Source organism: Dromiciops gliroides, chromosome 2, assembly GCF_019393635.1.
Source record: "Dromiciops gliroides isolate mDroGli1 chromosome 2, mDroGli1.pri, whole genome shotgun sequence".
Taxonomy (NCBI): Eukaryota; Metazoa; Chordata; class Mammalia; order Microbiotheria; family Microbiotheriidae; genus Dromiciops; species Dromiciops gliroides.
The window spans coordinates 458,251,125-458,323,213 of NC_057862.1; the positions used below are offsets into that span (position 1 = coordinate 458,251,125).

A 72,089-nucleotide genomic window follows, 5' to 3' on the forward strand; every position below is an offset into this window, starting at 1 on the left:
GAGGTTGGATAACATTTGTAGTGTACCCAGTCAGTTCAATTGCATGATTCTTTATGGTTGCAAAGCATTTTAGGTCCCATCATCTCATTTGATCTTCATAACAGCTGTCAATAGGAAAAGTAAGAATTATTATGTCCATTTTACAGATGAGGAAACTGAAGCTTAGATGTAGAAGTGATGTGATTTGTCCAAGATCAAAATTATTTAGTAGGAGAGAATAGAAGGAAGTACAGATCTTCTTCCTTTTTTGGTGAATCAACCATCAATCATTTACTGAGGACCTACTATATGCTATGCATTATGATAGGCACTTGTGGCTGCAATTCAAAGACAAATGTGAATTAGTCCACAACTCTTCCCACATATAACTTAGACTTAGTTTGAAATAAGTTGTCAAATGAGAGCACCCCTAGTGAGGAGACGGTACCAATGACTGCAACAGTGTCCTGATGGCTAGGGAAGAAAGGCCTGACATGGGTAACTTAGGAATATATTGGACTCTTTTCTCTCCTCTACCTCTCATAGCCAGTCAGTTACCAAGTTCTGTCATTTTCAACTTTACAATGTTTCTTACACCTAACCTTTCTCTCCCTACTACTACTGATATCACTTGAGTTCAGGCCACATGGAACATTTCCATAGTCTTTTTAAAATGCAAAAAATGCATTTTGTATCCCCAGCATCTGACACAGTGCCTGAACCTAATGGCTTGACTTCAATAAGGTTCTTAGCACATCAAAACTGGGTTGGACCACTAAGGTGAAAGGTGCAAGAACCTTTACTCATTATATAAGACACTTGTATAATAAGAACAGCTGCCTTCAGTTAAACAAATCAATCATAAGCACAAGAATAAACCTACCAGGTATGATATTCCAGGACTGTCTTCAAGTATTTGAAGAACCGACAGGAGGAAGATGGATTTGACTAGTTAAACATGGTCCTAAAGGGCAGAACTAGGAGCAATGAGAAGGATTTGCAAAGAGGCAGATGGGCTTTGTAAGAAAACTTGAAAACCCCTAGGATGTAGTAACTTTCTCCTTACTAGAGATCTAGAAAACTCTGAATGATCATCTGCCATATTTTTGGTTCACGTAGAGTTTGGATTAATGTTATCTGAGATCCCTTCCAACTCTATATAATTTGAAGACAAGTGTTATCTACAAATCCCGGTGGTTATTAATGGTTCACGGGTTCAAAGATTTTAGCCATAACTCATACATACATATATAAGGTATCCCTAGAGATATTTTAAAATAGGATGCTATTTAAATAATAGTATGAGACAACCTAGATTTTTTAGGAAATCTGCTCATAACAAAACCAGAGTTAACAGAATTTGGATCTTAAAGGAGCACTTTCTTTGCTTATTACATTTTGTTTTACCTTGTTAAATGCTAATGGATTTATCTAAGATCTGACCTCTTATTTTGTAGTTTTAATTTTTTGTTGGCAATTATTAGGTTTATTTAAATGTAAAGTGTGTTATGATGCTGTTCTGTTTTGCCCATGTAGGTTATGTGTCTACATGAGTTTGTCTAGATGTAGCTCATAGGAAGGCAAAAAAGAGCTATCTCTAGTCTCCTCCCCTCCTCTCCAAAGGAGACTTTGATTCCTGCAGGCAAGGAAAGCAGGAAGTTTCAGCTACAGGCTGGCCACTCTGTTTTCCTCAGAGAGAAAAAGTACAGGGCTAGAATGATATCTATCTACTCCCTTCAATATTTTTAGTCTAAGGGAAATAACATTTAGTTTCAAGCTGCACTCCTGATCACTATCCCTTTACAGGGAAGGAGTTCCCCTATGCTAAAAAACAAGACTTGACTCCCCACCAAATGCAAGTTCCACAATGAATACAAATAGCAAATAGTGAATAACCAATTTATCCAAACCAATAATACACAGAAATGTGAATGTGTATTTATTTGAGACAATACCAGACAATACACAGAGTGAATGAACTCTCTCATTGGGAGCAAGATAAGTTGGCTCACAAGAGAGACAGACCAAGATCTCACCTTAGGGGAAATTCCTACAAGTCTCTAGTGTAGTAGGTGGATTATAGGGACATGATCAAAGTACTGACTCTCCTTCTTCTTGTTGTTTGTCCTTTATTCTTGTTTTGTTTTTTTTGTTTGTTTTTTTGTGAGGCAATTGGGGTTAAATGACTTGGCCAGGGTCACACAGCTAGTTAGTGTTAAGTGTCTGAGGCTGGATTTAAACTCAGGTCCTCCTGAATCCAGGGCAGGTGCTCTATCCACTGTGCCACCTAGCTGCCCCCTGTCCTTTATTCTTGAAAAGGACCATAGCTATTAAATGTGTCACCAGCTTCACTCTCCTCAAGAGCCATCTGGATCTAATGGCAAGATGTAAATCAAGACAATTGGAGATGGCCCCTGATATTTGAGGAAATTGGAGTTAAGTAACTTGGCCAGGGTCACACAGCTAGTTAGTGTCAAGAGTCTGAGGCTGGATTTGAACTCAGGTCCTCCTAACCCCAGGACCAATGTTCCACCTACCTCCCCCAACTGACTTTCCTACATGTTCACTTCTACTCAAAGTCTTTCTCTCCCTTCATACACCTGAAGAAAGTCTAAAATTATGTATCTCCTCTCTCAAAGCTTGAAGCCCAAAGACTAGGATTTCTCTTCTCTCACATTCTCACCAATTCCACCCCTCATGCAGGAATGGAGCATTAAATAATTAGTCTCCACCAATGAGGAAATTCCCAAACAAATGGACTATGAGGTGTGGCTACACTAAAAAAAAAATAATAATCTATTATATAATTGTACCACCTCTCAAGTGTATTGTGAGGAAAGCATTTGTAATGTTATATAAAATGGGAACTATTATTATTTTTTTCCTCAGAAAAACCTGGACAACTAGGGAATAAGATGACAAAACATGGATGGGTTTTGATCTGTGCCGGTGAATACCTGCATTAATTAGATCATCAATCCAATGAGCTACTAAAATAAGAATTCTGCAAATAAAACTGGCATCTAATTTGTTGTTTTCTATTAAATTACTGACAAGGTTTTTGATGGAGTCCCCAGTAAAAGTGTCAGTACAGTATCTGACTCATAAAGATGTTGTGTATTTGCAAAGGAAATATAATTTATCAAGTATCAATGCCTAACAAAGTTTCAAAGCTACAGCCTTCGCTAAGTAGAGTGTGAGCACATTTGCTAAATTATAAAAGAACAGGGAAAAGGTAGAGTCTCAGAACTGGAGGAGTTCCAGGGACTTGTAGTCCAGTATGAATAGGCAAATATTCTCTACAACATACATAACCAGTTATCAGCCTCTGCTAAAGGATGTTCAATGAAAGGAAACCCACTACCTCCCATAGTAGCTTACTCCACTTCTGGGTAGCTCTAATAATGAGGAAAATTTTCTCATGTTGAGTCCAAACCTTTGTCTCTCCAACTTTTATCTAATAAATGATTCCCTAGAACTCTGAAGCTAAGCTAGTCAAAATTTAGCTCCTATTTATTGGAAATGTTGAGTACTTAAGGGAATTTTAGTCAATATCCCTTGGTAGAATAACATTTTATAATCCAAAACATTAAAATTTGGTGGATATGCCATATCTACAATGGTTTGTCTTTCTTTCTTTCTTCCTTCCTTCCTTCCTTCCTTTCTCTCCCCCCCCATATAAAAATCACTTTGGCAGCAGTGTGGAGAATGTACTAGATCATCTAGACATCTGAGACAGGAAGGGCCAATTAGGAATATATTGCAATTGTTCAAGCAAGAGGCAATGAGGGCCTGAACTAAGGTGATAGCCATGTAAACAAAAAGCAGGAGATGGAGGCAAGAGATGATGTGGAGGTGAAAATTAAAAGATTTAGAACCTGACTGCTTAGGTAGGATAAAGGAGTGAGGAGTTAGGGTTATGACCAAGGTAATGGTCCTGAGAGGCTGGAAGATGGTGCTATCCAGCTGTCTGACTGTTCTGAGCAGATAAATGGTACAGCTGGACCTGGAGTCAGAAAGACCTGAATTCCAATCCTTCTTCACACATTTAATAGCTATGTGACCTAGTGACCTCTGTCTGCCTCCGTATCTTCAACTATAAAAAAAAGGAACAATAGCACTTACCTCAAAGGATTGTTTTGAAGATCAAATGAGATATTTGTAAAGTGCCGGGCACACAGTAGGCACTTAATAAATGCTTATTATTTTCCTTTTCCCCTCCACAGAAACACAGAGGTTTGAAAGTGGAGTGGGTTTGGGGAAGAAGGATATGTGTAAAAATAATGTGTTCTGTCTATGGGAAGCATTTGAAATGTTTAATAGACAGTTCCTAAGAGATAAGAGTTCCAAAGACAGACTGGGGCTGGATATATAGATCTGGAAGACCTGTGGATAGAGATGACAGTTTTACTCTTGGGAGCTGATGAGGTCACCAAATGAGAGAGTGGAAAGAAATGAGGCACTGTGACAGAATGCACCCACAGTTAGGGTATGTGACAAAGATGATGAGCCAGCAAAGGAAACAGGATGAGTAAATGGGTGGGAGAAGAACCAGGGGAGAACTGTTTAACAAAAACCCAGAGAAGAGAGACCATTCCGGAGGAGAGTATGGTCAACAGGGCCAGATTCTGCAGAGGGGTCCAGAAGAATGAAGAATGAAGAAGCACTATCAATTCTGGTAATTAAAAGATCATTGGTAACTTTGGAGAAGGAAGTTTGAGTTGAGTAATGATACTACCTTACTACCTCTCTTTTTTTACTCCTTATCACTTTATTATATTCAGAATTCCACAGAATTAGTGAGGATACGTGCTTTCTCATGTAGGAAACAAATTAGCAGTATAGTCTGACATGTTTGGCTTTCAGAAAGTTAGTTCAAGAAGAATGGTTCCTATTAGGACTATTAATTTCTCATTTCTAGTCCATGAAAGTCTACTGTTAAGCTTGTATTGAATGTGATTAAGGCATCTCAGATACCACCCATTAAAGTGTGTCAGATTCACCCAGACTTCACTAATAGCCTGTCTATACTGTGCACCCAGACTTCCACAAACTGCTCTTGAAAAAGACCAAATAGTGAACTGATTTTGACAGTTATCAGAAGGCCATCAACCAGAGAGAGCCACTAATCTAGGGTGTTTAAATAACCAGGAGACGATTATAAAACTCTCATTATGTTGGAAGCTCAGTGTGCTCTGCTCCATTATGGCTCTGAAGGAAGTACAGAGACGGTGAGTTAAGAAGTTTTAAAAACTAGATGACACAAATGAAAAGCCCCCCTGGTCCATAATGACTCAATCTTCTGTGAAATACTGCCCAGTGTTAGGTGAGTCTGGTCTCATTACTGGTAGAAGGATTCAGCTTTGAGAATAAAACTCCCTGACAGCTAAGGTATTTCAGAAGTCTATTGTTGGGAGGAACATATGGGAACAGCATATGGGGAACTCTCTTCTTTCCCATATCTATATTCATAAGGTACAAGGCAATGTTACATCTATCTCGAGTGAAGTTCCACTTTAAAAGAAAATGTTTAATCATAATATCCACATCATTCAAAAGCCTTAAAAACATATCATGGCTCTTTAATAATACAATGGGGGAGGTGAGGGCAGCTAGGTGTCGCAGTGGATAAAGCACTGGCCCTGGATTCAGGAGTACCTGAGTTCAAATCCGGCCTCAGCCGCTTGACACTTATTAGCTGTGTGACCCTGGGCAAGTCACTTAACCCCCATTGCCCCGCAAAATAATAATAATAATACAGTGTGAAGGTGCAAAGGAGGTGGGCCAGTCACATAGCAAGAACAAATGATAAAAGATGGATCACACAAGTGTAGCACTGATATTCACAAACTATTAAATGAACCAGAAATAAAGACTCTAAGCACACGGAGTAGAATCTTTATGGAGCATTTATGGGAAGTCAGAAAAGAATCACTTAGGATGAGAAAGCACAGAGATGTTATGATTTGTTGTGATGGGTTTTAATAAAAGTTTGTTAAAGTGAACTGGGGGGGTAGCCATACCAATAAGACCACAGATACTTCAGAATATCAAATACTTTCTTCAGATAATGAATCATTGTCTTGCTAAATAACTATTTTAAAAGCTTAAGCTCAAACTTTAGATAGACAAAAAAATTCCCAAGTGTGTGTATGTATGGATGCATGTATATTTGTATATGTATACATGTGTGCATATATTTTTTCCACTGTAGTGGTGTATTTTTTAATTGAGGGAGGAGGGGTTTGGGATAGAGGTATGGATCTGTGATTTCATCCATATAGGGAGTTCTATATATGGAAACTCCCTCTAAAAAGGCAGATAAGCAACTTGTCTATAATTTATAGTCTTAGGGATGTGTCTGGAGGCACTGACAGATTAACTGAATTCCCCATTGTCACAAGATCAGTGTACGTCAGAGGTAGAGTTTGAACCTAGGGCTCTCCAAGGTTGGCTCCCCTATTCACCATGCCATACTACCTCTTTTAAAATACTACTGCTAAAAAGAAAAAAGCCACCTAACCTAAAATACTATTGCTTATCACTGCAAAAGATATCCCTTATGATCATGGGTACTAACCATGCCACTACCTTATATTGGTAAAAGATTTTATAATCTGAAAAGCACTTTTATATACAGGTAGTCTAACCAAGAAAGAACACTGGGCTGGAAATCAGGTGGACCAGGTCTGACACTAATTTTATGTCACCCTATGTATAAGTCACCCTCCTCCCCAGCCTGAAGTCTCACTTTCAAAAATTATGGATAATAAGCACCTGCACTACATGCCTCACATTGTGGGGAAAAGTTTTTTGTAAATCTAAAAATGTTACTACAAACAAGTTATTGTTACAGTTATCTCATTTGATTCCCTACAACTTTAGTGAGGTTGTCAGGACAAAGGTTATCCCCATTTTACAAAGAAATGGAGGCTCAAGGGATGAAGTGATTTGCCCAAAGGCTCAAATTACTAAGGGAGAAACTGAGGAATGTTTATAGATTCTTTTCCTATATTCTGGTTGAGTGCAGGCTCATTTGTAGGCATATGGTCTCGTAAAATGTCTAGGTGCATTTTTTAAAAGCATAATTTGAAGACCTCTACTTTGTGGTCTTTCTACATCTTCACTCTTTTTTTTTAAATATATTTTTATAGATGCTTTTTATTTTCTCACTGCTTAGATTTTCCCCCTTCTGTTTCATCCTCCCAAAGATCCAATCCTTTTTAAAAAAACTTCTACATCTTCATTTTTGCTAAACTGCCATGTAGTCAAATTTTTGTTTAAAATTTCATACTGAATCTCTAATTGGGTAAAATTTTCATTTAAATGATACAACATGGAAGCATATATTGACTCACAGTGCCACCTAGCACCTGTTTTTTCTTATACTCTTGTAAAAGCTTTCAATGAAGCCAATAGATAAATGTAACATTAAAATGAGTTCTGTGAATTCAGCAAACAGCATTTTTCTTCATTCTTTTAAGTGTTTAAGTTAATCAGTGAACATAGATGAAAATGAAATATTAAAAAGTAAGCTTTTTAAAAAAAATCAATTCATCAAGGATACCTATTGATTGGGGGGAAATCTTTCTATCAAATATCTCTGAGTTTGATATCCAAAGTATCGGGTATAGGAAACATATACACACATACATATGGGGGGGGAGTGGCATTCCTCAAAGAATTAAGTGGTCAAAGGCTATAAGCAAATGTCTCGGAAAAAAAAAATTACAAACTTATAAGTCTTTTGAAAGTTTGTTCCAAATCACCAATAAGAAAAATGAAAATCAAAACGACTGAGGTTTCACCTCACAACCATATCCCTTTCCCCAAAAGTTGGCAAAGATGGCAAGATGGAAAAAGTCAATTTAGTGCTGTAAAAAGCAATTCACATTTAAATTGGTATTCTAAAATAGGGGCAGAACTGTGACTTGGTCTAACTATTCTAGAAGGTAGTTTGAAGTTAGAATCTTTAAATGGTGGAGAAAATGTTCATTTTATGAATAAGAAAACTGACATTCTTAGAGGAGGAGAGCCCAAGATCACCAACTCAAATCAGTGACATTTTCCTGACAGCAAGTTCAGAGTACTTTTTACTCACTATGACAGGCGGCTTCTATCAGTAAGTGTTGGGATCTAACAGCTTCATTCTATTTTAAAGCTTTACTATGGAGCAATGTATGAATATGAGTTGAATATGATACTTCTATAAAAAGATTTTAAACCTCTTGAAATAAGGGCTTGTTAAACAGTCAATAGTATCCAGAGAAGCACTCGGCACAGAGTAGGCACTTGGTCAACATGTATGGTAGCAGACAGATTCCAAAATGAGAAAGGAGTAGAATTGACTTCTTAACAGGGGCACTAGCATGGCAAGGTGTATGGATCTGGTTCAGAATAAATAATGGACAATCATTATTCTGGCAGTTCTGTAAACTCAGCTTGGTCCTTCTCCAACGTCTCCTTTGAGTTGTACCTGATACTGTTGCCAGTTTTCATTCAAATCCACTGAGTCATGGAATAGTTTTGCTTCTGCCTTTTTGTGAGAACCTCTTGATTCTGTCTTGTGAGAAGACATAGAATACCACCAAGCCTCCACAATGGCAGGAAGTGAAAAGGAGCTAGCCTATCTTTCTTGAATATTTTCTTCTCCAGGACATATATATTCCTAGTCCTTTCATATAGCCTAATTCCAGGTGTGATCTGACATTAGGATTATCACTTCCTCATTCCTGGAAGTATTGCCTCTTTTAATGTAGTCCAAAAGCCAAAAGCTTTTTGGCTACCATATCAACAATCACACTGCTGACCTTGAAGGCCACTAAAACTTTTTTTTTCCAAATTGCTATCCAACTATGCCTCCCTATCTTGTATTTTAAATGTAAGACTTTACATCAATGCCTTTTTTGTTTTGTTTTTATGAGGCAATGAGGGTTAAGTGACTTGCCCAGGGTCACACAGATAGTAAGTGTCAAGTGTCTGAGGCCAGATTTGAACTCAGGTCCTCCTGCCAGGGCTAGTGCGTCACCTAGCTGCCTCATCAATGCCTTTTAAAGACAAAGGATGAGAAGGTAGCAAAATTTTATGAAGAACTTGATATGGCCCTCCCAGTTAAAGAAACATTATTTTAATAGTCTATGACTTCAATGCAAACAAAACGTTCCGACTTCCCTAGTACTGTCAGAGGCAGGATTACAACACAGGTCCTCTACTTCCAAAGCCAGTACTCTTTCCACTTCCCCTTGCTGCCTTCTCACTTATCCACTGAGATCTGACTGACCATCTCATCTCTTTAGCATGGTGAAACACATCCTTTCCTTGGTGCCAAGAAAGCCAAGACTTGTTACCTTTGCCAGTAACAAAAGTGTTCAAAAACCTAAGGGCAAACCTGTTGCACTGGCATCCTTTACATGGATGACTTCAAAAGAGCCAAGATGTCCCCCCTTATTGGTGAGCATACCGATTCAACAGCTCCAACGGTCACCACAAACAGGTTACCACTATCAAATTTGCTTCTATGTTGTTGTTCAGTCATTTTTCAGTTGTGTTTAACTTTTTGTGACCTCAGATGGGGTTTTCTGGGCAGAAATACTAGAGTGGTTTGCCATTTCCTGCTCCAGTGGAATAAGGCAAACAGGTTAAATGACTTGCCTAAGGTCACACAGCTAGTAAGTGTCTGAGACCAGCACTCTAGCCACTGAGCCACCTTCCTGCCTCTTTATGGTAAGTAGTAAATAGCAGGCAATTTTATTTGAAGATAGTACTAGGGAAGTTGGAACGTTTTGTTTTTAAGCAACTTGCTTTAAGTTATAAGCAATAATATAGGAAGAAGAGCATTTTAAAATGAAAAACAGCTGAAAAATTAATTTTACTCATTAGTCTTATCACTTTCTCCTTTTATCTGAAATGCTACTAATAATAAAAATTAAGAAAACTAACCTTTATTGCCTTTTTCCCTTTCCCTCAGCAAAATGACTAGGACAAGGAAGAAAAAAAAATTGATTCACAAATTGGGTTAACAAATCTTCAATATTAAGTAACAAACTAGAGTGGTGAGAGCCCACAAAATCTAAATGAAAAGTATGCCTTTGTCTTGTATTTTAATATAAAAACTTCCTGAGCTAAGGCTTTGTTCTTGCTATTATATTCAACTCAGCATTTTAAAAACCATCTATCTGTACAAAACAGCAGAAAATAGCACAATAAAACAGTGGAAAATAGCTCCTCAAGGAGCTGAAAAATAGAGTATGTTTGGGGAGGAGGGGGAGAGTTTAGAAACACATTTTAATATTTAAATTTCAAGGATCTGTCTCACCCATAGGAATACAGAGCACACCCCTGCTACTCTTAGATTATTTAATGAGCTGCTGGGGGGGGGCGGGAAAGGAGTTGGGGGAGTCACTAGCTGGTGGCCAACTCTGGTGATAAGTCTCTCTAACCCTAAAAAAAATTGGTTTTCTGATATCATATAATCCAATATCCTAAACCTTTCCTTATTATAATATATACAAAAGGAAGCTGGTCTGCATGCTTTCCAACAAAGTACCTTCCAGATCTTAGTACTGAGAATTGTTTGACCTACCTGAGCTTTGCCTCTGCTGGAAAACCCAGGGTTATTTATTACTACGGAAGACTAAAGGAAAAATTTGGTGTGAACACACTTTAATACTTTATCTTATACGTGTAAAGGGTTTTAATTTTCAAAGCCTGTTTACTCTTCACACTTTCTATACACTGCCCTGGATTATTTCAGTATTTGCCTTATCTATTTGTCTCTAAGTACTCTGACAGCATTGTATTGTAGGCTCAAATCTGTCAAAAAGTTTTAGTTCATTTAAAATTATTTTACATTCAAGATATTTCTAACTTGGAGAGAAAAGGGTCCAAATGGTATAGTGCCCCATGCCCTTCAATATGACTCTGCCCCCAAGACAATTTTAGGTAATGTTTCTAGGAAACCAAGGAAGAAAATCATAATTATGTATAATAATTTGGGTTCACAATCTAGAATAGTTATCATCCCTTTTCTCCTAGATCACTCTTCCCCTCAGCAATTTTCCCAGAGATCTATTTCAAGAATTTAAACTGAAAAGATGTGAGTGCCTCCCTTTCAATGGAAGAAGGCATTGCCTATGAGTAAGGCCTTAGGCTGATCACTTAAGAGTGGAAGAAGATAAAGACCTTATCTAGACCAAAGCTGTTTTTTTTTGTTTTTTTTTTTAGTGAGGCAATTGGGGTTAAGTGACTTGCCCAGGATCACACAGCTAGTAAGTGTTAAGTGTCTGAGGCCGGATTTGAACCCAGGTATACTCCTGACTCCAGGGCCAGTGCTCACTGTGCCACCTAGCTGCCCCTAGACCAAAGCTTCTTAAACTGTGGATGGCAACCTTAACCACATGGGGGAAATTTGGCAGCAGTAAAAGGTTTTGAATACCTATTTTATATACCTATATACCTGGGGTCATATAAAAATTTCTTAGGTGAAAGGTCGAGTGGAAAAAGTTTAAGAAGCCCTAGACAAAGCATTAAATTTAGTTGTCACCATTAATCCATTTAATCCCTAAGAAAAACCTCAGTTTTCCTTCCAACCACTTTCCTAATGGGAAAAGTCTGGAGTTTTGGCCAGGTGAAATATTGTTAATATTTCCAGAGAAACCAAAAAAGTTTTAATATGCTTCCATAATAGAAAAGATCGTTGCTATCATACCCTGAATTGAAATGGCTTGTCTCCTTCAGAAGGCAGCTCAATGAACTGGTAAGTACAGTAACATTTTGTCTGAAACTTTCTACTCTACTTTGTAGTCAAGAGACCTGGGTACAAATTTTTATTCCAACACTTACTAGTTATAAATAAAACCAAAAAGTCACTAACTTTCTGGGCTTTACCTCTCCAACAAGATCCTTGTGACGAAAGCCGTTTGCAAACCTTAAAATTCCCAGATAAACTGTGAACTGATACTATTTTTCTATCCTTTCCCATCTCTACATGGAAGGTATCAACTGTCTTCTCCAAATTGACAGAATGAAAAAAATTATTCAGAATCATTCAAAGGCATTAGCCTAAGGCAAATGATTATTTGGGCCTTCGTAAATTCATCTTACCCTAGGATTTATTAGAATACAATATAGTAAATCTGAATAGCACCAGTCTCAACTTTGGAGCAGCCCTCAACAGTGGCTAGTAATTAGCATGGTCCCATAAACTTTGACAAGCTTCATTTTGCTATCAGTCTCCTTTCAGAGACTATCCTAAAGACCTGGGTTTACCTCCCATTCTCATTTAATTCAAGGAGTCCTTGATGTTCACTACCCCAAATCTCCCATGTATAAAATTGTGTGGGAAATGAGAAGAGAATCTCTACAGAATGAATGCCAGTAACTGGGTGCTAAGGATGTCCTTGAAAAGTACTTTACAATATTCAGAGCAGTGCCATCTTACAAAGTTAAATGCTATTTTCACTATTATTTGATAGTACAAGTATTAACTTTATTTCAAGGACCAAAGAAGATAAGCACTCAATCACAAAGCTAAGTATCTAGTTTTGACTTTAAGTGACAAACTATTTGAACTATATCAAGTATTTCAATTTCTATTGTATGAGGCATACAACAGTCAGGGTGCCACTTTAGTTTTTGTTACCAAGAGTTCAATTTTTTTCAATTGGATGCACTTAAATTCTACCATAATTACAAAACATCTCAAGTTGGAACCTTAATTGCTTATGGGCAAAAAAAAAAAAACAAAAAAAATTCACCCACATCAAAATTCCGAGGCAAACCATTAATTGTCCAAGCAACTGTTAAATTGATTGATTTCATTCATTAAGCTATTTTCAAATCTCTCCTGAACAAGCTGACTGCTTTAACAGTCAACTCTCTAGGCAGAAGAGAGAATATATCTGCAGAGACTAACATTTAACCTATTCCCCCCCTTATCTGACCATGTAAAGCAGTCCTAAAGGATTAGGATTCATACGCTATGGGTATTTCCTTGAGGTAATTTTGAAATCCACAGTTGAAAGATGCACTTTTTGACCATCATCTATTTCAGACAAATGAACCACAAAACTCAATACTGCGGAAATGTTGGATCTATTTTTGTGGCCCATGCCATGAGACCTCCCACAACATCTCTGGCCAACAAGGAGTCCAATTCTTTGACTGACAAACTCTGCAGGACCTTCACCGCTTTTTGAGAATCATTCCCCAGCTTGCAAATCACATAGATGGGGAAAAGAGTCCCTTTCTGGATATTCTGCTTTCCTTTCCTAATGGCGTCCCCTAAGAGTTCCAGGCTCTCTGCATCCCTCCGCTCCAAGTGGCTCAAAGGGATGTGGAGGGCATGGGATAGGCAACAGATGTCCACCTCCACCTTAGGCCGAACATCCAGCAGCAGGTGAGGCTCCCCCGTGTCCAACACCTGCTTGTAGTGGGCAGCGGAGACTCGCTCCTCCTGAGTGAGCAGCTGCAGAGTGCGGCACTTATCCGTGGCCGAAGAGCCGCAGAAAGCTTCATAATCCTGCAGACGGGTCACTGTGGGCTGGTCCCCACAGACCACACAATCTGAACGACGGCCCCGAAGTTGGATGCGGCGGAAATGACCGCCGAGGGCATCAAACAGCAAGAGGCTGCCGCTATAGGAGGGCCCGAGGCCGGCGGCGATCTTGATCACCTCGAGAGCCTGCAGGCAGCCAAGCACTCCGGGCACCACGCCCAGGACGCCTCCGTCCGCACAGTTGGTCACCGTCTCCGCCGGGGGTGGCGTGGGGAAGACACAGCGGTAGCAGGGCCCGCCTTCGTAGTGATAGACTGTGAGCTGGCCCTCCAGACGCAGCGCGCTGGCCGAGACCAGAGGCCGGCCGGCCAGCACGCACGCGTCGCTGACCAGGTAGCGAGTGGGTACGTTGTCTGAGCAGTCAGCCACTACGTCGTAGCGGCGGACGAGGTCCAGCGCAGTGGCCGGGGTGAGGGCTTCGGCGTACGGAATGCACTGAACGGCAGAGTTGAGCCGCCCCAGGGCGGCGGCAGCGGAATGCGCCTTGGCCTGGCCTGCCCGCGCTTCGCCGTGCAGGACCTGCCGGTGCAGGTTGCTCAACTCCACCACGTCGTGATCTACTAGGCCCAAGCGGCCCACTCCGGCAGCCGCCAGATATTGGGCCAAAGGGCAGCCCAGGCCGCCACAGCCCACCACCAGCACGGACGAGGCGGCCAGACGCAGCTGCCCGCGCACCCCCAGCTCTGGCAGGACTAGCTGCCGGCTGTAACGAAGAATCTCCTCCCGGGACAGGACAGCTTTCGGCGGTAGCGGCGCCGGCTCACGCGACTGCCGTGGGAGCGACTCCGCCGTCGCTGCCTCTAGGCGCTGTCTGAGGAGCCTTAGCTCCTCTTCTCGAAAAGCAACTTCAGCCTGCAAAGCGAGCACCTCTTCGCTCGCCGCCATGCTGTTCTTGCCTGGTTGTTGCCTCGGGACACGCTTCCGCTTTCGTCTCCTAGCGACTGGACCAAACCAAATTGGGGGGGAGGCAGGATTAATAGGATGGGGAGATAGATTGGCGTTTACACAGCCTAGTCATTGTCCCTAACTTGTGAACCGCTAGCATCCCAGTGAAAAATAATTTGCAGAGGAGTCTACAGATAAACAAGAGAACAAATTCAAAGTTGGCCCTTTTTAGCCGTCCTCTATTTCAAACATTCCTTCCCACCTACACCCCCTATGTCCTCTCTCCCTCCCCCCCCGCCCTCTTCTTTACGTAATTCCGATTCCGGTAGGTCTTAGTTCCGCCATGGCCTCCCACAGCGATACTTCGAGTAGTCCGGGGTCCCAGCGAAGAGGAGGGAGGAAGGCTGCGGCGGAGGCTTCAGGAGCGGAGAAGTACTCGGTGCTTCTTCCCACCTACAATGAACGAGAGAACTTGCCTCTCATCGTGTGGCTGTTGGTGAAGAGCTTCGAAGAAAGGTATTGCCCCGGGTCCCCTCTCGAGAGGGATGAGCTGGCTGTCCCCCTGCAGCTCCAACCCTCCTTTCCCACCGCCCCACGTTCTCCAGGGCCTTTTCGTGACTTTTTTTGAGACCAAGGCATCTTCTTTGAAGGCTGACTAGGAGATCATGAACGGTAATGGCGGCTTCCTCCCCGGGGGACGTTCTGGGCGTCTCTCCCAAAGATCCTTCCCCGCGGCATTGGAACCTCCTCCTGTCCTTTCTCCCCTTTCTGCGGCTCAGGGTGGTCCCTTAGGTTGCCTGTGGGGAAGAGCCAGGGCTGAGCCTGGCCTTCTTTTCTCCCTAGACGCCTCAGACTGAAGAATGATTTAAACAACCCGTCACTGGGAAAGGTAATGGATTAGCAGTTTGGCCCCCAAGATTTGCTCCCCGCCCCCGCCCCCCCCCCCCCCGCGAAATTGATACAAGTACTGTGGGGTAGGAAGAGGAAGCCGCAGCCCCAGTCCTCCCACCCCAGTGCTGTGGCTACAATGAACGCTTATAAGAATTAGAATCGTTCGTGTATGTGTTGTTTAAGTAATAGAAATGGAGCTTAACTGCTGGGCACAAATAACCCCTCCCCCCGCCAAAATAGAAATTATAAGGGTATATTGTACTAACAGCTGGTATTTTGTGTTTATTATAAATAGTAGTTTTAAAGTAGGCAGTAAAATTGGTGGTCTTGTTACTAAATAAGTTCTTTCCCCCTCCGTCGCCAATGCCCACCTCCCCTCAAACTTGGTAAAAGTTCAGAAAGATCACATAGAATTGCAGAGGTCTGGACCCTTTCTTAATTAAAATCAATTTTGTGTATCTATGCAAAGTCGGACCTGGTTTATAATCCCATTTCTAATACTTGAATAAGTCGTTCCTCATTCTGTAAAATGAGAGGTTTGGACTAGCCCCTTCCAATTTCAGATCTATGATCCTGATTTGAAATTAGAAGACCCCATATTTGTTTTGAAAAAAGGTTAACTGCTTCAAAGTTAACAGTTTCAATTAGGAATTACTACCAATTTATAAATCGTTTGATTTTTCTGTTCCTCTAATTAGTTTTAGGGCACATTAAAGATAATAGAATTTAGAGCTAAAGGGATTTGTTTGTCTTCTTTATTTTACAGGTGAGAAAACTGACCCTGAATGACTCAATGAATTAACTAAGAAGGCAAGCCTGCTTTAATGTTGAAAGCAAAGGAGGAATCAGAAGACCAAGGAATTTCAATACTAATATCATCCAATTAACTATACAGCCTTGGATAGTTCACCTTTGGTTAAGTGCTCAATTTCCTCACCTGTAAATTGAGATTTGGACTAAATGAATTACAAGGCCCCTTTCAGCAATACTTTTCTGTGATTCAGGCATTGGAATCCAAGTCCTCTGATTTCAGATCTAAATTTCTTTCCATTATACTGCAATTCCTGGTGTCACATGTGATGACACTTAATACAACACACATGTACGTGAATTCTTTAAAAATTAAAATTTAAAATTCCCAGTTGATCTTGTTGACCATAGTATCTTCAGGAAAATAAACTTTTGGTGGCATTTGCTACCTAACTTTTTAGGTATTTGGGTGGAAATATTGTTTTCTAATGCTGGATTTATTTCTGGTGAGTATATTCAGCAGTACAGCATTGGACCTGGAGTCAAGAAGACATGAATTCAAATCTAGCTCCAGACATTAGCTGTATGACCCTGGGCAAATCATTTAATCTCTCTGCTTCAGTTTCCTTAACTGTAAATACTTATCTCCCATGATTGAAATAAGACAATATTTGCAAAGTGTTTAGCACTGTAGTAGTTGGTAGTTAATTCTTATTTCCTTCGTATTTGCTGACCACTTATCCATTGAGGAAGGGCTCTTGATCTTACATACAATCTGTAAGTCAACTCAAGTAATAATTAAGCATCTGCTGTGTGCCAGGTAGTGTGCTGTGTTGGAATTACAAAGAAAGGCCAAAAAATAGCCCCTTCTTTCAAGGAACTCACAGTCTAATGAGGGATACAACTTGCAAACAACTATGTACAAACAAAATAAATACAGGACTGTTATTAGGGGAAAGTCACTAAGATTAAGGAAAACTAAGAAAGGCTTCTTGCAGAAGGTGGGGATAAGGGTGGGGTTTGGGGGTCGGGGTCCAGGTCTTAGAAGTAAAGATAGCAAGAATGCCTGAAGTCTGGCGATATAGTGTCATGTTTGAGGAACAGCATGAAGACCAGTGTCACTGGATCCCAGAGTATGTGGAGAGGAGGGAGTAAAGGGTAAGAACACTAAAAAGGTAGGAAGGAATGTGTTATGAAAGGTTTTAAAAGCCAGAGGATTTTATACATTTGACCCTGGAAGTAATAAGGGAGACACTGGAGTTTATTGAACAGAGGAAGGTGGCTTATATATAATCAAACTTCTGTATTTTATTTTTAGGAAGATTAGCTGAGTGGAAGATAGACTGAAGTAAGAAGAGACTTAAGGTAGGGAGACAGACTAGCTGGCTATTGCAGTAGTCCAAAATGAGGTGATGAGGGCCTGCACCAGGGTGGTGGCAGTAGCAGAGCAGAGAAGAGGTTCTGTAAGAAAGAGATGATGATGGTCAAAACAACAGGATGGAACTGCTGATTAGATATAGGGGGATAAGAGAATGAGGAGTTAAGGATGACAGCTTGGGTGACTGAGAGAATGGGTAGGGCCCTCAACAGTAATAGGGAAGTTAGGGGGGAAAAGGGGTTTGTAGGGAAAGATAATAACCTCAGTTTTGGAAAAATCAAGTTTAAGATGTCTTTGAAACATTCTGTTTGAGATGTGTCATTAGTTGGAGGTGCCAGACTGCCCACTAGAAGATAGGTCAGGGCTATAGGACAAGTATATATGACCATCAGCTGAACAGAGATGATCATTGAAACCATGAGAGCTGATGATATCATTTGTGTTGGTCCCTGTGTATCTTGGATATCAGACCCTCATCAGAGATATTTACAGTAAAATTTTTTTTCTATCCAGTTTCTATTCTATCATATAGTTCCATTGATTTAGCTCATGCAAAAGCTTTTTCATTTCATGTCATCTAAATTATCTGTTTTGTCTTTTATAATTAACTTTATAGCTACCTAATCTAATTCTCTTCTAATTTTAATTTTGTATAATTTCTAATAAGGTAAATACAATTATGTAAAATTCACTTTAGTGAACTTCAACAAAACATTTATGATCTATTTTAATGTCACATAAAATGAGGTTGAACTAGGTGGTCTGTAAAATTATACACATTAGAAAACTGCAGTTGACTGAGTTGAAGTAACTTGCCCATTAATCATAATGAAATCTTGGTAAAATCAGGACTAGAACCCAGGACTCTTGACTTTCAGTCCAGTCAGTAATCTTTTACTCATAATTCCCTGCTTCTTGATTTTTCAATTCAAACTCTCTTTCCAAAGTAGAAGAAATATTTGAGGATGAGAACAAGTTTTTTGTTTTTTATTAAAAGGTACTTTTTTCTTTATAGGAATGCTAAATATTTGGTAATACCTTTCAAAAGTTGTTTTAATTAGTAATAGCCTAAAATTTCTCCCCCCAAAAAGACATCAATGTCTCTGTGTGTCTCTCAAGTATTCTTTCCTATTTAGGAAATATAATACTACATTTGGTTATATTACACAACTCTCTTGTTCCTGCTCTTCCAAGCCTGGCAAGTGGAATTTATTATTAAAAATTTTAACACCTCAGCTGTGGTATTTTCCTAGATGTTATTGTGTTAAGCACATTTAAAAATTTAAACTCATAATTTGTTATTTCAACAAATAAGAATTTGGCTGGTCCTGATCATTTGGTGAAGTTTCATCTTATTTTCTACTTAGCAACTGAAACATGACTGGAATAAAATGTTACTGTTTACTTTTATAATTGTACAGTGTTCCTCACTAGTAGTTTACAGTTTAGAGTGGTGGGCAGCTAGCTATATTTTTTTCCTATCAGTTTTTAATAAATAAAAAATAATAATAAAACAATTTTCATTTCAGTGGAAACAACTATGAAATTATCGTCATAGATGATGGAAGTCCAGATGGAACCCAGGAAGTTGCTCAACAGTTGGAAAAGATTTATGGGTCAGATAAAATTGTGAGTTAAATTAAACTCTTTATTTTTGTTTTAAACTATATTGCATCTATGTAAAGGAAAGGCAGAGAGTACTGTTGATAATTCAATTAATTTACAGAACTGGTAAAGATTTTTTTTAAAGTTTATAAATAACTGAAAGCTGCCTGGTTGGTTTTTGTTATTTATTTATTTATTTATAGTCTGAATGAGCTTGTTTGATTACGCAAGTACACTATTTAATATAGAGATAATTCACTTACTATTATATGTCACAGATCTTTATGTGAACTGTATATTTTCATGGCCACTTACGCTCTTTTAAAGAAAGAGAGTTGTTTTTTGTTTTTGTTTTTTTTTAAGCATGAGATTTGTGGCACACAATTAAAAGAATTTGGAATAGTTTTGTTTCATTTCTCCCTTTACTATAAGAATTATTTATATTCAAACCAACTGTAATGGAAGTTGTTCGGGAAAAAGGAGAATATTAAAAAAATACCTGCCACCAAAAGATAACATTGCTAAACCTACGGTTCTCCTCATAACTTCAGTTTAATATATCCTAAAGAAAAATGCTATTTGGTCTGTAGTATATTGAAAACTGAAATTGCATGCTGGTTTGGAACTCATACAGACTCAACTGAGTTCTGAGGGATAAAGAGATTATGTCTCCTTATAAGGTCTTAAGGGCAGAGACCTTGTCTTATTCATCTTGGTATTTCAAACACATAGTAAGTATTTAATAAATGTTTAAATGAATTGAGTAAAGAGAATGATCTACAGGAAGTATGCTGTGGTGAATTTTGGGACAATTAAAAGAAAATACTGTTTCTCATAGTGGATAATAAAAATGCACTTCACTGTACGCATAGGCAGGAAATAAAGGGATTTGGACATATTTATGAATGGTAAAGCAACAAAAGACAACTTTTAAGAGAAGCAAGCCAACATTAACATCAGTGACAGCCATTCCTTCCTACATCATCTGGAGACTAACAACTGGGTGAGAGGGACATTGACTCTGACTGTCCAGTGTGTTAACTCCTAAGTTTCCAAGATCCAACTTTCTCTTAAACTGGAGCATGCCTTTATGGGTAGCCCTATTAATGTGTATATGATATTTAATTCTATATTATCCTTTTTTAAATAAATATTTTATTGAAAACAACACATTGCATAATCGTAAGTGATTTTTTTTAAATTGCTTTACAACTTTGAAAACACCATATGTGGGCATTTTAAGTTTACTCCCACCATGTATTGTAAAAGGATTAAATATCATTCTAGTATCTCATTCGATTACTTTGACTACAGAGCTCATTGACTTTAGTGTAAGCTGATTTTAATTTTAGCTTCCATTTTGTGTTCACAACCTTAAGTAGAGGTGTTTAGTAGAGCTTCCTGTCTCCTCTTCCCTGTGGCAAGCTTGAAAAATAGGAACCAGTGCCTCAGTACATTACTTTTTAAAATTTGTTGACCATACCTAAACACTAAAGTGTGAGATTGTTTCTGTTGTGTTTTGTTTCTGTTTTTGTTTTTTGCAGGGCAGTGAGGGTAAAGTGGCTTGTCCAAGGTCACACAGCTAGTGTTAAGTGCCCGAATCCAGATTTGGGGTCCTCCTGAATCCAGGGCCGGTGCTTTATCCATTTTGCCACCTAGCTTTGTGTGTGTGTGTGTGTGTGTGTGTGTGTGTGTGTGTGTGTTAAACAATTAGTATTTTTAAACTCTAACAGCTTAGTGTGAATTTGTCTAAAGTATAGATAAGATCTGATGACTTTTTCTTACTCTTACAGCTTCTAAGGCCCAGAGCTAAAAAGCTAGGACTGGGTAAGTAGTAATTTAGAAGAATGTCTCAACTTTCATGCCTGATACTTAACACTGTAGGATATACAACAGAATGTCTTTTTTCTCATTTGAGGACAAGAGAAAACTGTTTAATACTTTAGGCTGGGTAATTAATAACCAATCATAATCAAATTGAAATGATTAATTTTAGCATTTCTCAGCTGGTAATCCTGAGAAGAGAAAATTTTGAATATTATGCTTTTTTTGCAATTTATATATATATGACATAATAAGAATAGTTAATGCGTTAAGAATAATGTTGTTTGCTTTGTACAGAGATTTAAATTGTTCCGTTCAATAGTTTTATATATGAATTTTATTAAAATATACACAGAGTTCTTGCTATACATAAGTGGACCATTCTGCAGACCTCTATGTAAAATGTTTTTTGCATGATGCAGATTTGCCTGCACACATGGGGAAGGGAAGGAGGCAGGAAAGTGACCAGCACACAGTTCAAGGACATGTGGGGGGGCAGGCATGGACACAGACAAGAGAAGATGGGCAACACTGGGGCCTCGAGACAGATAAGAGATATCTAGTGCAGAGGGGTAGAAGACAGACAGGTGGGCAGGGTTGTGCAACAGTATCTCTCAGCTCTAGGTCTCAAGCCAAGCCCTTGATCTGGAATAAATGTCTTTAACTCTAATACTTAAAAGGGTCTATGGTTTCAAAAATAGAAGTATTATCTCCAGCACTATAGTGCATGACCCCATCCTATGTGACTGTTGTCCATATTCTTCTATGAATTACTATAAGGTGGGTTGATGGCCTTCCTTTTATATTCCTTGAATACATTGAATGTAATCAAGTAGAGCACATCAACTGTCAGTTTCTCACTCTTTAAATATGTAACTAGGTCATAATTATTTCTAATCATACATTTCTCTGATTATTTATTAGTTAATCAGTCAATAAATGCTTATGCTTATGCTGTGCTAAGTTCTAGAAATACAAAGAAAGGCACAAGCAATCCCTGCCATCAAGGAATTCATATTCTAATGGGGGAAACAACATGCAAACAACTATGTACAAGCATACAGGGTAAATTAGAGTTAAACCCAAAGCCGGGGGGCACTAGTATTAAAGGGGATCAGAAAAAGGAAAGAAAGCTTCTTGTAGAAGGTAGAATTTTAGTTGATGCTTGAAGAAAGTCAGGAAATGGAGATCAGATTCCAGGCAATGAAAATTCAAGAATTTGGAGTGGCCTGTCTTCCTTCAGGAACTTCCAGAAGGACCCTGTCTTTAGATCAGAGTACAGTATGAGAAGACTACAAAGCTAAGTCTAACCCTAATTATTTACCATTGGAAGCAGCAGCTGGTGGTTTAGTAGATAGAGCACTGGTCCAGGAATAGGGAAAACTTGAGTTCAAATCTAGCCTCAGACACTTAATTTCTATGTGACACTTAGCCTCTTTGCCTTGGCTTCCTCAACTGTAAAATAAGAATTATAATGGTATATTACTGGATTGTTGTGAGCATCAAATGAGATAATATTTATAAAAGTGCTGAGCCCAGTGCCTGGCACATAGTATGTGCTTCTCCCTTTTCACAAAAAGTGCTGTTATAAGTATTGTGGGGACTTCTTAGGATTCCCACTCTCCCCACTATTATTTTCTATAATTTTAGAAGTGTACATTATAAGACTAGAGGAAGAAATTAAAGCCATAGGTTTGAAAAAAGAGATAAAATTATCTTTGTTTGCTAATGACATGATTTATTTTGGATACCTGTTAGCTTTGAGACCCCAAGCAAGTCACTCCATATATCAGTTTTCTCATTTTAAAATGGTAATAACACATATCCCCCATAATTGTTGCGAAGATAAAATGAGATAATGTTCGTAAAACATTTTGTAGACATTAAAGCACTATAGCTACCTAGCTATATGGAAAAATAAAATATCTTAAATATCAGTGGTAATAAATGGCAATGACAGAGGGTAATAGCACTCCCAGACCTCAAACTATGTTATAAAAAAACAGTCATCAAAACTATCCATTAGTGGTTAAAAAATAAAGTAAATTGACAGAACCATCTAGACAAAGAAGAATAAAAAACTGGTTCTCAATAACCCAGTGTTGAATAAACAGGCAAACATAAATTACTTAGGAATGAACTCCCTGTTTGATTTAAAACAACAACTTCTAGGAAAACCAGAAAGCTGTCTGGTGAAAATTAGACTTAGACCAATACCTTGCGCCATATTCCACCATACATTCTAAATGGACACATGAATGTAATATTAAAATCATATCATTAAAAGTTAGAAGAGAGGGGCAGCTAGATGGTGCAGTAGTTAAAGCACCGGCCCTGGATTCAGGAGTACCTAAGTTCAAATCCGGCCTCAGACACTTGACACTTACTAGCTATGTGACCCTGGGCAAGTCACTTAACCCTCATTGCCTACAAAAAAAAAAAAGTTAGAAGAGAAGCAGATCATATATACCTCTCACAGCTATGGGTAGGAGATAGCTTCTTAACCAAATGAGTTAGAGGTAATTACAAAAGACAAATTATGAAATCAAAAACTTTGAATACCTAAGACTGAAAAGCTTCTGCACAAACAAAATTAACACACCTAGAATACAAAAGGGAAGTGATCAAATGAGGAGGAACTGAACAACTTTGTTTCAAATTTCTCTGATAAGGATTTAGCATCCAAGATGTGATAGATTTTAAATTTGATCCTAGAGATGATAGGGAGCCACCTGCGTTTGTTAAATAGCATGGTATCATGGTCAGATCTGCTTTAGGAAGATTATTCTGATAGGTGAGTGGTAGATAGATTAGAGTGGGGAGGGACCAATGAGCTATTTTAATAGACCAGGCAGTAAGGTGATAAAAGCCTGCACCTGGGTAATGGTAATGTCAGAGGAGAGGAGGGAGTATTTATGGGGAGATGTTACAAAAGGTAGAATGGACATGACTTGGCAACCACAGATAAGATGAGAACTGAGAGTAAAGAATCTATGATGCCTAGGTTATGGGTCTGGGTGACTGGGAGGAGGATAATGACTTCTACATCAATAGAGAAGTTAGGAAGAAGTAAAGGATAATGAGTTAAATTTGGGCATGCTAAGTTTAAGGTATCTATGGAATATCTGGTTTGAGTTGTCTGAGGCAATGAAAGATGTGAGACTGGAGGTCAGGAGAGAAATTAGGGCTAGATAGGTAGATCCGAGAATACTCTGCAAAGATTTTATAATTGAATCTGTTGGAGAGAGGGAGAAGAGAAGAGAGCCCAGGTTGGTAGGTACAGAAAAGAAGACTGAAAAGGAGCCAGTCTGACAGATGAGAGAACCAGGAGAGAACACTTACCCACTGAAAGAAGAGGACATTGGGAGGGACTTTTGTGAAGATGCCAGAATAAGGCAGGAAAGTACCTGACTCTCCCAAATCTTCCCCCTGCCCCCAAATAAAATAATGCCTCAAAATAAATTTTGGAGTGGCAGAAATAATTAAAAGTCATGGTGAAGCAGTCGTCCAGCCCAAGACAACTTGGCAGAATGTTAAGAAAAGATCTGACCTACTAAGGTGATAGTCTGGCCTGAGTGAAATGCAGCCAGGTCAACACAGAAGAAGAGTGACCACACCTGGCCATGGATCATAGCACATTGGAAGAACTAAAAAGTCTCATAGATAGAGCTCTGAAAACAAAAGCATGAAAAGCCTGAAGTCTAAGACATCCCTCACATCCTGGGAGCAAAGCCTGACCCTGACAAAGTTTACAGCCAAGAAAGAGGCCATTTTTTAAAATGAAGAAAGAACCTGACCAAAGATGGTAATACAGAAGATCAGGGTTCAAACTCAGAAGAAGACAATGAAGTCAAACAGATACTTGTAAAGCTTCAAACAAAAATATAAGCTGGTCACAAGCCCAAAAAGAATTCCTAGAAAAACCTTAAAAATCAAATGAGAGGAAAAATTAGGGAAAGATATAATGAAAGAAAATCAAGAAGATTATGAAAAGTCAACCAATTGGAAAGAGAGATCCAAAAACTTAACAAAGATAACTCCTTAAATTAGAATTGGGCAAGAGGAAGCAATTAACATCATAATACATCAAGGAATAATAAAACAATCAAAAGAATGAAAAATAGAAGAGAACATGAAATATTTTATTGGAAAAACAACTGACTTGGAAAACAGATCAAGGAAAAGTAACATAAGAATTGTTGGACTACCAGAACTTTATGATCATAAAAAGAGTCTAAACACTTATACTTCAAGAAACTGTTAAGGGAAATTGCCCTGAAGTTTTAGAACAAGGGAATAAAATAGAAATTGAAAAACTCCAATCACCTGAAAGAGATCCCAAAATGAAAACTCACAGGAACATAACAGTTAAGTCTCAAAGCTCCTAGGTCAAGGGAAAAAAGTATTACAAACAGCTAGAAAGAAACAGTTCAAATATCATGGAACTACAGTCATAATAACACAAGATTTAGCAGCTTCTACATTAAACGACCAAAAGAGTATGATATTCTGAAGCAAAGGAGCCAGATTTGCTACTGAAAATAACCTACCCAGCAAAGCTGTGTATAATCCTGCAAGGGGGGAAATGGATATTTAATGAATTAAAGGACTTTTGGGCATTCTTGAAGAAAAGACCAGAACTGAACAGAAAATTTGACTTAAAAGAACAAGAATCAGGAGAAACATAAGAAGGTAATACTAATAAGGAATTGAATAAGGTTAAACTGTTTACGTACCTGGGAAGATGACAGGTGTAACTCTTAAAAATGTTATTATTATAGTAATTAGAAACAGTATACATAGATAAATGGCTTGGGGTTGAGTTGATTATAATGTAATGTTCCTAAAAAAGCAAAATTGGGTAGGGAAAGGTAAAATGGAATAAATCATTTCATACAAAAGAGGCATTAATGGAAGAACTTTTTACAGTGGAGAGGAGGATGGAGTGGAGGGTAGGTAGTGTAGGAACCTTATTCTCATTAGAAATGGGAGGGAATAACATACATCTAGTTAGGTATAAAAATCTTAGAGAAATGGGGCAAGGTGATAGAACAAGGGAGAAATTCTTAAAAGAGTGTGTGTATTAGGGAGGCAGTGATTAAAAGTAAATTAGACTTTTGAGAAAGGATAGGGTAAAAAGAGAAGGATAAACAGTAGGTTAAAATAGGATGGGGGAAAATGCACAGCTAATGTAACATTGAATGGAATGAAGAAACACACAAAACGGAAAGAGCGAAATGTATCAAAAACCAGAACTTGACAACATGTTGCTTACAAGAAACACATCTTAAAATGTGAGACACACACACATAGAGTAACAAGGGCTGGAGTAGAATAACTAAGTTTTAAAAAGCAAGGGTAGGGGGCAGCTAGGTGGCGCACTGGATAAAGCACTGGCCCTGGATTCAGGAGTACCTGAGTTCAAATCCAGCCTCAGACACTTGACACTTAGTAGCTGTGTGACCCTGGGCAAGTCACTTAACCCCCATTGCCCTGCAAAAAAAAAAAAAAAAAAAGCAAGGGTAGCAGTCACAATGTCAGACAAAGTTAAAGCTAAAATAGGTTAAATTTAAAAGGATAAGCAGGGAAATTATGTTAAAAGGTACCATAGATAATAAAGTAATATCAATGCTAACTATTTTTGCACCAGATGCTGTAGCATCCAAATTTATAAAGAAAAAGGTAAATGAATTACAGGCGAAAATACATAGTGCAGAAAACTGTATAAATGTAGTAAAAATAAATAAATAACAAAGAAGTCAAGCTGATGAAAAGAATCTTAGATAAGCTAGATATGAGAGTATTGAATGGGAATAAAAAGGAATGTTCCTTTTTCTCAGGTTCATGGCACCTTTGCAAAAATTGACTATATATTTGGCATAAAATGCAAATACAGAAAAATTAAATACATCCATTTCAGATCATAATACAATAAAAGTTATATTTAATAAAGGACCATGGGAAAACTGATTAAAATTATTTGAAAACTAAATAACCTAATCTTAAAGAATGAGTGGGTCAAAGAACAAATCATAAAAACATAATTTTATTAAAGAGGATGATAATAATGAGACAACAAACCAAAACTTATGGGATGTAGCAAAAACAGGAATCAGAGGCAAATTTATATCTCCAAATGCTTACATCAGTAAAATAAAGAAAGAACAGATCAGTGAATTGGGTATACAATTTAAAAAACTAGAAAAGGAACAAGTTAAAAATCTCCAATTAAACTCCAAATTAGAAATCCTGAAAATTAAAAATACGGTTAATAAAATTGAATGTAAGAAAACCATTAAGTTAATAAATAAAACTAAGAGCTGGTTTTATGAAAAAAAAAACAATAAAATAGATAGATCATTGGTCAATATGATTAGAAAAGAGAGAAGAAACCCAAATCATTAGTATCAAAAATGAAAAGAGGGGCAGCTAGATGGCGCAGTTGATAGAGCACCGGCCCTGGAGTCAGGAGTACCTGAGTTCAAATCCGGCCTCAGACACTTAACACTTACTGGCTGTGTGACCCTGGGCAAGTCACTTAACCCCAATTGCCTCACCAAAAAAAAAAAGAAAAGAGTGAAAACACCTAATGAAGATTAAATTAAAGCAATTATTAGGAGTTGTTTTGCCCAATTATATGCCAATAAATTTAGCAATTTAAGTGAATTGGAAGAATACTTACAAAAATATAAACTTCCCAGATTAACAGAAGAGGAAAAAGAATATCAAGATAAGCCTATTTTAGAAAAAGAAGTTAAACCATAAATGAACTTCCTAAGAAAAGAGCATCAGGACCAGATGGATTTAAAAGTGAATTCTATCAAACATTTAAAGAGAACTAATTCTGATATTAAATAAGTTATTTGAAATAATAAGCAAAGAAGGGGTCTTACCAGACTCCTTTTATGAAAACAAATATGGTACTGATACCTAAACCTAGGAAGAGCAGAAACAGAGAAGGAAAATCATAGACCAGTTTCATTAAGGAATATTGATACAAAAAGTCCTAAAAAAATGCTAGCTAGGAGACTATAACATTATATCACAGTATACATTATGACCAAGTGAAATATATACCATTAATACAGGTTTGGTTTAACATAAGGAAAACTTAATATAACTGATTATATCAATAATAAAAGCAACAAAAACCAGATGATTATAGATGAGAAAAAGCTTTTGACAAATTACAATACTCATTCCTATTAAAAAAACATTTGATAGCATTTCCTTAAAAATGAGAAGCAGGGGCAGCTAGGTGGCGCAGTGGATGGAGCACCGGCCCTGGAGTCAGGAGTACCTGAGTTCAAATCCGGCCTCAGACGCTTAACACTTACTAGCTGTGTGACCCTGGGCAAGTCACTTAACCCCAATTGCCTCACTAAAAAAAAAAAAAAAACCAAAAAAAAAAAAAAAATGAGAAGCAGCATCTACCTAAAACCATCAGCAAGCATTATCCATAATGGGAATAAACTAGCAGCCTTGCCAGTAAGATCAGAAGTGAAACAAGGATGCACATTATCACCAATATTATTCAGTATTGTACTAGAAATGCCAGCAATAGCAATAAGAGAAGTAACACTTTTTATACAAATAGAGCTAGACTTAAATAATTGGAGAAATATTAATTGTTCATGGGTGGGATGAACAATCTAATAAAAATAACAATTCTTTCTAAATAAATATACTTATTCAGTGCCAATTTTTTCCACATCTCCAACATTTGTCATTTTCCTTTCCTATCATTTTAGCCAGTCTGATAGGTGTAAAATGGTATCTCAAAGTTGTTTTATTTTACAATTTTAGTCCATAAGTCTTTGCACTCTCACTTTTAAATTCCAAATTATATTTTCTAGCATAGTTTTCTCCATCTTTTCCTTGCCCACCTTTACATTGAAGTCACTGACTGTCAAGGTATATGCTGCTTCAAGTCTGCATGGTATATTAGATAGGGCACTAAACTTGAAATCAGGAAAACCTGCCTGGGTTCAAATTCCAACTCATTCACTTTGTGATTACCATGCATTTCACATAGCCTTAGAGTACATACTAAAATTATTTTGCGGCGGATGGGGGGGGTTGCTTATGGGTCACATCTTTACTCATAACATTAACTAAAAGATGTAGTGATCCTACATCTTATAAGATCCTACATAATATATTGTGCTATTACATCAAGCCCTTTAACACTGCAGAACTTTCAAAATGAGATCTATTATTACTATTAGTTTCCCTATAGAAACAAATGGATGAGGAATGACTTGTTCAGATTGATAGTTGAATGGGCAATTTATAGATCTTAAACTTCTCCATTAAAACAAGGGCTTATCTTTGGGGGGGGGCAGGGCAATGAGGGTTAATTGACTTGCCCAGGGTCACACAGCTAGTAAGTGTCAAGTATCTGAGGTCAGATTTGAACTCAGGTCCTCCTGAATCCAGGGCTAGTTCTCTGTCCACTCTGCTACCTAGCTGTCCCCAAGGGCTCATCTTTTTAACATTATTCTTCTAGTATATGGCTGAGACTCATGAAACATTACAATGTCTCCAAAGAATTGAAATAAAAGTTACTTAAAGGTCAGTAAAGAAATGCATTTGGCAGACATGAGCAGGCTGGAAGACATTATGAACAAGAAATTACAAAGAAGTGAAGTGAAGGATGTCATCAAAGAAATGTATGAGTGAAAAGGAAATTAGGAGTAAAAAAACTTAGAGAAAGTTCACAAAACAGAAGGGTTAACCATTGGACCAGCCTTGTCTTCCATTGTTATTCTTGAGGTGTCAAGAGGAAGTGCCTCTCAGGGTGAGTGTCTCCACCCTGGCCAGGTACTTGATAGCTAACATAGGAAGATGAGAACCAAGAGTATCACCAGAATGAGCAGATAGCATGGGTTTTATTTTGTGCCATTGTAGAGATTTCCTATATTGAAATCATAGAGCTTTTTTTGTTTTTGAGTTACCATGAGCAGTGCAGAAAAAGATGACTGTATGCCCCTATATCATGACTTTTCTTATTGCATTGGTCACACTATAAAAGTCAATCCACCAGACTCTTGACTCCAAGGAATCATGCTTAGTCTTCATTTAGCTGTGACTTGATTCAGTAGCTTAAATGGTTGTGGTTTAATTTTTCTAGCAGTATATTATCTTGTTGGTTGTTGGCATTCTAAACATGAGATTATAAAAAGTAAAAATAATACTTAGGAGTGTTTTGAAACTTGAATGGGTCTTAACATCTGCCTTTTTCCTGCCACCACAAAAGTGAAAAGGGAGCCTCATAAAACTGATGGCTGTTTTGTATTTTTTTTATCTGTTTCATGGTTCACCCACAGCCAGAGAATCCATCACCTAACAACTATTCTTCTAGTAATTAACCTTGCTGTAGTTAAATAAAGCTAGGCCTCAGCAGACCCAGTCTGTCACCCCAAGTCTTTCTGTCTTTGTAGAAAATGATAGTGCTTATGTTGGCCTTCAAAAACCTAGATTTATCAACAAGTGTGATTCAGAGTCTGGATCAGAAAAATCAGATAGTGTTGATATTCCTTAGAGGCCGCCAGGTGATGCAGGGAGCCTGTACTCAGGAGAACTGGGTTTGACTCCTGCCTCTAACACATCATAACTGTGTGATCATGAAAACATCATTTAAAATCTAGGCATTTTAGTTTCCTCACTTATAAATTGATAATCTTGTACAATGTATATTTCACAGGATTATTGTGAATTGTTTTGTTGACCTTAAATGTTATATGAATATTGAGTTATTCTGCCTTTTTTGTGTCTTTACTAACACATCTTAAGTGTGAGGCTGAAGATTTTTCCCCTTTGCTAGCCTTGGAATTTAAAATAGATAACTTTTGGGTAACTGTGTATATCATTTCTGTTCTCTTTTAGAAGGTGCACACATTGGAGGGGGAAATTTAGTAGTTCCCTCTTCTCACTAGTGACTATAATTATGAACTACTGCATATGTTTTCATATATGGTAATTTGTATGTGTATTTTGCTTAACTTTTTCTTATAAAGGAAGGTCTGTAGGCTGGTGCATCATTTGGAAGTGATGATTTTTTAAAAACAATAAACTTTTTTCTTAAGAAAAATTAGCTTTAAATTAATAAGCCTGGAACTTGTCTAAGTTGAAAACTTACTAACTTATATGTGTATCTTTTTTGAAATGCTGACTTCTGCTTAAGTTTTTTTCTTCTTTTAATAGTTTAACTATAAACCTTTGTTATCAGGAACAGCATATATTCATGGAATGCAACATGCTACAGGAAACTTCATTATTATTATGGATGCTGATCTCTCCCACCATGTAAGTGTTTTTTTACTTTGAAAATTTGTTTCTACATTAGCTTTAAAAGTTTAGCCTCATTTTATTCATTGTTTTTTTCCCTCAAATTACAGCCAAAATTTATTCCAGAGTTCATTAGGTAGGTAGTATTTCTAATATTTTGTGAAATTATAACAAATGATTAAAATGTAAATATATCTTTAATTACCTAATCCAATTTTACACTAATTTCAGATATTGAAAAACTTTATAACTTGTCAGCTAATGTATGTTTCTTGTAGGAAGCAAAAAGAAGGTAATTTTGACATTGTTTCTGGAACTCGCTACAAAGGAAATGGAGGTGTCTATGGCTGGGATTTGAAGAGAAAAATTATCAGGTAGATTTAGTTGTCTGTAAAGTAATTTTTATATTATTTTTGACTTGAATCTTCTATTCAAAAAGCAAAGAAGTATTTAACTATATAATACTTTCCATCTATGCATGGGACTTCTCAGTGAGAGTTACTGCTCTTTACAGAATAATTTTTCCTATTATAACAAGATGAGTAATATAGTATTAATTTGCATGAGGACTCTTTAGCTAGGGAAAAATCAGTATAAAATTTTTTAATGGAAAGTTTAAACCCTAAAAATTATAAGTATTATAGAATAAACCACCCTAAATTACCTCATAATTTTTAGTCTTAAATTGGTTTTATTTTTATGGAATATTGATTACTGCATGTGTAATATTTTAAATTTCAGTCAGTGACTACTTAAAATCCACTGACTTTTTTGTGGAAATGGGTTCTCGTTCCAGCTCTATTACTACTTCTGTAATTCTGGGTTTGTAGTTTTCCTTATCTATAAATTGTGACAGTTTAACTAGACCTCTTGTTTGTCCTTCATTCTCAAAGAGGACCAAAACATCAGCGTGAGTCATAACTTACACTAAATTGAATTGAAGTGAATGAGGACTATGCAAGGTCACCAACCTCACCCTCTCCTCCAGAGCCCTCTGGGTCCAGTGGCAAGATATATATCAGAATGACTGGAACTGATCCTGGATGTTTAAAACTATTGGAGGTTAAATGACTTGTCCAGGATCGCACAACTATTAAGTGTCTGAAGTGAGATTTAAACTCAGGACCTCCCAACTTCAGGGCCAATGTTCTCTCCACTTTCCCACATAGCTGCCTCTAGAGCTCTGTAATTCTCTGGCAGTATATTTAATGTAACAGCAATTATATTCAATTACTTTTGATTCAGAAGTTTTGCTTTTGTTCTGTTACAAGCCAACAAATAATGTGTTAAGTTGCTTTTTAATCTAATCCAATTAATTTATTGGGCAAATTAGTCTAAATATTTGATTATGTAATAATTTAAGTATATCAATAAGGATTTTTTTTTTAGTTTTAAAGGTATTTACTTTAAATATATCATTAGTTATTTGCAGTGCTGTTTCAAATATTTAAAAAGATATTTTCATTCTGACATGTTTAAAGTTTTCTACCACTCTATTTTTGGTTGCCTTTCGCATCTCTATAAGCTTCTCATAGTAAATTGATGTTTGCTTACTATTGGATTCTTTGAGAGGAAGCCTACTTAAGTCCTGCTTTTAGACACTACCTAGCGGTTTAGCCCTGAAGAAGTCACTTAAAGACTTTAAATTACTGAGAAGGCACAGACTTGCTTTGGTTCCTGCTTCTGCATTTGGCTTTATCCAGGAAATCAAAGGTCTGGTCCCTATCCATTGAATTCTTTGTAGCCCAAGGAAAATAACTTTCCCTAGGAAAAAGGAAAACTTGTTTCCCAAGGTGGGGGGGGGGTGGCACAAACAACTTTGCATTGGATTTCTAAACACTTTCTGCTGGCCCAGATACATTTTTGAAATGCTAATGGACTATTCATAGCTTTTAACTTGGAATTCGATTCTATTTAGCTGTGATAAAGGCCCTTCCCTTCCAAATGTATTAGACTACAACACAAAGAAACCACTCCCACTTTCCCAAAAGCATGCAAATGAATGATTTGTCCTGGTTAGAACTACACCCCTTCAGATGTAAAAAAAAAAGTCCCTTGTTGACAAGTTCAAATCAACAAATATTAAGTGTTCGGTGTGAGCATCTGGCCTAGGCCCCAAGGAAATAGAAAGTCCTTGACTTCAGTTTGCTTACTATGGAGTGGAGTTTGGGGAACCTGAACTCCTATAACTGGATGCTGTTTACTTAGGTGGATCTTTAATTAATGTAGGTCCCTTTTGTTAGGCATTTGGGCAAAGGCAATCAGACCTCCTTCAGCTAGTTTCTTCCACTGCCCTCCCTTAAATGCTATCTAGTATGCGGGAGGGCAGCTACATAGTACAGTGGATGGAGTGCCAGGCCTGGAATCAGGAAGATTCATCTTCAGTTCAAATATGGCCTCAGACACTTAGTACTGTGAAAGTCACTTAAGCCTGTTTGCCTCAGTCCAATATCTTTGTCAAGAAAACCCCAAATGGAGTTCTATAGGGTAGGAAACAACTGAAAAACTACTAAACACCTAGTAAACACTTAGTTTGTTGATTTTTATGGCTATCAATACAGGACTGAAGCTGTGTGTCATTCCTCACTCTGGACAAGGGATAAGCCTGCTTTCTTTTCCTGAATAAATACCTTTTACACCATTCCTTAGCAGTCATATTATGTAACAGTTATATTATATAACATAGTGGAAAGTTAAAATATGCTGTGCAAGTTCCTTTAACTCATTTACCCTTATTTGAAAATTATTAATCTTCTAGAATAAGAATAGAATTTGTTTTGAAATAAGTTTTAATTCAGATATTTGGGGCTATGGGGAAACTCTTTGTCCCTAATTTTTCAAAGGAAAAAAACTTGAATTTTAGTTCTTAAAAACACCTCTATCGGGGGCAGCTAGGTGGCACAGTGGATAAAGCACCGGCCCTGGAGTCAGGAGTACCTGAGTTCAGATCCGGCCTCAGACACTTGATACACTTACTAGCTGTGTGACCCTGGGCAAGTCACTTAACCCCCATTGCCTCTCAAAAAAAAAAAAAGAAAAAAAAAAACACCTCTATCTGCTGGATTTTTTTTTAACCAGTAAAGTTCTTAAGGTAAGGTAGCAGATGATTTCTTTAATCTGATAGCATAAATTTACTTGTGTTGCATTTTTTAAAATATATTAATTGGTATGTGTGACTGATGTTCCCATATTTTAAAATCCATTTTGACTACTTTACAATTTTAAAGTAAAAACTTGGATATTTCATTTGACAGCAGAGGAGCCAACTTCTTAACTCAAATTTTGCTGAGGCCAGGAGTATCAGACTTAACTGGAAGTTTCAGGTACAGTGTACTCTTATACTATTATAACTTTTATTTCCCATCAGTTTGCATTGCCTTCCTTTCTCATCCAAATCCATTAGGTTTCTTACATTATTCCAAGATCCTGGAGTTCATGTCTATTTCTCAGAAATGCTTGGAAAATATACCTATTTTAAGATATATTCTACAATAGTGTCATATAAGATATTAAGCTATTCCTCTAGAAGTACTTCGTAGGTAGCTGGACAAGATACAGCATTAATGCTGTGCTCCTTAATATTTCTTAACATTAACTGCATGGAATGAGGGTGTGTCCATTGGCAGTAGCATAACCATAAGCAACAAGTTAAATTTGTATTTGCGTGCAATTTAGACCACTATTTGTCAAAATATTCCCCTAGAAAAGCATATTGAGTTTATTTTTTTTTTTTTGAGCTTTGTTCTTTTATGTGTAATTTTAAGAACAATTCTAAATGAACCTAAATACCATCTCATCATCTTCCTTGTACTTTCTGACAGACTACAAAAGTCATAGATTTAGAGCTAGAAGGGACCCTTAAAGGGCATCTAGTCTGGCCCTCCTCATTTTACACATGAGGAAACTGAATTCCAAAGAGACTTCTCTTAAGATCATAAGCTAGTTGGGGCAGCTAGGTGGCGCAGTGGATAGAGCACCGACCCTGGAGTCAGGAGTACCTGAGTTCAAATCCAGCCTCAGACACTTAACACTTACTAGCTGTGTGACCCTGGGCAAGTCACTTAACCCCAATTGCCTCACTAAAAAAAAAAAAAAAAAAAAAGATCATAAGCTATTAAGTAGCAGATCTGGGATTTGAACCCATATGCTCTGATTTCAAGTTCAGGTTGTCCGTTGGACCTAATCAAATGACTAAGGGACAGCAGTACCAAATTTGTCATCCCTAAAGCTTAAAAAAAATGCTTATTCATTTTAAGCTCCAAGGCTAAGTTCTTTTTCACAAGTTTAGTTTTGTTTTATTAGCTACTATAGACTTTAGGGTAGTATTTAATGTAATTACAGATGTTCTTTTTAAAGAAAATCTTAAGTTTTAAAAACTTGACAGCTTAAAAAAACTAAATTAGGAAGTGATTCCTTTATATTTAAGGATTACTACAGGCTAACTAATTCTTCCTAGTGCCTAAAGTCTACCAGCAAAAGCCTTAACAGTAAAGAAGAGAATTTTGAAACTAAAATGCTATAAGCCATGGCCAGTTAAAGATGGTGCAGAAATCATAGGTGAGAAGGACTTTATTTTAATATGAGCCAATAGGAAAACAGGATGGTTTTAGTGACACAAATTTTATTTATATATGAGCTATAACTGTTTTCATTAGTTTTCTTTGAATGTTTGTAATAGGTCCAGTCATGTCTCTCATACCTAACTTTCAAGAAGAAGAAATAAATCATGGGGTCATTATATTTAACAGTTTTTTATTGCCATATAAGCACCATCAGTTCAGAAATACAGATTAGAGGCCTCAAATCTTACAGGGCTCAAAACAATGAAAGCTGATTTCCAAAAATAACCTTTAGGCCTTGTGGAATGAGGCAACCCTAATTTGTCAAAGAACAAAAGGAAGGAAATAGACAGTTTTTGTTGAATGTCAAAGGGATTTTTCTACAAAAGCTTCTCAAATGGACCCACCTCCCTTCTAAAGATGTGTTCCCTTAAAAAAAAAAAATGGAAGGGCAGCTAGGTGGCACAGTGGATAAAGCACCAGCCCTGGATTCAGGAGGACCTGAGTTCAAATCCGACCTCAGACACTTGACACTTACTAGCTGTGTGACCCTGGGCAAGTCACTTAACCCTCATTGCCCCACAAAAAAAACAAAATGGAGAAGGCATCTGTACAACCCTGCCTTTTAACTACCTGTGGATCTTTGGCAAATCATTTGACCACCCTGGGCCTGAGTTTCCTCATCTGTAATAATAAGGGGTTTGGAATAGTTGAATTCTCAATTCACTGTGGGAAAGTTAGAACTCTAACTTTTCCCTTTCCTTTAAAATAACTAGTCCAGGGGTTTTTGTGTTTGGGGAAGTTTTAGAAGTAGGGAGCACCCTTCTACTTGAATACTGGTTGAAAAGAGAGTGAGATGGTTTTCCCAGTACCCAGAGGTCAGCTTTTTGCACTGATGTTACTGGTTTCTTTGCTTCATACTTGTACTTCCTTTTTTTTTTTTTTTTAAGTGAGGCAATTGGGGTTAAGTGACTTGCCCAGGGTCACACAGCTAGTAAGTGTTAAGTGTCTGAGGCCGGATTTGAACTCAGGTACTCCTGACTCCAGGGCCCGTGCTTTATCCACTGCGCCACCTAGCTGCCCCTTGTACTTCCTTTTGAAGATGCAGGTCATCACATTTTCTACTCATTATGAATGTCCCAGACCTCAGCTTTCTACCTTCCATCTTGTGAGCAAATACATCCTATTGCCTTCTCTGAGGCAGAGCCCTAGTACTTGGAGGCATGGTTTTGTAATAACTTGGAGTAGCCTGTTTCTCAGAGAGCATATTGAACTTTTATTTTAAAACCCTAGAGACATTTGGGTTAAAGAATGGAGTTCATTATTATGCTTTTCCTTATCTTACATTTCTTACTTTCCCTTCTCTGTATGCCTTGCTCTTTTTTCCTCTGGTAAGGTTTTTGTAGAGCATGGCCTAATACTCTCTTAATATCTCAGAATGTTGTTTTCTCTTTAATCCTTTTAAAAATCTCTCATCAAAAAATAAGAGAGAACTAATGAATTTTTAAAGCATCATTTTCTACCAGAATTTGGCAGAAAATGGACTGTAATAAGTTGTTCTTCAAATGATTCACTTAATTATATTTAACAGTTTTTCATACAATTCGAAGAAAGGTACATACCTCTCTGAAAGGTACAATACATTCATTTCTAGAACTAATTCTACTTTAACAAATATTGTAATATTTTTTATGATTCAGAATATACAAAAATGATTAACATAAAAACTTAATAGTGAAAATTTTAGACTGTAAATATCTGTGAACTTCAGGGAGTTATTAGATGTGATGATACTTAGGTATGTCAGTAAATGTGTGATCTCATTGGTGTGGCTACTCCCTCCAAGAGATATAGCTTGAAATCCACCCTGTGTGGCTCTTGTCCAGAGTGGGTCCAAATTCTCCAGGGTGGGTCCACCCAACATGCTAGAGTCCTTCAGATTATGTGTATACCAGAGGAGTATGCACACTCAATTTTCCCTCATTCGCACCACAGATCACCTTGCCTTTTTCAGTCATACATCTCTCTTAGAATAACTTTTATGGGGGCAGCTAGGTGGCGCAGTGGATAAAGCACTGGCCCTGGATTCAGGAGGACCTGAGTTCAAAGCCAGCATCAGACACTTGACACTTACTAGCTGTGTGACCCTGGGCAAGTCACTTAACCCTCATTGCCCTGCAAAAAAAATAATAATAATAACTTTTATGTTTCTCTCTATAACTTTTATAGGCTGGGAATGTGTTGTGACCTACCCATGCCCATTGTGGGTCTCTGTGACTCTTTGGGTAGCCCTCAGCTTATTTCTTCTGAGAGGACTTTGATTCAGAACCCTAAAAATGTTGAGCTATGATAATAATGAAATCAATTTTACTATGTTTATCCAGGCTTCATATCATTCTAATGCTTTACAGGTTATACCGAAAGGAAGTTCTACAGAAATTAATGGAAAAATGTGTTTCTAAAGGATATGTCTTCCAAATGGAGATGATTGTTCGAGCTAGGCAACTAAATTTTACCATTGGAGAGGTATGGTACTAATCTTATTAGAAAAGCATATGTAGGGGGACGGCTAGGTGGTGCAGTGGATAAAGCACCGGCCCTGGATTCAGGAGTACCTGAGTTCAAATCCGTTCTCAGACACTTGACACTTGCTAGCTGTGTGACCCTGGGCAAGTCACTTAACCCCCATTGCCCGACAAAAAAAAAAAAGAAAGAAAGAAAGAAAAGCATATGTAGGGGGCAGCTAGGTGGCACAGTGGATAAAGTACCGGCCCTGGATTCAGAAGGACCTGAGTTCAAATCCAGCCTCAGACACTTGACATGTACTAGCTGTGTGACCCTGGCAAGTCACTTAACCCTCATTGCCCTGCAAACAAAAAAACAAAAACAAAAGAAAAGCATATGTAATGCTAAGAAATCAGTAAAGCTACATATTGGACTTCTTATTTAAAAAGAAAAAGTTAAGGGTTTTTTCCTTTTGTTTTTTAAAGAATAATTAATAGAAAGTAGCATTCCCTTATGGAATACTCTGACAACTCTCCTTCCATTTCTTCTTTTCCCAAACTACTCCTTTTTCTTTGCTCCTTCTTTTAATTCTTAATTTATTATGACAGAAATGTATCCATGCCTATGAATCATGCCCATGAATGCCAGGAAGAATCAGCCTCTAAGTCTAATTATTATCAGTTTCTCTCCTACTATCAGCTAAGCAGGTAGGCAGCCATTAATCTGGGAGTGGGTGAAAATTTTCTGGAACTGTGAAGAAATGAATGAAAAAATAGGTTTAGGTTGATAGTTTACATGTAGGAAATAACTTATTTTCCTAGAATACTATTCTTTCCTTTCATTCAGAATAAGAATATTAAATACAACTTAATGTCATTGTACCAGTTTATAAAATTATGAAATGAGATAATTCATTATGATCAACTTTTTGTTTTAAAAACCCCCCAAAATTAAATTAAGAAAATATTTTAGTTTGAGTAAAACATTTTCTTGAAATACAATTGCAAACTTAAGAGAGTTCAATTTATTTTTGATTTGAACTTCTTTTCAAAGTAACATCATATGGTTCACATGTTATAATTTCAGATCTTAAAATCCATGGATTATGGGACAGCTAGGTGGCACAGTGGATAGAGCACCGGCCCTGGAGTCAGGAGTACCTGAGTTCAAATCCGGCCTCAGACACTTAACACTTACTAGCTGTGTGACCCTGGGCAAGTCACTTAACCCCAAATGCCTCACTAAAAATTTAAAAAAAAATTTATTTTTTTAAAAAATATCCATGGATTATTATAGAGAGTATCCACATCAGTGAGATCATGAATCCATTGAAACATGAAACTCTCACTCAGTTTTGGTGGCTGTTATCATACCCCAAAACCCCATAATTTAAACTTTAAACATAACTTGGCAATAATTTGCAAACGCTACCAATTCTGTGTTTAACTTAGGTAAAAGTTTTGTTTGGGTTTGCATCACACTGAGAATCTGCTTATTTGGTTTTTTTGGGGTTTTTTTTTTTTTAAGTGAGGCAATTGGGGTTAAGTGACTTGCCCAGGGTCACACAGCTAGTAAGTGTTAAGTGTCTGAGGCCGGATTTGAACTCAGGTACTCCTGACTCCAGGGCCGGTGCTCTATCCACTGCGCCATCTAGCTGCCCCTTATTTGTTTTTTAAAAGAACACATTGTGAGTTTTTTTTGTTTGTTTTCAAATAGGTTCCAATCTCATTTGTGGATCGAGTTTATGGTGAATCCAAGCTGGGAGGAAATGAAATAGTCTCCTTTTTGAAAGGACTGTTGACTCTGTTTGCCACTACATAAGATGACACTAACCATTTTATATTTAAATTGTCATGTTCATTTCATTTTAAACATAAGACAAAAGACCTGGTTGCTGATTTTTAAATTGTACTCTTAAACCATAAAGAGTAAGGTAAGGTAAATTTCACATACACCTTAATTTTTTTTTCTGGAGGCCTATGTATTCCAAAATAGATTTCACATCCATGTAAAGAAAGAAGGAATATTCTCTATGTCTGTTTACAGTTGTAATAAGATTTATAAATAAATTTTATAAGACTTTTGGTTTGGATAAAGTATTGTTAATAGCTTACACTAAATTAGATTTTCTTGTGTGAAGTTTTGAAATAATACTTGAGTAAAAGCAAAATTTCCAGCTTTGGGTACCTATGGAATATAGACTTTAAAAGAATTCTGTATACACATAATTGAGATATATTCCTAAAATTTTTACATAAATTGGAAAACATTCACAATCCACCATTTAGTTTAAAATATCTTCTCTTAAACTAATAAGGAAAGCAACCAGCCTATTTAAAATAACATTTTAGGTTCTTTGCCTCATTGCCACTTGAATAAGTACATCTATTTTAACTGCTGAATTTGTGAAATACTGTATTCTAATATGAAAAATCAAGTTAAACCAAATGACTAATGAAAATGTTAAATGTATGTTTTAAATGTGAATGAAGTTTCATAGCCTTAAATTCATAGATATGTTAAGCTGTTAAAAACTTTCCTGAATGAAAAAAAATCCATTCTACAGGATTCAAACTGTTATTCTACTCATTTAAAAAGAATTTACTGGATTCCTTTTTCTTGGGCTTTTTTCCTAAGAAAATATATATTTTTAAATAATGAATTTACATTTGTATGTTATTCCATTGTGCTCAAAAGTACATATAGACACATTATGGCTAGTCATATAGAAGAGCAAAGGCTTATAATTCTTAAAAACAATTAAGGAACAGATAGTTTAATTGATAGAAGAGCAGCTTTTCCATATTTATCTCCCTTCTGCATTTGAAAAAGTTTTGATATTTTATAAAAGGCAAATAAATTCCACGTGTGGGACACTTAATAAGTTTAGGTCAGGTCATTATCTATTTGGACAGCTAGATAGTGCAGTGGATAGAATACCTGGTCTGGAGTCAAGAAAACTCATCTTCCTGAGTTCAAATTTGGCCTCAGATATTTACTGACTGTTCAGATCATTTAACCCCATTTGCTTCAACTCCTCATCTCTAAAATGAACTGGAGGAGAAAATAGCAAACCACTCTAGTATCTTTGCTAAGAAACCCCCAAATCGGTTCACAAAGAATTAGACACAACTGAACAGTAATGTGTAGTTGACCCACAGTTATTAGATAATGTTATTAATTTTTTTAAATCTTTAACACAAAACCATACACACATTCCTGAGTAATAGCTTTTTCTCGAGAAAATAATAAGTTTTAGATGAAGTTTTTGTTTGGTATAACCCTATGGTTTCATTGTAGGCAGTTCTTAGTGAGGAAACTCCTTCTACCAAATGCCCATTAACCACAAGAGTTATACAGCTTACTGTCCTAAAATTGCCCAAGACACTGACAAATTAAGTAACTTGCCCAGGGTCACACAGCCAACTCATCTCAAACTTGACCCCAAGCCTTTTTGAACTGGAGGTAGATTGACTATTCACTATTTCATGGTGCCTCTCATATTCTGCTTTCATGATTCTGAATAAGAGTAGAAATTAACATAGCTAAATAAAAACCTTGTGAGCTACATAAAAAATTAAATATTACTTATATAGAGGTGGACACAGTAATAATTAAGTGAAAAAAGCAGTAAATCCTTTCATTTTAACAAATTGCACAAAGCAACGTTATAGAAGTTGAGACCCTTTAAAGACTAAATGTATTTTAATTTTTTTCAGCTACTTAATCACCTAGCTGCCTTGGTAACAAAAATATCTAATGGCAACAGATAAGCTAGACACGTATTTTCAAACAAACAAACAAAATATATATATATATATACTCTTAATTTTGTTCTCAACATATATAATAAATAAATGAAGGTTGGGTAAAGGTCATTCTAAAAATAGGTTTACACGGCCCTGGATTCAGGAGGATCTGAGTTCAAATCCGGCTTCAGACACTTGACACTAGCTATGTGACCTTGGGCAAGTCACTTAACCCCATTGCCCTGGGGGAAAAAAAAAGAATAGGTTTCAATAAGTTTCACTTTTAATTCTTTCGTTGGTCAATTAAATTACAAAAATTGTTTGCATTTTATTCAGTATTCCTTAATTAGATATCAGCTACTTTTGTTACCATGAATTGCTGAAACATTTTCCCTTCAGGAATTTCACTAGTAAAGAAATTCGAAGAATTGATATTTCACATTGTCATTGCTCCCCAAACAAATCATATCAGAAATGGCAAAAATTTCTATTTGTATGAAGCAATTTCTTTTCAAAATACATATTTTTTAAAAGACCATGTATTCTTTCCACATCATTAGTTGACTATCAGTCCAAAGCCCCACCATCCAAAGAGGGCTATTTTCTTTATTTCAAACCTTAACTTGCCCACCAGGGGTCAACCTTTCTTAAAGAAGTTTGCTCTTAATTCATTTTGATTATTACAGTTTTATTAACAACAACAACAAAAAAAAAACCATTTAACCAACTAGAAATGCCTCTGTTTTATTTTGTAAAGTAGAACATAAAATTTAAATTGATAAAATGAGAATACTAAACACTAACTTTTGTGAACATGATTTTACTTTGTTAAATCTTAACATAACCAAAAAGGGAGAAAACACTGTATCTAAATTCAGCTCTCCCCTGTACTGCAGTATGATTGTGAGCAAGTCACTTAACTAACAGATTTGGGCATCAGTTTCCTCAACTTTAAAATGAAGAGGCTGGACAGTGTGAACCCCCTACTTCACTTCCAGTTTTAAAGATCCTATGACTTCTGTTAAGAAACTTATGATTTGGGGCAGCTAGGTGGCGCAGTGAATAGAGCACTGACCCTGGAGTCAGGAGTACTTGAGTTCAAATCAGGCCTCAGACACTTAACATTTACTAGCTGTGTGACCCTGGACAAGTCACTTAAGCCCAATTGCCTCCCTTAAAAAAAAAAATTTACAAAAAATTTTTTAAAAAAAGAAACTTATGATTTGATATAAAGAAAAACTTTTTATCAAGTGAAGCATTATTTTACCATTTGGAAGTCAATTCAAAGGGATGTTACAATATCTAAGAGCATTTTTATAGGAATTTTTTAATTTTAAATTTTGCTTTTGAATCTTATCCACTTTTTGCTTTAAAAATCCCATTCAATTTAGGATGTATAATTTCCTACATAGTTTTGATACTGTAGTCTGAAACCTAAAGCTTAAAAAAAAATAAAATGAATTCAAAAAAGGTCAAATTATTTTGCTTAAGGTCTATTTTATTAAAGTATAATTAGCTCTTTCACTTGCCTTATAACTTTTGACTTTTCCCTTTTGTCCACTTGTAATTTTATATTTTTGGTTTTTGAAAAAACTCAAAAAAAAAAGTTCAATAAAAAGGTTTAAAACATGCATCTTGATATTCATAAGAACCCTAGCCACCTTGGTTTGGAAATTAGTATGTAGAATACTTTGGGCTGATGACAACATGTTGAACCTTTATTTAGAGCTGGAAGGGACCTTGGAAGCCATCTACTCTAACCTCATCTTTTTATATAAGAACAATGAGTCTCAGGTGAAGTGAAGGTCATACAGGTAGAAGTAGCAGAGACAGAATTCAAGCTTATATCCTCTGATTCTAAATCCATAAATTCTAAAATTGCTTTGAGGACACTGAATTACATAATCTTCAAATTACAACATCTTAACATAGATGTGTAAGATTTATTGTGAGCATAATTCTTTTGTGAAAGTTTGAATTAAGTTTTAATAATATTTTTTGTAACCTGAAATTCAGAAATGTTGTAAAAGCTAAATTGCTACTTTAACACTCTTGGGCATGCTTTATGTGGAAGTAAACTAAATTGTTTAAGGGAAACCAATTTAAGATTATAAGATTTAGAGCTGGAAGGGACCTTAGAAATAATTTAGTACAACCCCTTTTACAGGTGAGAAAACTGAGACTAAAGAGGAAAAATGACTTGCCAAGGGTCTCAAAGAAAGTAGGAGAACCAGGATTTTAAACTAGGCTTTACTTATTAACCCAGTGCTCTTTTTGCTATGTTCGACTGCCAGCTTTAACAGTGTTGGTAGAAATATACAAAACTATTTTGCTATTTAGTATCATAAAACTACTTAGTACTTTCAGTTAACCACCTTCATAAAGTGATGTTTAGTGGTTTTACTGGCTTTCTCTCAAAAAGAGAGATTTAAAAGTGTACACAAAGGAAACAATATGGAGGGATTGAGGAAGAGGGAAGGGAACGGTACATACCTAAATTGAACCTTACAGATCCTAAGTTCCAACATCCCTAATGCCCTACCTAATTGAATAAACTTAAAAAAAAAAAAAAGTGGCCTTCAGGGCCAGAATTTCTCATCTTTTGACATTACTAATCCCATGAAAATGAATGCTGGCTTCTAAAGCAGATATGTTGGAAAAAAGTTCATGACCTCAAAGAGTACTTTCTGACAAAGTATATGGGTTTATTTTTATCAATGTATGTCTATAAAGTTGGAAAGGACTTTAGAGATAATCTATCTTAGACCAACCTTCCCTCATTTTACAAATGGGAGAATTAGGCTCAGATTTAATGACTTGCCCCAAGGTCTATCCATATGTCTTTGGATGTGTATGGAGAATTAAAATTACAAACTAACAATCTGTAAAAATCAATTTTCATCTGCAGGAATATTTTCACCAAGCCAGGTAGTGGATGGGAATTCTGGGCTGTGAAACTTAACTCACTAAATCATTGTAAGATTTAAGGCAGTTGCCTTAGAAACTTTCACCCATTGAGGAAAAATGAATATGGCTTGAGGCAATGTGGCCCTCCTTTTTGATGTAACTTGAGAGCAACTTCTTAACTGTGGCAGGTGATTTCCCTTTCACCCTTAATCTTAATTTGTCCTTTAGGGACCCTCTTCCCCTGCCCTACATACACACTTTACTTTTCCACGTGGGTGCATCTTGCCACACACCCCCTCCCCCCACCAAAAGTAGTTCAGGCCCAGCTGGGGCCCTGCGCAGGGATTCTCAGTACAGCCACCTGACTGAGTGCTAGGGCAGTGCTTTGGTCCTGCTGCCTCCGCCTGCAGTGGCCAGAGGAAGGCGCCAGCCGCACACACTGGAGGAGGAGGCGCAGTGCGGCCATTATTCAAGGCGCCTCCTAGTGGGTCAGTAGCAAATTCATTTCCCCCCTCGACACACACCTCCCATTCTCGCGAGAACAGCCCCCCTTTAATGATATTATATAACTACCCCAGGAAAGGAGGGGGTAAGAGTTGGTATGACCCACACTACTAGGGTAAGTGAAATGTAAAGTGAAATGTAAGTGGGGTAAATGCCCCCCCAAAGTGGGGGGGGAAGGGGCAAGAGCCCCCCCCAGCTGGACAATGAGTCCTCTTATGCTAATGAAGGACTTACGTCACTTCCGCTCTTTCTCGGCCGCCATTTTGGCCAGGGCAGGTTCGGGGACTCGCTCCGAGGCGCCTGTATTGTCTGCTGAGGGGAGACGCGGGATCAGGGCCCCCCCCTCCCCCGCCTGCCCACCGCCGCCTCCGCCGGCCCGGTCCCCCCAGCCGCCCGCCTGGATCCATGAGCTGAACTCACGCACCCCCACCCCCCTCCCCGGCCGCCGCCATCTTGTGCCCCCCCCCTCCCCCGGGCAGCGCTGAGGGGGATTTTCTCTTTTACTCTGACGAGCTCCCTCTCCCGGTCCCGCCGCCGCCGCCTGGCGCTGCTGAGAAGGAGAGAAGCGGCCGAGGCTGCCGCCGCCACCGCCGGTGAGGCCGCCTCCCCACCCACCGCCCTCCACCACCCCTCCTCCTCCTCCTCCTCCCCCTTTGTCTGCACCACTCGACGACTCCGCCGCCGCCCGCCCGGGGACTGGAGGGAGCCGCTCGCGCCTCCGCTTCCCACCGGCGTCTCGTGCCGCCGCCGCCTTCACTCTGCTGCGTCCGCCGCTCCCCCCGGCCGCAGCGGCAGCGGCGCGAGCCGGAGCGCGAGACCCCGGGCGAGCTCGCGCCCCCCACCCTGCCGCCGCCGCCGCTGTGCCGCCGCCGCCGCCGCCGCCTGCCCCTCGAGCCTCCCGCCGCTGGGATCCCCCGCCTCGTTACCACGCCGGCTCTTTGCAGCCTTACGAACCAAATCAAGGTAAGTGATTCCTAGGCTCTTTTTTCCCCTTTATCTCTCTCGATGCATGGAATAATGCACCGATTGGTTTGCACTTTGAGCTGCATGAACTCCTTCCCTCCTCTTCCCTCTCCCCCGCTCCCCGCCCCCCCCACTCCCCACACCCACCCCCCGCTACACGAGGAGAGATGGATACATCCTTTCTCCTTCCCGTGCAGCCTCTCTCGTATAACCTCCTAAGGTGCAGGCTCCATTGCAATCTTTTCTCCGATGCAATCATCACTGCAGATCCTCCGGAGTTTGCAAGAGGCACCCCTTGTGCATCCCAGTCCTGCAAAGCTTTGAAGGCGTGAGATAGCTCCTCTGCAGACTTAACATCGCTTTGTTGTTTAAATTTAACCCCCTCCCCCTCATACTAGTCCTCTGTATGCTTAAGCTGCTTGAATGGTTTGATCATCCTCTTGTTCTAACGGTGTGGACCTAACTGCCGGCTTTTTTCTTGGGGGTCTTGGCATCATATGTAGTTTCTTAGATACCTACTCTCCCCATCAAAAAGAAATTCCCCACCTTTTTAGATCTCCGAGGTGCCTACGGAGGACACAATTGTCAGCGGCAGCAAGACATATGGATGTGGGCTTGGTTTAATTTTTTAAAAAACAAATTCCTGAGCAGACTTGAGTCTCCTGCCAAATCACACCGTTCTCAGCTTTTTTGGGAAGGGGAGAGAGGTTGGATTTGTGAGAAGTGGAGGAGCACCAAGGCGGCTTAGCATGGCATGAACCGAAGTATTTGCTTTCTGAATGCATTCCTCCTTAGCATGCTACTTCTCCCTCCCCTTCTGTACAGAGAGATAGCATCTCCCCGTTTAAAAATGCCGGCTTGTTTGGTAAACGCTGCTTATTGTCGCAAAGTTGGGGTTTGGACACGCTAATAAGATGACAGAAAATGGCAAGCCAGAGAGCAGAAATTACTGAAATTTAATGAATGGAGAGTAGTAGCCTTACCGCCCTCTTCTTCACCCCTCCTTCCCTCTTCCATTCCCTTCCTTCCCCTCCTCCTCCCACCCCCACCCCCCTTCCAACCTGGATGTCTTGTGTCTACAGGAAAAGGCGCGATTGCTTCAGCTCCTCCTGCGCCCAAGATCTGGCTTCTGGGCCAAACCCTGCACTCCTCCTGTTTCCCTCATAGTCCCACCCCCCTCCTCTCCCAAAATCATACACCTTGATGGACTTGCATCCACTTCCTCTACGGGTTTTTTCTGGTTTTTGCTGTAACCCCATGTCTCAAACAAAGCCAGTAATTTAATTTTTTTTTTAAAGGATCAAAGCTGCTTTCTGGATTTGTCATTTTAATTCTGCTCTCTCACAACTCCCATTTGTGATGTTTTGGGTGCATGTGTATTGATTCTTTTAAAAAGGGGTGGTGGTGGGAAGTGCACCACAGAAGCCCGATCCAGTTTTTGTTTGGTTGTGTTTTGTTTTGTTTTTTAAATTAAATCTGTATTGTTGCTTCTGGTTTATGGCCTTGAAGAAAATGCCAGCCCCCACCCAAAATGCACCGCAGCCAAGTCGGCTAAAGGAGATGAGTGTTGGAGTCAGTAGGGGGCGCATTCTCTGCACTGGGTAAGGCTGCAGAGGGGGGGAAGGGCCCCAGATGTACAACCAGGATCTGCTTCACAGCGCCTTCTACAGACCATGGGAAAATGGGCCTAACACACTTAGTTACTCTTGTGAGCTGAGTAGAGATGAGGATTAGTAAGTAAAAGCTCTGTAGTTTAAAGATCTGTTCATCTTTTGGTTCTTTGGAGGGGTTTTGTTTGTAACAATTGTTCAGTCATGAGCACCTGTATATTACCTCTAGTAGCTTCATCATACCACATGCCTATGACAAACAGTTTAAACTGTCTTTGTACTTCTAGAGTCCTGCCCCAGATTTTAGACTTCAAAGATGACCAGGTATCTGTTTTTAAAGGTCAGCAAAATGGAGCAAGTAAGGAAGACTTGACAATAAAAGGAAGGGTTTGTGCCACCCCTAGTTACCTAAAGGGCTTTATTAGTAAGCTGTCTAAACTAAGGTAGCCTTTCCCTCAAAGCAGTATGGATGTCATTGCAAAACCCATAAACTTCATTATCAATATAGTTTGAGAAATGTATTTCCTTCCTTAGTTTTGACTCCTGGAATTGTCTTTAAGCAACTGAACAACTCTGTAAAACAGTAAGAGGAAATTGTCAGTTTCGTTGGTGTGTAGTGTTCAATGAAAAATCTAGTCCCCATCATTATACCATGATGGACTGAACTTGTACTAAGCTAATGGGTACCCTAGAGGTAATACTACCTGCTCCTACCATTTTGGAGATGTGGATTCAGTTTCTAGTCTTGTGCATTAGACCATGTTGTGAATTCATGTTGTGCGTTTATTTTGAAGGTTGGGAACTAACAGCTAGAAAGACAAAAAAAGTCTTCCACTTTCTTCCCCATTTGCTACTGAAAATAGCCTCAGTTGCTAAAATTTCCTATCAGCCAAGCCACATTCCTCAAGGAACCAGTTAGAGCTAGTTCCAAAGAGGTGCTTCGAGAAACTTTAGAATTTTCATTTTCAAGTTAGCATTTTTAAATAACTGATTGAGCATGTGTGCTACTCTCTCTGGTCTATGGTAATATAGAATGTGTTAGAACATTTAACTGTTGTTTTGAGTCGATTTAAAGTGTTGCTAGGCCAGCTTCTAAAAATTTCTTGACGGTCAACTTTATTCAGAATCCAAGAGGTTTTATAAAACTTTTTTGCTACAAAGTATTGCAATTTGTTATTGATTCGTTCTAACAGGTAAAGTTTTTGTTGTAACTTTTGGATACATCAAGATAAATTTAGGTCAGGAGAGTGATTGGCTTTTTTAGTGATACATAGTTAATAAATTATTTCTTAACCTTATTGAAACGTTATTGAAACAGTTGTTACCATGTAACATTTGGAGGGGAGGAGGGAAGAGGCAGCAAAAGATCTTCAGTTCTAATGTTATGTCCAAGGAATACTGATGTTTACTACTGTGTGGAAATTTATTTGCTGCTTAGAGGTAGCAAACCTTTAATCTGGTCTAACTAGAGTTCCAATTTTGGGGGAAAGTTATATTGAGAACTGTTTAAATTGGAAAAGAACTTCTGAGACTAGAATGTTTAAGAATCTTGATTGGAAAGTGGGAAGGTGCTTTTGTTTGGCAAAGTAAATTATAAATAAGCAGTGTTAACCACTGTCTAGTAATGAAAGGCATTCTCTCAGGAACTTTTGGTTAGCTCTTGGAAAGCATCTGTTCTTCAATGTTTGTGTATGTAGATGCACACAAATAAACACATATACTTTTCCTGGTTTTAAACACCCATGTTTGTACCTGTATCTGTCACTTCCCGTGGTTAGATATAATGGAGATTGCAGAAAAAGAGAATGGATATCTTTCATTTACTGGGGTATCATTACTTTGAAACCATTTCTTTTACTCTGATGGAGATGTACAGGGTGAAGGGGAGATTAGACTGAATCTCTGCTGAATTCAAACCATACCTTGAAGGTTTTGGTTGCCTTTTTTTTTTTTTAATATTGGACGGATAATGTATAATTTATTTGCCTTTGTCTCCTTAAAATGTGTGTTGGGGGTGCACTAATTAGGATAAAAATAAGACTTCATGTTTAACATTTTAATATTGGTTACAGGTAACCAAGAGAGAATTTTAACAAATTTCCTAACAGAATTGGTTGGTAGATGAACCCTGATTTATGTCAAATTAGTACAATTGTGCTTGTCATGTAAGAACACACCCCTGAAATTTAAGAATTGACAAGAAAATTATAATCAGAAAACTTATTTGATAACTAGAGTAGAGATATGTAATGAAGATTTTACATTGAGTTACTGATTTCTTTTTAGCTACAAAGAATGGGATGACTTACAAATCTTGAAAATGGTTATTAAAATTTAATAAGCAACATTTCTGAAATGCAGAGAAATCTTTCAGCAGTGTGAGATTAAGATTAAGGAAATGCACAAGCTGGCTACAGATGTAATTGAAAAAAATCATTTCTAATGGGGAAAATGGTGGTTGGTGTAAAGAAGGAAGTAGAAATAAATGTTTGGGTGGGAGAGGAGACAAAAGGAAACTTCAGGTACTTTAATGCTTTTTCTTTTTAGAGAATCTACAGATGACAAATTATAGAAGTTGAAATAGGTTTTTGGTAGATTGTTACATATATCAATCAAATCACTTTGGAGTTTTTTAGTGCTCTCCATTTGGAAAAAACTCATCCAAGTATTGGAACTCAGATTTAGATGGAGCTAAGTTAAACTCCAGAAATGAACAAATTTAGGTTCAGCTCTGAACACCCTTCAAAATCTTGATTCTTAAAAAAGCTTGAAAATGAAAGTGATAAGTTAAAATTTTGTAAATTTTATTTTATTAGATTAGTATCCAATTTGTGGTTTATCCAAAGATGCTAGGGAGACAGTTATGCAATGAATTGTTAGACTGGACTTTCAAAGGATTTTCTATTGGAAGGAATGTCATAAAGTATATTATAGATTCCACTAGGTAAATTAACTTTGGTGTGATCTGGTTGTAACTTTTGTTTACTTGCCCAAGGGCATGTATATTAAGACAACCTTGGTCTTGAAAATGACTTACTTAAAATTGGATTCACAAAGTTCCTTTTTAATGTATGTCATATAGTTGTTCATTTCAGTCAGGTCTGACTCTTCATGACACAGTTTGGGGTTTTCTTAGCAAAGACACTGGAGTGGTTTGCCATTTCCTTCTCTGGCTCATTTGACAGATGAGGAAACCGAGGCAAACAGGGTTAAGTGACTCTCCCAGGGTCATACAGTTGTAAGTGTCTGAGGCCACATTTGGACTCAGGAAGATGAGTCTTCCTGACTCTAGACCTGGCTGTGCCATCCTAGCTGCTCCTGTATGTCATATAAACATGCACTATGGGGGGGAGGGCTGGTAGATAGATAGGCTATGGTTTATGGTGTTAAGTCTGAACACATGTCATATTTGCTGAAGTGAGTCACTGTCAATTATACCATTTGTGTTGTCGGTTTGTAAAGGCAGGATTTAAAATCGATTTGACTTAAAACTTTATGTTGATTGGTTAAATTGATATTCTAAACGTAGATAACTGTTTCCTATGTAGCTATTAAGAGTCCTCCTTGATTATTTCTTCATTCTGCAAGATGTGCATTTTAAGAAACCTTCTTCCATGGTTTATCCTTTAAATGACATGTACTTTTCCTAGATTTCCTCTGTACAGGATGACCTCAATTCTTATTTTTAACTCCATGGGGGTCCTTTGACTGAGTTTATTAATTGAAAAAGTAGAGTGATGGGTTGCTTATATTCCCTCCCACTACTCCCTGCACCTGTCTCCTGGTCATGCCTTCCTTCAATATGACTTTAATGAGTCAACCTTCATGGGTTTTGAAGTTCTTTTATACTGGGAAGAAAATCCCCTTATTAAAATATGTGATTAACTAGAATGGTTTTTTAAAAATTGGTTTGGGTCAAAGTTTTTAGTATTGAAGACACTTTTGTTTTTATCTCTTTTCCAGGCTGTTATGAGAAATTCATTATCATTGATACTTGGCTTTGTACAAAGCAGTAAAAGAAATCTATCACTCCTGGAGTCTTTCAAGCACTTGAGCATTATTCCAAAAGTTTTGAGTTGGAAAAGACAGGAAGTAGATAACTGGGTGTGGTGGAAAGAACAGTGGATTTGTTTTGGAAACCTGGGTTCAAATCATGGCTCTGATACTTGATATAATTATTCTGTGACCTTGGGCAAGTAAATTCTGGACCTTTTCCTCTTCCTTAAAATGAAGGAGTTGGATTAAACTATTTCTGTGCTTCTTTCCACCTCTCAATTTATGGTGCAATTTCATACTATGTGAGTAAAAAAGGCTGTATTGAATATAGACACTGTCAGACAGTTTAGTACCTGGGATTGAGAAGGACTAATATGAATGCATATGATGAAATAATACGGAAAATGTAAGGTTTACATATAAGAATGTAATTTTTAGAAATCTTTTCGTAGTTTTTACTTTCTCAATAACAATAACATTATTAATGTCCTCACAAAAATGCATATACAGTTGTGTTGATCCACTCATTCAACCATGGATTATGTGTGTTTATATGGAACTGGCTAATGTAATTTATTTGATGCTTTTAATAAGGCAAAGCACTGTTTGTTTATAAAGGCCTTCTTGCTGACCCTCATGGAATTACACAAAATACTCATGGCTCACATTTTTTGTTTTTAAAGCTTCTTTATTTATATACCTCCAGAAGACTTCATTGTTTTACAAGTAGATAAGATGAGGCACAGCAGACTTAAATGACTTGCTTCAACAGTGACATACAAAGCTATTCCCTGGTTTGTGTTTAAACCACAATTCTTTATGGTGCTCTTGTGAACTCTGACTACAGAAGCCACCAGTGAGTACTTCATAACTTAACAGTGATTGTTTGCCCTTATGTGTCATCATTCATCCAAGGATCTTCAGTTGGTGTTTTCATGTAGCGAAGGTGATTTCACTCAGTGTGTTTAAGTACCAAGACTGTTAGCCCCAAAATATCAAAAAGTGACCTTGAAGGAAAGGAAAAATAGAACTCATTAGTCTAATCTTAGGGTGCAACATTGAGAAATAGTTTCCCAGAGAAGTCTATAAAAATTAAAATAATGTTTGAACTATTGTTTGTGCTGATTTTTTAAAGCAAGAATAATATGTTGGCGATGAAATAAAGTATGAGTTTATGGACTAGGTTTCTGCCCCAGTATTTTTCCAGGAGATTTATCTAGAAGCTCCTAATTCCATTCCTCCAGTTAGCAACTATTTGCATTGTCTTTTTTTCCTGGACCCATCCAAAAAATCTAAAAGCCATATATAACAGCTGGACCTTCAAAAATGAGAATGATTTGAGAATCTTCATGCTATCAGACTTCACCCTTCTTTGTCCACTTCATATAACTCGCTACTCAAAGTGTTTATGGTTCTGTAGGAGCATGGAGGGAAAGTGTATTAAGTTGACAAGCTTTCACCAAGATATTCTTATTGAATAATAGGATAGGAGTGTTCCTAAAAATTGAATTTTGCCTATTTGAATTAGGGGTAAAGGGAATTTAGGTGGAATAGTGGTAGATTTGATCTGAACTTCAGTTGACTTTAGACAAAGTGAATTTTCTGGGTCAGTTCTGTTTGTGAAAAATAGGACTTTTGTTGGGGGAGGAAATGAGAGTTGAGCCCTTGGATAACATACCTTGCTTATAGGAATGTAAAAATTAAAACCTCTGAGTGACTTTTACTTGATAAAACTGGAGAAAATTGTTTAAATTAAGGTTTTGAACAAATAAGTTATTGGTTCTGTGTGAAATTTATATCTGGCCTGTTTGGAATATGAGCAGTATATTATTCATTCTGTCTTAAATCATTCAGGTAGAGAGAGATGAACAATTTCAGAATGGATACAAATGTGTATAGCTGAATTTCTTCACACAGATCTTTTAATAAATGATCTCATTCTCATTTTCAAATCTCATAAGACTGTATATAGAAAGCTTTGCCAAGTGCCATATTCTTTATTGTCTACACATTAGGGTAAAGTGCTGATGGTAGTGTCCATGGCACATCATTCTCTTGCCCACAACATTGTGATTTCCCTGAATTTTCACTTTTCTGTCAGTATTGAAAATTCCACTTATTAAAAATAAAGTCAGTTGGGACAGCTCCGTGGCACAGTGGATAAAGCACCGGCCCTGGATTCAGAACAACCTGAATCCAGCCTCAGAAATCCGGCCTCAGACACTTGACACTTACTAGCTGTGTGACCCTGGGCAAGTCACTTAACCTTCATTGCCCTGCATAAAAATAAAGTCAGTTATGAAACTGTCCCTTTCCTCATAATTTTCTCAAATATTCATTACTGCATTGTAGCTTGATCTGGCTAGTTAGATGTATTTCTGAAACCCTTTGTGGCCAAGATGGCAGACTAAATAAAAAAATTTATTGATAGCTTGCAGTTGTAGATAGCAGCGATTACATTTAAATCCAAGTAGAACCTTCAAAGTAAGGATAATCTATATATTCTTTGGAATTCATGCAATGAAATGGAGATTCCAGGATGTAGAGCTGGAATAGGACTTCAGAAATAATCTAGAAAACACCCCCACCCCCGTTTTACGCTTGAGGAAACTGAAACCTAAGAAAATCTTGCCAAGGTTCATACAGGGTGTAAGTAGCAGAATCAGACTTCAAATCCAGTGCTCTTTTCAGTCTATATTGCTGCCTTCACACTGCAGATATCCCAAATGTATTTATACATTTACAAAAGTAGCACAGCATCATAGTAAAAAACATAGAGGGCCATTGAAAAATTTGAAACTGTGATTGTGCTAACTGTATTTTGGATAGATTACATGTGTGTTTAAAGTATTAATGTATAAAAATACCATACTCTGTGTCTATATGCATGTATGTATGTACTCACAGTTTGCTATGTAGATGTAGAGTTGTTGCTGTGACAACCAGGACTTTCCTGACTTTCAGGAATTGCAACATTGCAGTATAATGGTATCCACTGTAGAGTTTGCTGGGAAATAATTCATTGTTTTTATAGTGGTTGTACCAGTAACTGACTCCTATGTAGAAGAAAATAAGCGTTGATAAATTTATCCTCCATCTTTGCAAGTTTGACTTAAGTTTTACTTACTAGTTTTTAGTGGATTGATTTTATTGTTCTCTAAACAGGAATGGTGTAGAGGTCAAAAACTATTGTTGGACTGATCCTAACAATATTATTGACGGGTTAGATAAAACGTTGGTCGTGGGCTTGTAGCCATCCTGGTTTCTTTGCATTTCTACTATTGTTAACCTCAGTTCAGATTTTTATCTCCTCTTATATTATAACAGTCTCCTAACTGGTCTTCCTTCCTCCAGATTCTCTCCTTTTAATGCATCCTACACACACAGCCACCAAATTAATCTTCCTAAAATTATGTTATTACTGTGTTGCTTCCCTTGTACACACACACACAAAAAAAAACCTTCCAGTGTTTTCTTGTTGCTTTCTGAATTGTCCAAACAGCCTGGCATTCAAGGCCCTCACAATCTGGCTCTAACCTACTTTTCCAGTTTTCTCTCCCATGATTCCCCAACAAGAGGTATTTATGTCATCATTTATTGGAGATATTTCTGCACATATCTTATTCCTTGACAGTAAAGACAGTGTCCTACAACACTGTATCATGCATAACTAGACAATCACCATAAAGCTTTAGGACCATACTGTGCTTATTTATACTAAGTAGGCCTTCTGACAATTGTAGAATGAATGAATTACTGTAATAAGGCACTTCAGTTACTTTTTGTGATGGTAGTTTCCTAAAAAGGTTTCTCCATTTGCAAAAGGAAGGTAGGCTTACATGGAAGCAACTTGTTAAAATTACATGTATCTTTAAAGTTACTCAGTAACCCGGATCTGTATTGACATCTGTGCTTTAACCCTGACTGTTGCTGGTACTCCCTACTCCAGTCTATTAATGGATCAAAAAAGTGTTTAATCCTGGTAAAGTGACTTTACTTTTCTTCACCTGGTTTCTGGGGTTGATCACTTGATGGGGCAGCTAGGTGGTGCAGTGGATAGAGCACCGGCCCTGGATTCAGGAGGATCCGAGTTCAAATATGGCCTCGGACACTTAACACTTACCAGCTGTGTGACCTTGGGCAAGTCATTTAACCCCAATTGCCCCACACGGGGGGGGGGGGGGGGGGGGAGAAGAAGCAGCACTTCAGGAGAGCTACCTTGCCACTTTTCTGGTTTTCTCCCTGTGATCACTCATAGTATTGCAATAAAACTTGGGAAACTGAAAAAAAAATCACTTGAAAACAGTCATTAGATTAGTGGTATCAAATCAAATGGGAAAAGATCCCTGCAGGTTTTATGTTGACTTAGACAGTGTTAACTTGTGGTTTTCTATGTTCTGTTGTTTGGGGGGGGGGTGCTGGGTAATGAGGGCTAAGTGACTTGCCCAGAGTCACACAGCTAGGCAGTGTCAAGTGTCTGAGAAGGATTTGAACTCTGGTCCTCCTGAATCCAGGACTGGTGTTTTATCCTAGCTGCCTCCTGTTCTATTGACAAATTTTTTTAAAGTTTTTATTGATGATTTGTTTCTTATGTCGCCATATTTATCCCCTAGTATGTTGTATTGTATTTTTATTTATTTCATTAAATATTTCCCAATTACATTTTAATCTAGATCCTATCTCACCTGTGAATTTGACACCTGACTTAGATAAAAACATTGGGTTGAAAACAAAAAAATTAAAACATTATTGTACAGTCTATTAGCTGATTACTGACAAACTTCCAATGTGTCATGCATATTTGCAGGTCTGTTCTGGTTTTTTTTTTATCAACTTACTCTTTTACCTATAATAATTCTTTAAATTGACCTAATTAAGAATGTAAATGTAATTTGGAATGACTTGGTGAGCTAGATGTAAATTCTCATTTACTGTTGAGAGTGCCAGTTCCCAGATTGACAGTTGTGAACTTCAGAGCAGAGGGTGTTGATTAGTACCTCTAATGCATAGATTATAGGAAAGTTTATATAACTTATATAAACCACAAAATGTTAAAGCTAAGATGTCCACTTAAAATCTGAGCATAATTTTTATTTTATTATATCTTCTCTAGCAAAACTGGTTTTTTTGAAAAAATTGTTTCAACCTAGAAGGGACCTTAGAGTTCATCTAATCTGACCCTCTCATTTTTCAGAGGATGAGTCTGAGGTTAAGGAACTTGGGCAAGGTCACACAGGTAGAGTGGATTTCTACTGGGGTACAAGTTGAGCTAGATAACTTTGATGTTACCTCCCAGCTCTTGTAGTAATGTGAAATTTAGTGTCTTTTTTCCTTGGCTTGTGTTAGAAAACCCTTCAAACTAATACTAAACATTAATCAAAACATACCAGTTTCACAGGTGAATTTTACTGACCTTACATCATAGCTTCTTTAACAGGAAAGAATTTAAATAAAGAATCAACGAAATGGAACTTTCTTGATTTTATAAAAGATTATGTTTGCATTATTGTGTTATCCTGAAATTTTCATATTTTTTTCCTTAAACTCCCTCTTTCTCTGTAGTTCTGCCCTTGTAAAAATTAATATGAAGTTGTACAAGAAAGTTCTGTTCTCATGTTTAGAGCTAGAGGCCTCACCATCTATCCAACACCACCCCTCTTACAAATGAAGAAACTAAGGTCCAGAGAAACAAAAGACTTTCCTAAGGTCACACAGGACAGTAAGTGAAAAGGTCAGGATTTGAACCCATGTCCTTTGATTTCAGTCCAGCATATTTTCTGTTGTACAGTGTTGCTTCTCTATTAAAGCACATAAATGTACTTTTAATGAAAATTAATCAAAGGACCTGTGACTCTCCTGTCATGATCTATTGCTCTCCTCCACATCCCTTTTACAGGATTTCAACTTGGCCCCATGCATACCAGCAAGGAAGCTGTGCTAAGCACTTTTGGAAGTTCCTTACAATTTTCAAGCCACCAGGGTACCATTAATACACTGGAGCAATTGCTTACTTAATGGTATTCTAATGGTCTGGAAAACTTAAAGTAACTCACAGTGCCTCATTTACATCAGTGGGTGTGGTTCCTTTACCTGTAAGATCTGACTCTGTAATAAAGGGATAGTTAAAAGAAAATATCAGCTTACTGGTAGAGAGATGTTCGTGATAGCACCTCTTTTTTTTTTTTTAAGCACCCAATTGTGTTCTTACTTTCAAACTACAGATAGCTAAACTACTATTACCCTTTGTTGTTACTTGGCTCAAATTGTACCAGTTTATGGTATCTTGGTAGACAGCTCTTTACAATTTGCTTCCAGGATAGAAATTAGATTCATAGATTGCTTAGTCCCACATCCTAATCTTACATGGACTTTGGTGTTCCTGGCACACTAGATAGAGCACTGGCCCTGGATATTTGACACTTACTAGCTGTGTGACACTGGGCAAGTCACTTAACCCCAGTTGCCTCAAACATTGGGGCCACCTCCAGTTGTCCTGATGTTTATCTTGCCACTGGTCCCAGGTGGCTCTGGAGGAGAGAGTGAGACTTGTGACTTTGCACTGCCCTTTCTCACTTAAATCCAATTCATTGCAAGTCAGGTGACATCTGTCAGGGTCCTCTTTGAGAATGAAAGACAAACAACAACTTAATCCCAGTGGTCTAGCTATATTCTCTTGCCTGATATAAAAGTAAAAATAACTGATGGTGTTGGGGGAATTTTTAGTAACTTAAATCCTGAATTATGACTAATTTTTATAGAGTTAAAACTCATACAAGAAGTACTTGAAGATATCTAGAACTCACTAGAATTAAACCTAAGTAATTGTAGAACTACCTAAATTTGGCTTTTTTTAGTGCCCCCATTTTGATGATTTCTCCTTGAGCACTTAAATATTAAAAAAAAAAAATACATCAATCTGTACACACCAGATAGTTGAGTTTTTTCCCTCACTTATTTTGGTTAAAATGTGAAATTTCATAGGTTTGCATTATGATTTATAGGAAGAGCTACAGTTTACATGAGTAAACTTTGCATGAGTGATTACCTTGTCTTTGTTAGAGGAATGTTGCCATTCAAAATTCTGAGATAGAATTATATAATTCTCTCCTTGATTTCATGCCAGTGAGCTTACAATTCTCTCCACATAATATCTTCCCCAACAAAGTGATGAAACATTTGGAGACAGACAGTTTGGGGTTTAGGGTTTTTTTGTGGTTTGTTTGTTGGTTTGGTTTGGTTTGGTTTTGGGGGGGGGTGTTCTGTTTAAAGTACTTCAGAGAATTGGGAGCTGAAAACAGCCAGTTTTCATTCAAGGTAAACCTTTACTCATGATAAACCATCAGTAATCCAAAGTTAGAGTTCATTTGGAAGAAAGTTGGAATTACCATTTGAACTAAACAATACAGTTGCTGTGAAAGTAATCTGGTAGGCTACTTTCAGAAAAATTATCAAGCAACCTAGACTTTTCTGCTAGAATGCATTGTTTAGTACTATTGCCATAATATTTGAGAGAAGACCTACATGGTTGCTTCGAGCCACATGGAAGTCTCCCTTTAAAACATTTGTGTGTGTCACTTTGGTTTTATACTTCCTAATGGCCATACCAACATAGAAATACAAGAATATACAAAATCAATAGCAGCTAAAGCTCAGGGCCCTGTTTGCATCACACATGACCCTCCATGGCTATTGGCTTCAGCAGTGGCATTAACTCTTAAAATCCAAAGTTCTCTAAACTGAGTTATTTCAGTTCCTTACCACTACCTGGATGGGATTCTCAGACATGTGAGATGTTATCCATCCTGTTTGTTCATATGCCATGTTAGATGAGAACTTTGCTTGATCAGAATGGGTAATATAAAGAACACTGATTGGAAATTTAAACTGCATTAAGTAGCTTCTCCAAAAACAGCTAGCAGTAACTAGCTGTACAATGTTAGAAGACTCATATATAAGCCTCTTTATCTGTGAAATGAAGAGGTTAGACTAGATAATCTCCCAGGTCTCTTCTAGCTGCAAAGCTCTACCTGTATAACAGAATATAAATTCCTTGAGGGCAGGAACCATTCCATTTTTATCCTTGTCTCTCTAGCATCTAGCATATGGTAGGTGCTTAAGTATGATTGATTAATTGATAGTATACTATTTTCTCCTTATGGTAAATTGAAGCATTAAATTGTAGGGTGAATCCCTAAGATTGTGTCTCCTCCAAAGCCACATTGGTTTCACAGATATGTTTTCTGCTGGTATCAGAATTCTGATACGCTTGATTTAAAGAAAATTTTCTTAGCTTGATGATAGTTTGATTATCTCTACCACCAATGTTCATCACATGAGTCTTGTTACTGCAGAATTTTGACATACATCTTTTTAATATTTCAATGTCTAATTTTAATTATAAAGAATCTAACAATTTAAATTTTACTTGAAAAAGATAATTCTTTCCTCTGAAATTAGAAGTTTTATATTTGAAATTTTGTTAAATTTATTGGATTATTAAAATGATCACATTTGGAGAGTACTAAGTCATTCTAGTAGTGCTAACCATATAGAAGAAAATGCCACAAATTGTCTAATCTTTGTCTCTTTCCTTTTCTGTCTTTGTTATTAAGAGAGTAATCTATCGATATATGACTAACCTTAAGCTGTAATTGTCATAAAATATAGAAGTTTATATATTTTTTGCAGTTATTTATATACGGCCATAAATATATGCTATCTTTAGGCTTAAATAAGGTCTTTTTTGAGTATTTCACAACTTAATTCTAGTCAACCCTGTGTGTTTCTTTGGGGGGGGCAATGGGGGTTAAGTGACTTGCCCAGGGTCACACAGCCAGTAAGTGTCAAGTGTCTGAGGCTGGATTTAAACTCAGGTCCTCCTGAATCCAGGGCCAGTGCTTTATCCACTGCGCCACCTAGCTGCCCCCCTGTGTGTTTCTATATTAACGTTTAATACTCCTCATCAATTCTAGTAAGAACTTAACTTTCTTAGCTGTTCCCTTGTGACTCTTAAGCATTACTGTCCTGGGACCATAGAGGATAATGTGAGACAAAAAGTTGGAAGTATGGAGTAGGATGGAAAATGGCCCTTTTTTCTTTTAAAAGTTTCTGACATTTGGGGCAGCTAGGTGGCACAGTGGATAGAGCACCGGCCCTGGATTCAGGAGGACCTGAGTTCAAATCCAGCCTCAGACACTTGACACTTAACTAGCTATGTGGCCCTGGGCAAGTCACTTAACCCCAATAGCTTCTCCAAAAAAAAAAAAAGTTTCTGGCATTTGAGAGATCAGCTGCCCAAGTGTTTAGGACAATCAAAAGCTCATTTTCATGGGTGCATGTTTTGTTATATTGAGCAAAAATTATCAAGAATTGATTGGAGGGGCGCAGCTAGGTGGTGCAGTGGATAGAGCACCAGCCCTGGAGTCCGGAGTACCTGAGTTCAAGTCCGGCCTCAGATCCTTAACACTTACTAGCCGTGTGACCCTGGGCAAGTCACTTAACCCCAATTGCCTCACTTGAAAAAAAATTAATTGGAGGGGCAGCTAGGTGGCCCAGTGGATAAAGCAGTGGCCTTGGATTCAGGAGGACCTAAGTTCAAATCCAGCCTCGGACACTTGACACTTACTAGCTGTGTGACCTTGGGCAAGTCACTTAACCCTCATTGCCCCACCAAAAAAAAAAAAAGAATTGATTGGTCCATGGGGGCAACAAAAAACGTGGAAACTGTAAAGAGTTTTATTAATGAGTAAACACATATAAAGTATTAATTATCTTGCCATAGGACAGATAGAAAGATAACTAGAATAATATCAATAGCTAGCATTTAACACCTTATGGTTTACATATCATTTTACATTTGTTAACTTATTTGATCCTTACAACAATCCTGTGAAATGGAACACTAAACTATATGAGGATGTTTTTGCAGCAAGATATTGGAAAATCTACAAACAGAATTTTACAGTTGTGTGTTAATGAAGTACTTTACTGAAGCTTTAATCCTGTTCATGAGAATCTTGTTCCTAAAATTCCTTTTCCTTCCAGGAAAATTCTAAATATACACAGCAACTTTTAGCTTGGAGTGTCATTGTAATTTATAGCAAATTCCAAAAGCTGAAAGTTACCCAGAAAGATGGTTTTATCCAGATAGTTTTAGTAAACCAGTCAAAGTCATTATCCTAAAAGTGGTATCGTTCCTTTCAGTTTCCTTTAGGATTGTCAGCCCATAGAAATGCTCTCCTAATGGTGCCTTGAGTGTTTCTGTGCTCTGGGGAATTGTGGAGTTTCAAGTATTTCAAATACAAGTTGAACTGGTGGGAATTCCTTGTTTTCCTTCTTTCTGCTTTCTTTGTGATAAAAAAAAAATTAGAGGAAGGGTTAGCTATGGTTTCCATCAGTTTAGTTATTTTATTTGATCCTACTTTTTTCCATTAACACCAAAAATAGTCTCCTCAATTCTTTAGGAGTAAGACAATCAGGCATTATTGTTATAAGTTTTCAGAAGCAGTTGTTTGTTCAGCTCAGAAGATGGTGTGCCATTTATCACCATTAGTTATTGCTCCATTGACAGTAATCTATTGGTTAACTATTAATCATCCAGAGTCAGAGTGTAGCTTTATTCTGATTATAGGAGTCTTTTTTATGGACTTCCCAGAGAAAAACAGGCAGGCATTTTTTAAAACAATACGACTGCAACAATAAGGGAGCTTTTAAATATCTTTAGATATATATGTGCATGTACTGGGGTCCTCTGTTTCAGTAGACTTGTTTGTTGGATATGTCCATTATTAACTTATTAGGCTAATAGCTTTGTATTACTGGGAAGAACCAGATATTTATCTTGGTTTCCATTTTGACTTTTGTATGAAATTTTTGTACTCTGGCATGATTTTGATATTCCACTTCCTATATCTTTAGTCCTGAGTAAATGAGTAGTAGGCTTCAGGTCGGTGGAAATAGTTTAAAATAAGCACCAACTTCAATATTTCATATAGCCTTTTAAATTTATACCATGTGCTTAGGAAGGCTGGAGCCATTTTCACTTATGAGAGTATACAAAATATCAAAACTAAGTACATTTTTTTAAAAGCTGAAGATTTTATATAGCAAAATGCCACATTGAGGCTTCACATATTCACTGAATATGTTTGATTCCTGTCTGAAATTTTTCTTTGTGTTTTAGGTTCTTGATCCCTTTTTCAGATGCAAGTAAGGATCCTTAACTTTAATTTTTGGAAAAGAACCTCTATGTAAGGTAAAAACTAAAAAGGATGATGATAGTGAAGAACAAATAGGTCTTTGTTTTCATTGCAACAATAATAGTGCTATCTATTTCTATAGTTCTTCACAGCACTTTTCTTCACCACCACCTCAGGAGGTAGAAGTATTATTCACCGTATTTTACAATCGAGAAAACCAGAGTTAGACAAGAAGCCACTTGCCCAAGATCCTGTAGCTAATACTTAGTGATCTAACACTTCAGCGCAGGTCTTTATCCAACTTCATCTCCAATTAATTTGGTCCTTGCCTAAGTTACGCTGGGTGTTCAGTTTCTCTTTTTCATTCTTCCCTAAAAATGGGGAGAGTAGGATGCTTTAGGGATGTAGTTGTCATAATCAAAATGCTTTGCTGAAGGAATACTATAAATAAGCAAAAGTACCTGATTCTGTTCAGGAACCTTCAAATCTTTCAATGAGAAGCTAAACTGGCATAGGTTTGAGGAGGGTGTGTAAGATTTTCCCCTTTCTTTTCTAAGCCAAAATAGCCATTAGCCTAGTTATGATTAGTGTTGCTAGTATGGCAGCTGGGCATAACCTACTTCCTTTCAGACTGTCTTCGAAGAGATGGGGCAATTGGCAAAGTTATTGTTTCTTAAGTGGTTGTAATTAGACTTGAAAGTTAATGTTGTGTTAGCTTAAGTAAAGTTTGCACCTTGTTGCTGTTGTATCCTTCCTTATTCCTAGATGAACATTAAGCAGTAGCTGGAGGAGCTTCAGGGAAAGGAGTGGTTAGACTTTCTACTTCATAAAAATCAAAATATTCCATTTCTGAAAGTAATTTGGTATACTGGAAGATAGATTCAAGTGTTCTCAGTCTGCATAAGTAGGTACTTTGTATTCCCCACCTTTTGTCTACTTCACAGGGCAGACTTTTAGGAAGAAATTTCATTTCTATTTGTAGGAGGTTTGGTTCATCTGTGTTTAGTGCAAGGCTACAGGTTGTAATGATAAAAAATATTTGACATTTCTCACTTTCAGAAAATTCATATCCTGGGTTTATAAGTAAATGGTTAGCCAACTTCATCAAGACTGATTTTTAACCTTAGCCCTAAACAGTTGGTGTGTTCCTAGTCTATAAAACTTTATAGGGGGGCAGCTAGGTGGCGCAGTGGATAGAGCACCGGCCCTGGAGTCAGGAATACCTGAGTTCAAATCCGGCCTCAGACACTTAACACTTACTAGCTGTCTGACCCTGGGCAAGTCACTTAACCCCAATTGCCTCACTAAAAAAAAAAAAAAAACTTTATAGGGAGGAGACAGGATCAGTTCTTAAGCACGAATTTCATATCAATTCAGAATTTGTTAATTTTGAATCATAATCATCATCTGGTATATTAGATGTACCTATTTTCAGAAAGGTTAGGTGTATTTAAATGGAAATAAACAAGCTGCATTTAAATTTTTAAAATTTTTTTTTTCCTAAAGCATTGAAGTGTTTTATTAAGTGACAGTTTTCTTTTGGATGATTTTATTGTCTGATTCATATCAAGGTATAGAGATACTGGCTGGGATCTAGGTTCCTTTATAGTAAAGCCAATCTTAGCTTTGGTATATTTAACTTTATTATTTGTTGGGGGTTAGGCAATCTAAGGGTACAGAAAGTTTTTGAAGTACAAATGATGAAAAAGTTCCATTCTCAGTGTTGCTGTGGAGAATTGCAGCTGAGGAGCCTAAAAGGCCATGGCTTTACTCTAAGCTTCATGAATATGTTCCCTAAACTTTGTATTTTCTCCAGCTTTTAATAAATATTGATGAAATAGATTGAGTGAATAATAAAATGAAGCTTTCTCAAGTGTACAGTTTCTTCAAAAGCAGGCCAAAGCCATATCCCTATGCCTAGTTCATTTCTGTCTCTAGTAACAAAGTTCCATCTTCTTCATTCATGTTACTGCTGTAGGAACTAGGTGTAGGCTGGGTTGTAGTAAGGGATATTGTAATATTACTTCTTACAAACACAATTGAATGCCAGAAAATTCTTCTCTTTGTGATAGCAAAGTATTTTCCTATGTTACATTGCAGTGAGACCTTAAAAAAGCCTCTGGTTGGGGCTATAATAGTGTATAATTTCGAAACCTTACTTGGAGTACACACATGCCTTCTTCCCTTGTGTTTAGGAGCGAAAGTGAAGGATTGAGATCTTAAACACCCTGTTGAGGATTCTATGCCAGACTTTTGCAGCCTTGTAATTTCTTCACATAGTCATAGGATTTTAGAGTTGGAAGGGATCATAGAAATCATCTAGTCTAACCCCGTTGTATCACAGATGAGCAAACTAAAGCCCGGAAAGGTTAAGCATCTGTTTATGGAGCAGAACTCAAGTGTATCTTCTGAATACAAAGTTAAAGCTGCTTCACTTTTACCAATTTACATTGGAAAGAAGTCACTTAGGTGTGAAACTGCATTGGTAGGAGCAGTGTAGTAGGTAAATGGGCCATCACCTATCCAGAAGAGGGGAGCACTTTACTTTTGTTATCTTTAAGTTCTTAACTGCTTCAGAAATCCCTGGTTTCATTAGTATGGATATTGCAACCCTTCTTGCCTTAGTTAAATGAGTTGTTTTGACCAAAGGAATCAGTCTCCAAATGGCCTCCCTTCTGGTGATGAGTCTCTTCATAATTAGCTACAGATTCTCAAGAGTCACAGGAAAAGCCAAGTCCGTTTTAGAATTATTTAAAGCTGGTATGACTTGCTAGAGCCAGCAAAGTGCCAGAATATAATATTAAAGAACCTAAGGTAACCTCCACTGCATAATAAACAGGACTTAAGTGGAAGCTTTGTTAAAGTCTTCCTTTAAATTGGGGAAGACCCAATCCACTGCCATAGGATAGAAAAGTACTGATTGGGGCCTTCCTATTATCTCTCCTTAGACAAAACTTTTATTACTTTTGTGTTGATTCTGTCACTGCTTCTCATACTATAGGTTTTCAATCCCCTATCTCTACTCCAGAAAATAATATTAGTATTGATACAAGGAGCTGAGCACTGTGGTATGTCCCTACTTCCTTCCTCCTTCCACTCTTGCCCTCTATTTTAGTTGAATAATCTTTGGTGTCCATTAACATTTAGGAAACTACCTAATTAGCAGACAAGTACAGTAAATAAACATATTTCTAATTATTTGATTATATTGTCTATAAACTGAAGTGACACCAATGAATCCAAGGCAGTATAATCTTTGTACTTTACTAGGGTGGGAGTTAAGAGGAAAGGTAACCAATAAGCTAGAAATATAGGGCCTGTGAATTATGGCTGGAATTACCACTAATTAGCCTTTGCCTATCAATCTTTTTAACTGATTTTCACCAAAAGAATCAAATCCATCAGAGGAAGAGAAGGTATATTATAGAGTTAAGAGAAGCAATGGAACATTAATGATCCATTTGTGGAGGAGGCTGAAAATGCAAACTTTAACTTGTGTGGTTTGAGATAATGAGTTGCATTTTTTTTCCCTCTGTACTTCACAATAAAAAAATGACACTTCTATTCATCTTTTAATTCAACCTAAAGAAACTCAAGAGGCAAGGTTTTGGGGCCAATGTAGCAGTGCTTACAAATATACAAATTTGCTGTAACCAGTATCCCAAATCCTGAAAGACACTGCTCAATTTTTCAGAATTCTGACTTGATCAGTTAAGCACCAAGCACTAGTTAATATGGAAAGCTTTAAAATATCTTTAATTGAAGTAGATAAAAACTTAGGATTCTTGGTGATTTTCACAGGAGAAAGAATATGAACTGGTTTATAAAAGCTTCCTTGAATATTACGCTTAGACTGTCAGTTTCAGTTATTGTACTGATTCTAAGAGAGCCAATAGATACGTATTGGAAGTGTTTACTATTTCTCTGTGAGGCAGAATCAGTACTGGCAGTCCTTCTTGAGCAAATTTCAGTTTCTGGGGTAAATTGAAATTTACATGGGACAGGCCCAAATCCTGGTGCCTTGATAGGTCTAGAAAATTTCTGAATTGAGCAGAGATGAAAGATGGTAGCTTTTTTCCCCCTCATATTTCAACCATGCTTTATGATTATTGATCAATATTCTTTTTAATTAGCCTGTTACACTTTCAAATTTCTCAGGAATGTCCCATAAGTAGACCTCTCTGATTTGCCAAGAGTGCCTAAAAAGTATCAAGGCTAATTTGGACTAATGAGAAATCAAGCTAAGATCTTTTTGAAGAGGAGACCATTTAATCTTAGATTAATTTGGTTAAAAGTTTAACAAATGAGTAAAATTTACCTTTATAGTGTTGGTTCTGAGCTCACATTCAATGACTACAAAAACATTTGCAGCACAAGTGACTTAGTCTTCTTTCTACAGTTGGCCTAATACTAAAGAAATTGTGTTAACCTTACTAAGTAGTCAAGAGGTCCCAGTGTATTATAACTTAATGGTTATTATTCATGTGTGGCTTTATATATTATCTTTTTCAAATGGCGATTAAGTGACTCTACATTATTCATTATTGTCTAATTTTAGTTTAATTTTCATGATACGGTCAAAAGAATTTAGAATCAGAGAACCTGGGTTCAAATTTTGGCTGACAGTTACCTCCCATGTGACTTCTGGCAAGTTTTCAACTAGCTTGGGACTCCTTTTCCTCTTTTTCTTTGGGGGGGGTGAGGCAATTGGGGTTAAGTGACTTGCCCAGGGTCATACAGCTAGTAAGTGTCAAGTGTCTGAGGCCAGATTTGAACTCAGGTCCTCCTGAATCCAGGGCCGGTGCTCTATCCACTGTGCCACCTAGCTGCCCCTCTTTTCCTCATTTATAATATAAAGGGTTTGGACTAGATGATCTCTGAGGTCCTTTCTAAAGTACAAAATCCTGTGATTTTTGTTTGGACTTTATCAGGCATTTTAGATTCAGATGATTTGAGTCAAGTTTCTGGATCTCCATTTATGTTAAAACTCACATCTTAACAAAATTTTGGGTTTGAATTATATTATAAAATAACTCAAACTTTTTAACAGAAAAAAGTTCTATTATAGTGTTAGATGTATTTGGCTACATTACATATTAAAGCATGGCTGGAGGTTTAAGTTTAAAAGAATATTTTTTAGGGAGTGTTACCCCAGCATTTGGAATCATCTGCTCTGGTGCTGGGTTCTCCTTATCCTAGCATGTCTCCTCTCTTCTTTCATCTCTCCCTTCACCCTTCCTTTCCTCCCCCCCCCCCATCCCCATTTTAAAGACAAAACAATTTCTTCAGTTTTGCCTAGCTTCCAAAATGAGTCTATCCTGGGTAATATACAAACATGCCATGGACTTCCTGGACAGCAAAACTAATTTCCTTTGTCTATTCTGCCTCTGTCTAGTAAATAAGTTAGGCCTCTCAAAAATTTTGCTATCCTTCAAAGAGTAATCTCTCACTTCACTTAAAACAGTTGGTCTTCTTGTTTGTGACTTTGAGTTTGTCAGAGATGGATTTTTGCTTGTTTTCAAAATCAGCAGGTAAACTGAAATTTAGAAAGAACTGGATTTATAATCACTATAGTTCAAATATGTCTGCTTCACTCAGTAAATTTTCATTTTCCCATGGTGATGGCACTTTAAACTGTAATGAAACTGTTAATCTAGAAGGGTTGGGGGATACTTGTTCTAACTGTCTATTCAGAACAAACTAGTTGGAAAAGTAATCCTACCTACACCTACCTGGGGGGGGGGGGCAATGAGGGTTAAGTGACTTGCCCAGGGTCACACAGCTAGTGTCAAGTGTCTGAGGCTAGATTTGAACTCAGGTCCTCCTGAATCCAGGGCCGGTGCTTTATCCACTGCACCATCTAGCTGCCCCCTACACCTACCTTTTTGCCAGGTTCTGCATAGTGTTTATAATTCCAGCATAAGGTACAGCAAGTAATGAAAATTGTGTGCATTTTGACTAACTTTAAAAAAATTTTTCCCAATAGAAACTATGTTCCAACTTCCTGTCAACAACCTTGGCAGTTTAAGAAAAGCCCGGAAAACTGTGAAAAAAATACTTAGTGACATTGGTTTGGAATACTGTAAAGAACATATAGAAGTAAGTATTGCATATTGTGCCAACTTTTATTTTGAAATACAAATGGTTAGAACAGTGATTTTGGCAGCTGTCAGGGCATTTAATTCTTTATTATTGTTGATATCTTTTTAAAAATAACTCATTTCCTAATATAACCTCTCCTTCCAGCATTGCACCCTCCTTTGTAACAAAGAAAAACAGGTAAGTAAAACTGATAAAGCAACTATATCTGATAACATATGAAGCATTCCAGACCTGTAGTCCTCCTGCTTTACAAGAAGAATGTGTATCGTCTTCTGTTCGTTCTCTCAAACCAAGATTGTTTATTGCAGTAAAGTGTAGTGCTGCAGCCTTTTAGAGTTGTTTTTTAAAAATTTATGCTTTGTAATCGTTGTATATTGGTCTCTTGATTCAGCAGAGCAAAGAAAGCACTGCTTTGTACAAATCATCTTTGGTTTTCTGACTTCATTTTTTTATGGTGAATAAACTCATATTCTACAGTTCAGCTATTCTCCAGTTGATGAGCTCTCCCTTTTGTTTCCAGTTTTTTGCTACTGTGAAGAGTTTTACATGTATAGATATATAGATATAGGTATATGTGGGATCTTTTTTGACATTGACATCCTTAAGATATACTGTAACTGACATCCTTAAAATATATGGACAGTTCAATTTTATACATGTTTTATGATGCTTTTAAAAATATTACTATCACTTTCCAAAATCCATACTCTATACTCCTTTCACCACCCACATTCTTCTAACAAAGAAATAGAGTTAATTTAATAAACAGATAAATACATTGACCAAGCCACTCCCTCTGCTTAGAGGACGGAGGTTTGTCACTACTTATTATGAGAGCTTTCACCTGTAACCTTTCCAGGCTGGTGGAATTTATCACCTGAGGGATTTATCATATTGGTGCCAGCCGATTGGCTTAGTCCACTGCAGCTTAGAAGCCTGTCTAGAAGGAGGGATTACAAATGTGTACCATCACTCTTGACTGGTATTTTCTTATGTCACAATATACCATTCAATTATTTACTATATATAATTTGTTCAGGCCTCCCTAATTAATGGGTACCCACTTAATTCTTATTTCTTAATTCTTACCCACTTAGTTCTTGCTGTTGCAAAGTACTACTATGAATTTGTTGGTGTATATGGGGCCCTTCTGCCTTGATCTCCTTGTAGCATAAGGATAATTGATTTTCAAGTAGGGAATTGAATCTGCTACAGGAAATGTTATGGAAATAAGTAGAATCTTAGCAGTCATTGTCTTGATTAGCTTCAGCTAACACATGTTCCCATAACTATTAGATGTGTATGGGTTTAGAGGCACTATAATTTGTAGGTTGTCTCTTTCCCCTAGGAATTGAAGCCAAACTTTAACATTTATTGGACCTTTGACCCAGCACAGTAGTAAACAAGTCTTAACAGTTCTATTATTTTAATGGTGAGTTGGCAGTAAAGGACCACTATTTAAGAACATATGGGGGCAGCTAGATGGCGCAGTGGATAGAGCACCGGCCCTGGATTCAGGAGTACCTGAGTTCAAATCCGGCCTCAGACACTTAACACTTACTAGCTGTGTGACCCTGGGCAAGTCACTTAACCCCAATTGAAGTGATAAATTAGATTATTTGAGGGGAAACAAGGATTTTCTCCCTTGAAACCTTGTGAAAACATGTAAATAATAGACATTAATGCTTCTCAGATGGGCAATTGTATGTTTATTATATTCCAAGTATAGAAATATAGCCTCTAAATCTACAAAGAACCAGATAGATCTCCTTGGGAGGAGGAGGGTAGAAGTAGACAGGGTAAAGTATTCATAATCAATAGAATTGATTCTGGAATCAATGGTAGTCCAATGATTGTGAATGCAAATATCAAAATGCTTATGACCAGAATTTTATTTGTACCTCCTGTAACACTTATTACATGTTGCTTTGTAGATTGGTTATTTGTAAACTTTTTTCTATGCTATCCTATAGAATACCTTGTCTTTTTAATTTTTGTATCCCTACAACACCACAAAACTTTTAACATAATAGGCTCTTAAATGTTCATTCTAAAATGAATAAGATAGATTTTTATGTGGCGTACATATACAAACACAAACATATATGTAGATATAGATGGAGTTTTTCATCCAAGTACTTTGGAGAAACAGACTTTAAGAATCCATTTTGATCATTTAGAGAAGAGCTGATAAAATGGTTTCCTCTGTCAACAAACTTACATAGACTAGAACTCTGTTGGACAGCATAGCTGTTCTGATACTTCTCCACACATACCCCTTGCATCAAGAGTCAACCACCAAGTTTGGTCCCAGAGAAAAGTTGATAAAGTCCACCTCCCTCCCCTTTTTGCTAAGAAGGAGACTATGTCTTGAATATTACACACTCTGTCAGCCTCAATTAATGTTTTGATTTTTGCCACTGAACTTGCGTTTTACTTTTTCAAAAAAGATTGCTCACGGGTTAAGGTGGGAGAGGTAGAGAGATTCAGAAATAAAGGTGACATAAAAATAAAAGCTACCAGTAAAAAAAATTTTTAAAGAATGTTTTATGAAACTGTTTGCCTTTTAGGCATTTCATAGAATGTTCTACCTAAGACATACAAGCAGTAGTTTTCCCCATATGCTTGCTTTTTGAAAAACAAGGGATATCTTGTCCACCTTCCTAGCCCCTTTAACAAGTAGTTGGCCCTCTGTAAAGCTCTGGCCACTGGTAATACTATTGGCAATCGTTTCTATACACTTTGTTTCTCTCTTGCAGGATTTTAAACAGTTTGAACCTAATGACTTTTATTTGAAAAACACTACATGGGAGGATGTAGGATTATGGGACCCTTCACT

General features: G+C 37.4%; 3 protein-coding genes across 6 annotated transcripts in view; 2 read left to right on the forward strand and 1 right to left on the reverse strand.

The window, feature by feature from the left end:
• Positions 1-11,267: 11,267 nt before the first annotated feature.
• MOCS3 (molybdenum cofactor synthesis 3) lies at positions 11,268-14,559 on the reverse strand. The gene has a single exon (XM_043983644.1). It carries the CDS (start codon positions 14,417-14,419, stop codon positions 13,049-13,051), a length of 1,371 nt encoding a protein of 456 aa, XP_043839579.1. The 5' UTR covers positions 14,420-14,559; the 3' UTR covers positions 11,268-13,048.
• A 166-nt stretch (positions 14,560-14,725) lies between these two features.
• Positions 14,726-40,313, forward strand: DPM1 (dolichyl-phosphate mannosyltransferase subunit 1, catalytic). 3 transcript variants are annotated; one of them, XM_043983646.1, is made up of 10 exons: positions 14,800-14,935; positions 16,077-16,412; positions 18,968-19,067; positions 20,837-20,870; positions 31,099-31,175; positions 31,268-31,293; positions 31,436-31,531; positions 34,412-34,480; positions 38,128-38,242; positions 39,938-40,313. In XM_043983646.1, exons 2-10 carry the CDS (start codon positions 16,390-16,392, stop codon positions 40,040-40,042), a joined length of 645 nt encoding a protein of 214 aa, XP_043839581.1. In that variant the 5' UTR covers positions 14,800-14,935; positions 16,077-16,389; the 3' UTR covers positions 40,043-40,313. The 3 variants fall into 3 exon arrangements, with proteins under 3 accessions (XP_043839580.1, XP_043839581.1, XP_043839582.1); XM_043983647.1 differs by lacking the exon at positions 14,800-14,935 and adding an exon at positions 14,956-15,091; XM_043983645.1 differs by lacking the exon at positions 16,077-16,412 and having other exon boundaries at positions 14,726-14,935.
• A 5,595-nt stretch (positions 40,314-45,908) lies between these two features.
• The window catches only part of LOC122740733 (activity dependent neuroprotector homeobox), a 34,062-nt gene continuing 7,881 nt past the window's right edge, over positions 45,909-72,089 (forward strand). Inside the window, exons 1-3 of one of the 2 annotated variants that reach the window (XM_043983348.1) lie at positions 45,909-45,974; positions 69,135-69,247; positions 72,010-72,089. The exon at positions 72,010-72,089 is cut by the window's right edge and continues 13 nt beyond it. In XM_043983348.1, the coding sequence (XP_043839283.1) occupies positions 69,140-69,247; positions 72,010-72,089 (188 nt within the window). In that variant the 5' untranslated portion in view covers positions 45,909-45,974; positions 69,135-69,139. Of the gene's footprint in view, positions 45,975-46,119; positions 46,345-69,134; positions 69,248-72,009 lie in introns of those variants that run through there. The other variant, XM_043983347.1, reaches the window with a different exon arrangement.

Bases quoted from the DNA above. Each gene is read 5' to 3' on its own strand.
- DPM1 (XM_043983645.1), top strand. From the start codon at position 14,763: ATGGCCTCCCACAGCGATACTTCGAGTAGTCCGGGGTCCCAGCGAAGA. The intron at 14,936-18,967 runs GTATTGCCCCGG...TTTTCATTTCAG, and splicing joins GTGAAGAGCTTCGAAGAAAG to TGGAAACAACTATGAAATTA. The intron at 31,176-31,267 runs GTAAGTGTTTTT...CTCAAATTACAG, and splicing joins ATGCTGATCTCTCCCACCAT to CCAAAATTTATTCCAGAGTT.
- MOCS3 (XM_043983644.1), bottom strand. From the start codon at position 14,419: ATGGCGGCGAGCGAAGAGGTGCTCGCTTTGCAGGCTGAAGTTGCTTTT.